The sequence below is a fragment of the Lepidochelys kempii genome, chromosome 2 (genome assembly GCF_965140265.1).
Source record: "Lepidochelys kempii isolate rLepKem1 chromosome 2, rLepKem1.hap2, whole genome shotgun sequence".
NCBI classification, from domain to species: domain Eukaryota; kingdom Metazoa; phylum Chordata; order Testudines; family Cheloniidae; genus Lepidochelys; species Lepidochelys kempii.
In genome coordinates, this window is record NC_133257.1 from 52,229,730 (window position 1) to 52,301,818 (window position 72,089).

At 43.7% G+C, this 72,089-nt stretch overlaps 2 protein-coding genes and 1 long non-coding RNA gene across 3 annotated transcripts; 1 reads left to right on the forward strand and 2 right to left on the reverse strand.

Annotated features, from left to right (window-relative positions):
• Positions 1-13,516: 13,516 nt before the first annotated feature.
• On the reverse strand, positions 13,517-20,851 carry LOC140906569 (fatty acid-binding protein 5-like). The gene is made up of 4 exons (XM_073330725.1): positions 20,512-20,851; positions 15,363-15,535; positions 14,275-14,376; positions 13,517-13,777 (listed from the first exon to the last, which is right to left on the reverse strand). Exons 1-4 carry the CDS (start codon positions 20,756-20,758, stop codon positions 13,727-13,729), a joined length of 573 nt encoding a protein of 190 aa, XP_073186826.1. The 5' UTR covers positions 20,759-20,851; the 3' UTR covers positions 13,517-13,726.
• A 19,760-nt stretch (positions 20,852-40,611) lies between these two features.
• LOC140906571 (uncharacterized) lies at positions 40,612-53,575 on the forward strand. Its single transcript, XR_012157150.1, has 3 exons — positions 40,612-40,773; positions 48,768-48,989; positions 53,377-53,575. It is a non-coding gene; the product is annotated as an uncharacterized lncRNA (long non-coding RNA).
• MRPL53 (mitochondrial ribosomal protein L53) lies at positions 42,705-49,503 on the reverse strand. The gene is made up of 3 exons (XM_073330726.1): positions 49,388-49,503; positions 45,606-45,718; positions 42,705-43,190 (listed from the first exon to the last, which is right to left on the reverse strand). The coding sequence occupies exons 1-3, from the start codon at positions 49,477-49,479 to the stop codon at positions 43,063-43,065; spliced, it is 333 nt and encodes a 110-aa protein (XP_073186827.1). The 5' UTR covers positions 49,480-49,503; the 3' UTR covers positions 42,705-43,062.
• Positions 53,576-72,089: the final 18,514 nt, after the last annotated feature.

A 72,089-nucleotide genomic window follows, 5' to 3' on the forward strand; every position in this document is an offset into this window, starting at 1 on the left:
AGGGATGCACCCTTAAATTGGGCAATCTTAGCTCCTGATCAACAGCAATCCACTTCACAAAATAGATTAGCATATACATCACCATTGCCAGGAGAGGCCCAGGTCAGACCTGATGTGGAGACTGAACAACTCCGAACCCCCGACAAAAAAGGAGTCATCAGTTCTGCAGTAAACTCTGTGGTATAAGGGCTTGTCTACATGCAGACACTCAGGAAACTAATCCAAATGAACTAAAAGTGTGAATTTAAAGTGGACTAGTTAAACTGCATAAAACCTTTGTGTGGAGACTCTCATTCAGAATTAAAGTGGCCTTAATTTGGTTTAATCTTAATTTATTTCTAAAGTAAGGGATTAGCTCTCCTGAGGGTATGTCTACACTACGAAATTAGGTCAAATTTGTAGAAGTCAGTTTTTTAGAAATCATTTTTATGTATTCGAGTGTGTGTGTGTCCCCACACAAAATGCTCTAAGTGCATTAAGTGCATTAACTCGGCGGAGTGCTTCCACAGTACCGAGGCTAGCGTCAACTTCTGGAGTGTTGCACTGTGGGTAGCTATCCCACAGTTCCCGCAGTCTCTGCCGCCCATTGGAATTCTGGGTTGAGATCCCAATGCCTGATGGGGCAAAAAACATTGTCGCTGGTGGTTCTGGGTACATGTCGTCAGGCCCTCCCTCCCTCCCTCCATGAAAGCAATGGCAGAAAATCGTTTCGCGCCTTTTTTCCTGTGTTACCTGTGCAGACATCATACCATGGCAAGCATGGAGCCTGCTCAGCTCACTGTCACCGTATGTCTCCTGGGTGCTGGCAGACGCGGTACTGCATTGCTACACAGCAGCAGCAACCCATTGCCTTGTGGCAGCAAACGGTGAAATAGGCCTGAAAACCATCGTCATCGTGTCCGAAGTGCTCCTGGCCACCTCGGTAAGGTCGGTCAGGAGCACCTGGGCAGACATGGGTTCAGGAACTAAATTAGGAGTGACTTGACCAGGTCATTCTCTTTAGTCCTGCCGGCAGTCCTATTGCACCATCTGCTGCCAGCCAAAGATGTAAAAGATAGATGGAGTGGATCAAAACAAGAAATAGACCAGATTTGTTTTGTATTCATTTGTTCCCCCCTCCCTCCCTCCGTGAAATCAACAGCCGACAATCATTTTGGTGAGGTCTGTCAGGGGCACCTTGAAAAGTTTAATGGAGATTCAGTCCTACCTGAAACACCAGGGAGAGGGATAGCTCAGTGGGTTGAGCATTGGGTTCAGCATTGACCTGCTAAACCCAGGATTTTGAGTTCAATCCTTGAGGGGGCCGTTCTGTGTGACAGTTGTATTTGTTTCTCCTTGATGTAAAGCCACCCCCTTTGTTGATTTTAATTCCCTGTAAGCCAACCCCCTGTAAACCATGTCATCTGTCGCTCCTCCCTCCGTCAGAGGAATGGCAGACAATCGTTCCGCACCTTTTTTCTGTGCAGACACCATACCACGGCAAGCATGGAGCCCGCTCAGATCACTTTGGCAATTAGGAGCACATTAAACACCACACGCATTATCCAGCTGTATATGCAGCACCAGAACCTGGCAAAGCGAAACTGGGTGAGAAGGCGATGTCAGCACAGTGACGAGAGTGATGAGGACATGGACACAGACGTCTCTCAAAGCACAGGCCCTGGCAATGCAGGCATCATGGTGCTAATGAGGCAGGTTCATGCAGTGGAACGCTGATTCTGGGCCCGGGAAACAAGCACAGACTGGTGGGACTGGATAGTGTTGCAGGTCTGGGACGATTCCCAGTGGTTGCAAAACTTTCGCATGCGTAAGGGCACTTTCATGGAACTTTGTGACTTGCTTTCCCCTGCCCTGAGGCGCAAGTATACCAAGATGAGAGCAGCCCTCACAGTTGAGAAGCGAGTGGCAATAGCCCTGTGGAAGCTTGCAACACCAGACAGCTACCGGTCAGTTGGGAATCAATTTGGAGTGGGCAAATCTACTGTGGGGGTTGCTGTGATGCAAGTAGCCAATGCAATCAAAGATCTGCTATCAAGGATAGTGACCCTGGGAAATGTGCAGGTCATAGTGGATGGCTTTGCTGCAATGGGATTCCCTAACTGTGGTGGGGCCATAGACGGAACCCATATCCCTATCTTGGCACCGGAGCACCAAGCTGGTGAGTACATAAACCGCAAGGGGTACTTTTCAATAGTGCTGCAAGCACTGGTGGATCACAAGGGACATTTCACCAACATCAACGTGGGATGGCCGGGAAAGGTACATAGCACTCGCATCTTCAGGAACTCTGGTCTGTTTCAAAAGCTGCAGGAAGGGACTTTATTCCCAGACCAGAAAATAACCATTGGCGATGTTGAAATGCCTATAGTTATCCTTGGGGACCCAGCCTACCTTAATGCCATGGCTCATGAAGCCGTACACAGGCAGCCTGAACAGAAGTCAGGAGCTGTTCAACTACAGGCTGAGCAAGTGCAGAATGGTGGTAGAATGTGCATTTGGACGTTTAAAAGTGCGCTGGCGCAGTTTACTGACTCGGTTAGACCTCAGCGAAACCAATATTCCCATCGTTATTACTGCTTGCTGTGCACTCCACAATATCTGTGAGAGTAAAGGGGAGACGTTTATGGCAGGGTGGGAGGTTGAGGCAAACCGCCTGACCGCTGGTTACGTGCAGCCAGACACCACGGTGGTTAGAAGAGCACAAGAGGGCACGGTGCGCATCAGAGAAGCTTTGAAAACCAGTTTCATGACTGGCCAGGCTACAGTGTGAAAGTTCTGTTTGTTTCTCCTTGATGAAACCCCCAGCCCCTTGGTTCACTCTACTTCCCTGTAAGCTAACCACCCTCCCCACCTCCCTTCGATCACCGCTTGCAGAGGAAATAAAGTCATTGTTGCTTCACATTCATGCATTCTTTATTAATTCATCACACAAATAGGGGGATAACTGCCAAGGTAGCCAGGGATGGGTGGTGGAGGAGGGAAGGTCAAGGCCACACAGCACTTTAACAGTTTAAAACTTTAAAACATATTGAATGCCAGCCTTCTCTTGCTTGGGCAATCCTCTGGGGTGGAGTGGCTGGGTGGCTGGAGCCCCCCCCCCACTGCATTCTTGGATGTCTGGGTGAGGAGGCTATGGAAATTGGGGAGGAGGGCGGTTGGTTACACAGGAGCTGTAGCGGCAGTCTGTGCTCCAGCTGCCTTTCAAGCAGCTCAACCATATGCTGGAGCATATTAGTTTCATCCTCCAGCAGCCTCAGCATTGAATCCTGCCTCCTCTCATCACACTGCCGCCACCTTTCAGCTTCAGCCCTCTCTTTAGCCCACCACTTACTCTCTTCAGCCCGCCACCTCTCCTCCCGGTCATTTTGTGCTTTCCTGCACTCTGACATTGTCTGCCTCCACGCATTCGACTGTGCTTTGTCAGTGTGGGAGGACAGCATGAGTTCAGAGAACATTTCATCGTGAGTGCGTTTTTTTCGCCTTCTAATCTTCACTAGCCTCTGGAAAGGAGAAAATCCTGTGATCCTTGAAACACATGCAGCTGGTGGAGAAAAAAAAGGGACAGTGGTACTGGTAAAAAGACACATTTTATAGAACAATGGGTACACTCTTTCATGGTAAACCTTGCTGTTAACATTACATACATAGCACATGTGCTTTCGTTACAAGGTCACATTTTGCCTCCCCCCTCCCCATGGCTAACAGCAGGGAACATTTCTGTTCAGCCACAGGCAAACAGCCCAGCAGAAACAGGCACCTTTGAATGTCCCCTTAAGAAAAGCACCCTATATCAACCAGGTGACCATAAATGATATCACTCTCCTGAGGATAACACAGAGAGATAAAGAATGGATGTTGTTTGAACACCAGCAAACATACACTGCAATGCTTTGTTCTACAATGATTCCTGACTACGTACTACTGGCCTGGAGCGGTAAAGTGTCCTACCATGGTGGATGGAATAAGGCTGCCCTCCCCAGAAACCTTTTGCAAAGGCTTTGGGAGTACATCCAGGAGAGCCGCGAATGCCAGGGCAAATTAATCATTAAACAGGCTTGCTTTTAAACAATTTATACTATTTTAAAAGGTATACTCACCAGAGGTCCCTTCTCCACCTGGCGGGTCCGGGAGGCAGCCTTGGGTGGGTTCGGGGGGTACTGGCTCCAGGTCCAGGGTAAGAAACAGTTCCTGGCTGTCAGGAAAACCGGTTTCTCCACTTGCTTGCTGTGAGCTATCTACAATTTCATCATCATCATCTTCCTCGTCCCCAAAACCTGCTTCCGTGTTGCCTCCATCTCCATTGAAGGAGTCAAACAACACAGCTGGGGTAGTGGTGGCTGAACCTCCTAAAATGGCATGCTGCTCATCATAGAAGCGGCATGTTTGGGGCTCTGACCCAGAGCGGCCATTTGCCTCTCTGGTTTTCTGGTAGGCTTGCCTCAGCTCCTTAAGTTTCACACGGCACTGCTTCGGGTCCCTGTTATGGCCTCTGTCCTTCATGCCCTGGGAGATTTTGACAAATGTTTTGGCATTTCAAAAATTGGAACGGAGTTCTGATAGCACAGATTCCTCTCCCCATATAGCGATCAGATCCCGTACCTCCCATTCGGTCCATGCTGGAGCTCTTTTGTGATTCTGGGACTCCATCATGGAGTCTGCTGATGAGCTCTGCATGGTCACCTCTGCTGATGAGCTCTGCACGCACCTGCAGCTTGCCTCTCTGGCCAAACAGGAAATGAAATTCAAAAGTTCACGGGCCTTTTCCTGTCTACCTGGCCAGTGCATCTGAGTTGAGAGTGCTGTCCAGAGCAGTCACAATGGAGCACTCTGGGATAGTTTCCGGAGGTCAATACCATCTAATTGCATCCACAGTACCCCAAATTCGACCCAGCAAGGCCGATTTCAGCACTAATCCCCTTGTCGGGGGTGGAGTAAAGAAATTGATTTTAAGAGCTCTTTAAGTCTAAAAAAAGGGCTTCATCGTATGGACGAGTGCAGGGTTAAATCGATTTAACACTGCTAAATTCAACCTCAACTCCTAGTCTAGACCATGGCTGAGTGTCCCCCTGGAGACAAGCCCTAAATTATTGAAAAGCTTCAGACTGCTGCTATATTTTGACACAGTAAATGTGGAAGGCCCAGAAAAAAGAGAACTCAGTCTGGCTGATTGGAGCAGGAAAATGGACTTTCTCTTGAAGTGGACACTTGACACTGGAGATACAGCTGAAGATACCACTGAAGAAGAAATGGGATGTTTGGGGTGGGGGGAAAGGGATGCTCAGATGCCAGTGTAAGGAAGGGATCTATTGGATATCTCCTCAACAGAAGACATGTTACAAATGGGAAGAGAGATGCTAAGCAACCCCCCTCAGAAGTGGTGCTTGCATGAATGGGGTAATTAATGGGATGGAGTTGTGGATCTTTAAGTAAGGCTTTTGGGGAAAGGAGAGTGGTCTAGACAGATGAACAAGGCCTTGGGAGTCAGGAATGTTCTAATCACACCAGCTCCTAGTGATTTCTTGTGTGCTCTTGGATAAATCATTTGAGATCCTTCCCTATCTAGGAAATGGAAATAATACTTACTTATGTACCTCTCAGGGTTGTTGAAATAATTGATTAGTTAAGGCCAGATTGTGTCCAGCCCGGCACTTTTTTGCATGGGGTGAGCAGGAAGTTCAAGTTGCTTCCAGCCCTCAACTTTCCAGGCCTGCTGGAAGACCAGGTATAATCACAGTGCTTGCATTTCCAGGGCTTCTGGGAACTAACACCTTCAACAGGTGGGGAGGACAGGGTGAGGGAATGCTGGTCAGTGGATCTTGATTCTGGGCCATCAAGCAGGTTGGGGAGTTCATGCTGCTCTGTTCTACAGGGTTTGGGGACTGATGGCCCGTCAGGTACTTCCTCAGAACTGCAGGATGAATCCTGGAAGATGGCCAGATTTCTTTCCTGGGTTCACACTGCAGCATGGCTCCTCCATACCTAATGTGTAAGCCATGGCTGAAAATCACAACCTGGCCCTTAATTTCTGTTTGGCACTTTGAATGTGCGGAAAACTATGAGCCAGGTTCAGTCACCCCTACTGGTGTTACATAGCATCTTATTGCGCCCATAGCGCCATTGATTTCAACTGATGATTGCAGTGGGACTACTTGTGGACTAAGACACTGTACAATGTGCATAAAGGTGATAGAGGCTGGCCCTTCATTAAGTATTAACCATTAGCATAATAACAGCATGTCTGCCTTCTGGCAGGTTAGTTTTACAGTTTTATTATTGTGCTTTATGGAACTTTTTATGAATTTTTTTAATTGGAACTATAAGTAAAAGAATTAGGATTCAGTGGATTTTGCAGACACTATTTGAAACTGATTCTGAATTAGATTTAATTCCATTTATTGCTAAAACTTTATACCTCTCCTCTGACTGACTTTGACTTCATCTGTAAATATCTCCAGAGAGTAGTTAAAAGCATCTGCTAGTGAGAATTGATTCAGAAAAAAAGGTAAGCCACAACATGTTTGCGTTTTGACACGCTCATATAATCTTATCTTTATCTCTGTAATAAAGAAAAGTAAATAAATTCTAAGCTCTGTGGGCCAAATTCTGGTTTGACATACAAGGGCTGAAAAGCCAAAACCAGGAGAGGAATCATGGGATAAAATGTGTCGGTTTAAATTCTGACTTCTCTCCAAAACCTCAGGAGATACAGGGATGGATCACTTAAAGATTACCTGTTCTGTTTACTCCCTCTGAAGTACCTGGCATTGGCCACTGTCGGAAGACAGCCTACTGGGCTAGTTGGACCTTTGGTCTGACCCAGTATGGTCATTCTTATGTTCTCCACCAATCTTCCATGGGTGAACACTGGAGGACATTCTGGGACTGAGCTGAGGGGCCAAAGGACATTTAATGCATGTTAACATGGTCCCATGCACCTTCATCTGAGGCGGATTATGCCTTTTACTGGAAAGAGTAATCTATTTAATAAGCTGTGCAAAGGGCTGAAGGCTGCCAATACATAGACTTACATTAGCAGTGTAATGTAACATGTACCCAAGTGGAGAAGGGCGCAATTACAAAATTTCGTGTCTGGAGCTAGCCTACTATATAGTTTCTTGTCTTTCCAAATCATGCTCAGGTAGAAGAGAAACACTTTCAAATTTAAGGACGGCTTCTTCACAGAAAATGGTGCACTATGTGAATTTTGGTGCAGCATTTGAATAATTGGGATACTAATTTATATGTATGCATGCAGACTTGGAGATGGAAATACTCATTTTGATGTGTCAAGACAGTTATTCCTAGATTCTAACTTAAAGAAGAAATGAGTCACTTGGAGTGAATTGCTTCATGAAGAAGTGGGTGTACTGAACATAGCTTTATATATAAATATTCACAGTTTTTTAGTCCTAGTGTAAGGAATAATCACATATTTTATGATCAATTGAATGAATTAGAATTGGTATTCAATGACTCATTTTTCTCTAGGATACTGAATTTTTCCTCCTACAGTTACCATGAATTATGTTACCCGAGTCCTGGCATCCTTCTTGTGTCTTGAGTGGCCAGGTAGCCTGAGCTGACATGCATAACATTTCACAAAATCTAATACTCTTAAGAGCTCTGACTCCCCTCCCCAATCTCTGACCTGATCACAATTAATTGCTGTTGCTAATTTATCGGAGGCTGCTCCTCCAGCCATCTCAGAACTGATGCCAGTTTATTTCCATCCTTTAATGAGACCATGAAACCGTAAGTAGAGCAGCATTGTCTGTTCCCTCCACATTTGTCTTTCTCCCACAGCCACAAAAAATTAAAAAATAAAAGACTTTTTCTCTGTCCCTAAAATTATCATCAAGGATGGAACCACAGTGATATGCCAGAACTTGCTTCTATGCTTTATAGTTCTTCAGTCATGCTATGAAGGAATACTGGATATTGCCTTATTTCTTCTTTTTGATCTGTTAGTGCAGCTTCTTCTAGGTTTTTAGCCATCCTATGTGATGTGATGAACTAGGAATAATTAGTCAACATTCAAGGACAAAATCAGTCATTTTAGCACTAAGGACAATATGTCATATTTTCACATGAGCTATAAAAGAAAGAGAAAACCTTATCTTATCAAATGGAGAATAGAAACAGACTGGAAAGAAATTTGATTTTCAAATTTTGAGTATTACAAACCATACAGTTCAAAACTCAAACATAAGTGCTATTTTAACACTATTATCTAGTCTTCAAGGGCCCCAACCTTGCAAACATTTACACATCTGCTTAACTTTAAGTCTCCCTTTGACGTTAATGGGACTACTCACATGCTTAAAGTTAGGCATGTGTATAAGTGTTAGCAGGCTCAAGGCCCTAAATCTACAGCTGTATTCATTTATCATCATCTTCTTTCAAAATGAGGTGGTTTGCTACAACCATGTAATTATGGTAAAATAAGTCACTTGACTGGTAACCAGGAAGAAAGCACATTTTCAGATCACAACCTGCTTGCTATTATGAAGGCACCTGGAGTTTGCTGTAGAACAAGACACACAAAACCAGATAGCCCTCTGTGTCCTGCTCCATCAAAAGTAACCTCATCACAAAAGAAACAGATGTCCCATGAAAGACATGGAAACCTTTTTTCTCTTCAAATGAAAGGCAAACAATTAAATATTGTGTGGTGTTAGCAATGCAAACAACAAAGTAATAGAGCAGTGATCGCAAATAACAATCATGTTGTGCTGTTTTTCATAGATTCCAAGGGCAGAAGGAACTATTGTGATCATCTGATCTGACCTCCTGTATATATGCAATAGAACTTCCCCAAAGTAATTCCTAGAGCAGATCTTTTACAAAAACATCCAATTTTGATTTAAAAATTGTCCAGGATGGAGAATCCACTAAGACCCTTGGTAAATTGTCCCAGTGGTTAATTACTCTCATTGTTAAACTTGTATGCTTTATTTCCAGTCTGAATTTGTTTAGCTTCAGCTTCTAGGCATTGGATCATGTTATACCTTTCTCTGCTAGACTGAAGAACCCATCATTAAATATTTGTTGCCTATGTAGGTATTTGCAGACTGTAATCAAATCGTACCTTAACCCTCTCTTTGTTAAGCTAAACAGATTGAGCTCCTTGAATCTACTGCATATTTTCTAGTCCTTTAATCATTCTTGGGACCCTTCTCTGAACCCTGTCCAATTTATCAACATCCTTCTTGTACTGTGGAAATAGGGTGACCAGATGTCCCCATTTTATAGGGACAGTCCTGATATTTGGGGCTTTTTCTTATAAAGGTTCCTATTACCCCCCCCCCTTGTCCCGATTTTTCACACTTGCTATCTGGTCACCCTATGTTGAAAGCAGAACTGGACACAATATTCCAGAGGTGGTTGCTACTCCTGTGGGAATTCTGCACCAAAAAGTTAAAAATTCAGTGCACATTTTAAAATTCTTCAAATTTTATTTGTCAAAATAACACTATGTAATCACACCAGTTTCAATTATTTTGGTAATTTATTTCAAAATACCAGTCAGCAAGTATGTCTGAAACAATACAGACACACAAAAATTCCCCCAGGAGTAGAGTTATAGAAACCCATATGACAATCCAGTTCCTGCTTCTCTGCTCCCTCCCCCACAGAGCCCAGCTGCACACCCCCACCCCTCCCACAGAGCCCAGGTGTGGGCCCCCCCCAGCCCAGGCACTCACATTCCCTACCCTCCTAGAGCCCAGGGATCCAGAGGGAGCAACAGCCTGATGCTGGGTCCTGAGCTTGCACAGAATTTCCTGCAGACTGTTGCCTCCTTACTTCAGGGCAGGCTGGGAACTGCAGCTGCTGGAACCCTCCAGTTCCCTCCCCCTCGTCTTGTCTTCTATTTGTGAGCTGGGGTCTGCCACATCCAGCAGTCCCCAGTGGCAGCCAATTTCTGTCAGGAAAAAAAGGAAATTCTGCGCACCTAACATTAATTTCTGCAAAATTCTGTATTGTGCAGTGGCACAGAATTCCCCCAGGAGTAGGTTGCACCAGTGCCAAGTACAGAAGTAGAATAGCCTCTCTACTTCTTGTGATTCTCCTGTTTAATCATCCAAGGATTACATTAGCCTTTTTTACCACACCATTGCTCATGTTCAGCTGACTATCCACCACAACCTACAAGTTTTTTTCAGAGTCACTCTTTCCTGAGATAGAGGCCCCATTTTGTAATTATCACCTATAGTCTTGTATACATCTAAAAACAAAGAAATTAAAGTGTGTGTTGTTTGCTTGTACCCATCTTACTAAGTGATCCAAAGCGCTCTGTATTAGCCACCTCCCCTCTTCATTATTTGTCACTCCCCCAATTTTTGTGATCTGAAAGCTTTATCAGTGGGTTTAGTGTTTTCTTCCAGGTGACTGATAAAAATGTTAAATAGGGTAGGGCCAAGAACTGATCTCTGCAGGACCCCATCAGAAACACACCCCTTCAGTGATGATTCCCCCTTTGCAATTACATTTTGAGACCTATCAGTTAGTCAGCTTTTAATCCATGTGATGTTCATTTTATATTGTTCTCATTTTTTAATCAAAATGAGATTCCAAGTCAAATGCCTCACAGAAATTTAAGTACATTATATCAACACTGTTATCTTTATCAACCAAACTAATAATCTCAAAGATAGATATCAAGTTAGTTTGACAGCATCTATTTTCTATAGACCCATTTTGATTGGCATTAATTACATTATCCTCCTTTAAATCTTTATCAAGTCCTGTATCAGCCACTCCATTATCTTGCCTAGGATCGATGTCAGACAGAAGATCTTAATATTACGCTGGTCATCCCCTTTACCCTTTTTAAATATTGGCACATTAGTTTTCTGTTTAATAGCCTGTCATTCTAGTTCTTGTAGAAAATGTGGCAAAGGCAGAATTTGCATGTTAATTATAAAAACATCTTTCCAGTATTAGAATATGTCATAAATAGAGGCCTGTGCACTAGTGGTATTTAAAAATATTATGCTGTGGGCCTAAAATCTTAGGCAGGCAAATGTAGATGAGGTGAAATTCACTGCCCTCATATTGGGGAGTTGTATTTGGGCTATGTGGGTGGAGTGCAGGGAGGTGAAGTTAACTTCACAAATCCAGGGTCATAGCTTCTACCTGTGGCACTATAAATAATCTGGAAAAAGACGTAAATAGTGAGGTGGCAACATTTGCCGCTGATACAAAACTACACAAGATAGTTAAGACCCAGTAGACTGAAGAGCTACAAAAGAATCTCTCAAACCTGGGTGACTGGGCAAAAAAATGGCAGGTGAAATTTAATGTTGATAAATGCAAAGTAATGCATATTGGAAATCATAATCCCAACTATACATATAAAATGATGGCATCTAAATTAGCTGTTACCACTCAAGAAAGTTTTTGACATCATTGTCAATAGTTCTCTGAAAACATCCACTCAGTGTGCAGCAGCAGTCAAAAAGCAAACAGAATTCTGGGAATAATTAAGAAAGGGATAGATAATAGGACAGAAAAATATCATGTTGCCTCTGTATAAATCCATGGTATGCCCACATCTTGAATACAGTGTGCAGATGTGGTCACCCCAATCTCAAAAAAAAATATATGGGAATTGGAAAAGGTTCAGAAAAGGGCAAGAAATTATCAGGGGTATGGAACAGCTTCCATATGAGGCAAGATTAATAAGACTGGGACTTTTCAGCTTGGAAGAGAGATTGCTAAGGAGAGATATGACTGAGGTCTATAAAATCATGACTGGTATACAGAAAGTAGATAAGGAAGTGCTGTTTACTATTTCTCATAACAGAAGAACTAGGAGTCACCAAATGAAGTTAATAGGCAGCAGGTTTAAATCAAATAAAAGGAAGTATTTCTTCACACAATGCAAAAATCCACCTGTGGAATTCCTTGCCAAAGGCTGTTGTGAAGGCCAAGACTATAACAGGGTTCAAAAAAGAACTAGATAAATTCATGGAGGATAGGTCCATTAATGGATATTAGCCAGGATGGGCAGGAATGGTGTCCCTTGCCTCTGTTTGCCAGAGGCTGGGAATGAGTGACAGGGGATGGATCACTTGATGATTACCTGTTCTGTTCATTCCCTCTGGGGCACCTGGCACTGGTCACTGTCAGAAGACAGGATAGTGGGCTAGATGAATCCTTGGTCTGACCCAGTAGAGCCATTCTTATGTTCTAATGCTACTGAATAAAAACTTGAAACTAATACTGCTCTGTAGTCCTGGTACACCACATGGAATACATCATACAGAAATCTCCTCTTCAAAGGTTAGGGAAGCTTACAAAAAATAAAAGTGAGGAAAAATACAAAAGAGGACCAAAAATGATACAAGGATGGGCCAGTTCAAGAAGACACATCAAGAAATATGAAACATAAGAAAGCATCTAGAAAAAAATTGAGAGAACTATAATCAAACTATCTGCAGGTATTTATAAAGGGGATCATTCACAAACCCATAAGAAGTTAAGAAATGGCCTAAAGTTATCTTATGGAAAGAAAATTTTAGGTTCCATATTAGGTAGCATTAACACATAGAACAATTGGTTAGTACGCCAGACAGTATTTGCAGTGGCTAGCTAAGACATCAGTAGGAATGAGGCAGTGATTAGTTCTTCAAAATGCAAGCAGTGAATTTACATGACTATAGGTTTTTCTGAACCTACTATTCAGAATCCTGTTAAAAATTGCCAGCCAGCCAGCCTTAGCTTTCAGAAGAAGTCAGTCTAGTCTGATAACACTAAACAATCTACAGGTGTAGAATAGCAATTTCATAGGATCTGTTTTGACCACTTCCCAATTATAAAAATAACCAAGACAATATTTGTGATAATTTATTATTGCACTTGTAAGCATATAAACTGCATTACCAGATGTTTTGAGCAAGTAAAACTAAGGCTTTTAACTTCATGAACTACTGGAATATTTCCTGGTTTAGGATTTTCAGAATGTTACTAAAAAGGAAATAAGAAAATGTTGCTAGAAAATATTGCTATTAAGAAAAGGCTAATAGAATAGAAAGTGTATTTCCATATTAAGGCCTCCTTTCAGCAAAGCACTTCAGCACTTGCTTAAGTTTTATCATGTCTATTGGCCCCTAAATGTACAAGCTGACTATTTGGGTTAGAGGGTATAGATTCTCACCAGAAAGCAACCAACTAAAAATGTGCTCAGCTGTTTAAACACAATGGATAAAGTTTTCCTCTCAGTTTGTACCAGTTCAACTCTACTGATTTTGTAACAGGCACTATCTTAAAGTGGTTAGAAAGATTCTGCACCATAACAATTTTATTACCTTTATCATCAATGAAATATGAATCGCTGAACCAAAATGCAGTTTGCTGTTAAATCACAGATGATGGGGATATCATCTCATTGGAACACTTAAGGTATAGTTAATACTGATTTTAGGCTCCCCTGCATAACTAATGAGCTTTTATAAATCTTCACCTGAAAAAGAAACCCCACTATAAATTAAAATTCCACTACATTGACAACAGCTCCACTTCATATATCTGAAAATTTTATTTAACAGCCACAACCGTTCAGAATAGTTACATCATGGCTTTGAAATATGATTGCCCACAGCTATGCAGTCCACTGAAATACTACAAAACAGGGAATAGAAAAAAAACTGGAGAGTAGAGGAGCTTTGTTCGCTAAACTGAGCTGGTTTGTAGCAAGCTCCAACCCAGTATGGAGACAATGTCCTCATGCTTTCTCGTAGATTCTCTTACACTTGCAACCATTCATGTCGCATTCCTGGAAAACAAACAAAGAAATTAATTCAGTAGTGTATGAAAACTGCTGGCCTAGCCGGGGGTCCAGGCCCCTCTGGGGGGCCACAAGCAAGTTTCAGGGGGTCCACCAAAATAAACCAGAGAGCAGGTCTAGCATTAGTTCACTGGGGCCCAGGGCAGAAAGCAGAATCCCAAGTCCTGCTGCCCAGGGCTGAAGCCAAAGCCTGGGCAACTTAGCTTCACAGGGCTCCCTGTGGTGTAGGGCCCTGGGCTATTGTCCTGCTTGCAACTCCCTAAGGCCTTTTAATCTACTGAAAACCAGTTGTGGCACAGGTGAGCCATGGAATTTTTATAGTAGGTTGGGGGGGCCTCAGAAAGAAGACTGTTGAGAACCCCTGATATAGGCTAAATTACTGAACACAGGGATGCAGATGGCAGTTTAAAATAGATGAGTCTTTTAAAAGTTAGATTCCTGCTATAGTCTAAGTAGTCAATGATCAGAAGTAGGAATGCACTCACCACCACCAGTTTCCCATCCTCTATCTTCCGTGTTATTGTGGTCTCCTTGCCATCCCACTGCTGGAGCTGAGTCAATGTGTTACCATTTAAGTTGACAATAGTCTGCAAAGAAAAGCAGGACTTAAATATTGTCCTCAGTTTCTTGAAGGGGAGGTGATACTCCCACACTACTCCAAGGCTCTACTGAAGTCAATAGGAGTTTTGCCACTGACTTCAGTAGGGCCAGGATTTCACTCAAAATTTCTCATGGCTCCTGTTCTTCTTCCATTACTTTGCTCTTGTTCAGTCACTGCTTTGGCACATTTATACATGAAACATGACTTCAACAGCATGCACAATTTAAGTGAACAAGACCTGCTGAGTGTGCCAAGTTAGTCTCCTCAGACATGTGCTTTGGCTTTTTGGATCGTCTACATTTGAATGTAGCACTTGGCACATGTGTTGCCAGTGCATGGTGAGGGATGGGAGGGTCTTGGCAAGTGGTCAGCATTCACACAAGGAGATAATTGGAATGAGAGAATCCTATGAAGAGGGAATAATCTCTCTTCACCCTCCACCTCCTCCCAGTCAAGTTGGAAGCTACTTGAACTCTTGTAAAGACAGGGAATATGGAGTCTGAGTCACATTTAATTTACTCCCTATATAGGTTATTCCACTTGTTATGCAAATTGTGAGATTGGATCACCAGATTAGTTATTGGGCCATATCCTGCTCCAATTAAAAATCAAAAGGCTTTTTTGACATTGAAGTTAATGAAAGTGAAGTTCGGCCTTTGGTATTTTTAGCATGGGTCTGGAGGGCTGCCAGTTTTATCATCCCAAGGTGTGTCACTGCAAATGATTAACCAAACATATCAGGCTTTATTTGGTTTCAGTATTTTACCATTTGTAGACTGGTTAGTCCATAAAAATTGATGGATTTCAATGGGGCTTGATGACAACAGAGGTACCCACCCACCAACAGAGCAGGGTACTACTCAACATGAGAGAGAGTGGGAGGAAACTGGGTCCCTAAATAGAATTTATATCTGTAACCCAGCCACTCCAGTGGACTGGGTGTATTCAACGGAAAAAACCTCTTGTACTAACCTGAACTTTCCTGCCGTCTAATGTATTTTCCTCACATTTCTCACCCAGCTTGAAGCTGAGCTGGGACGATTTAAGGGTGCTTTCTGTTTTTATGGTGATTGTATCTCCATTCTTGATGATGTATACATTTGGTTTGGCTATGCCCCCCATTTTCCTCAGGGCTGAATTCACACCTACAGAGCAAGAGCAACAGTGTATCAGAGGGGACAGTTAAACACTAAGCCCACATAGAGGATCCCTTTTAATTATCTAGGGCAAGGAAGGAGAAGTTCATTTTGCAGACTCATTCATCCTGAATACTCCTGAGATCTAAATTGAATCTCTTTCTCCCCCTATAGGACCTGCAGGTCTCCTGAAAAGCAGTATCTCTGTTCATACAAATGGATGTGGAAGGTGGAAAAGGGGAAATAAGCTGTAAAGTAGTGTTACAAGAAGATTGTGTTCAAATTTAAGTGAACTGTTTAAAAAGTTCTCCAGCTGACTTTTCAAACTATAAAATTAATCCACTTTCATATTTACATTTAAATGTATATTATATAGATGTATTTCTTCTAACTTACTTATGGAACACCCAGCTGTCACTCTAGACATGTGTGTAAAATAATAAAATGCACATTTTCAGACCAATGTCAAAAGTATTAAATCCCCCCAAACTAGAAGACTCCCCTCTGCAGAAAAAAGCTTAAGGGAAAAATATGAGCTTTGGAGCATGACTTGAAATTCAACAAAGTAGGACTTTAGGACACTATTAAAGGAAGCACTTGAGGTCGCTTCATCAAAGCACCTCGCCTCCAGCCCCCTCTTGATTAATCCAGTGAGTGCTTTACCCAACTCAACAGGTTTCAGGCTTTGGGGTTACTCAGGACTTTCACCATGCAGGGCTTGATACAGCAGCTATTAATCAGCCATTTACATTGCAGCCAACAATAAACTGGAAGCCAATGCATAGCTCCAGGGTGAAATTCTTTCTGCAATAAGTGTCACTAAGTCAGTCAGAAGCTGCAGTCTGTAGTAGCTGTAGTTTGAATAGTCTTCAAGTACCCTCACATACAGCACAGTGCAGCATTCCAAAATGGGGGGAGGGATAGCTCAGTGGTTTGAGCATTGGCCTGTTAAACCCAGGGTTGTGAGTTCAATCCTTGAGGGGGCCATTTAGGGATCTGGGGCAAAAATTGAGGATAGCTCCTGCTTTGAGCAGGGGGTTGTACAAGAGGATCTCCTGAGGTCCCTTCCAACTCTGATATTCTATGATTCTATGAAGCTGATAAGGGCATACATTACTGTGGTGAGATCTGCATCCAGAACAGAAGGGCCTGGATCCACAAAGGCATTACAATGCTCAGTATTACAACAACTAGAAAAAAAAATTACAGGAACATGCTACAATCCACAAAGCCCGAGTTAGGCACCTAGGCTCCCAATACAATGGATGGGGAGAGACAGGTGCCTTCAAATGCAATCCACAAAAGCCAGCATGCTAGGCAGGCAGCTACCTAAGCTAGCCATTGGGAGATGCCCAAGAGAGGGTTGTGTACTAAGCCCCTCCTGGCTCATCAAGATAGGTGCCTAAGTCCAGGCTGTAGGGAAGTAGCTATCTTTGCTTAGCAATAGTGATCCATGAACAGGAAGCCGATGCCTAGAGTCAGGTGGCTCCAGTACCTAAACTGTTTCTTGCAGGAATGGGTTAGGTGCCTGCCTTGCTGTGCACAAAAAGAGCTGGAGGAGGAGCCCACTTAATAGCTTTAGCTCAGTAGTTAGAGTACTTGCCTGGGAAGTGGGATATACAGGTTAAATTCCCCACTCTGCCAGAAGCGGGGGAAGAAAGGACTGGAACAGGGGCTGCCCACTCTCCTGTTGAAGCTGCTCCACGGTGGCAAAATAATGAAAGAGTGATTGGAGCAAGGGAACTGGCCTGGGCTATCCCACATGGGTACTCTAACCACTGGACTAGAGAATTATTCTGTCTCTGGCCCAATGACTATATAAGTATTTATACTCAGTGAAACCTCATTTGGGGGGTGGAGGGGAGGAAGCAGCACAGAGAGAGAGACACAGACACTCTGCAGCATAGGCGCCAACTTCTACTGGCACCAGTGGGTGCTTGACCCCCCCTCTGCCCTTGACCCTACCCCAACTCCACCCCCTCCCTGCCCCTATTCCAACTCCTTCCCCAAATCCCCACCCCCACACCTCCCCCCTGGAGCTTGCTACAGCTGTTTGGCGGCAGCAAGCGCTGGGAGCTAGGCAGAGGAGCGGTGATGCAGTGTGCTGAGAGGAGGAGGCGGCGGCGATGTGGGACAGGGAGCTTGGCTGCCAGTGGGTGCAAAGCACCCACTAATTTTTCTCTGTGGGTGCTCCAGCTCCGAAGCTACCATAGAGTCGGCGCCTATGCTCTGTAGTCTAGTGGTTAGGGCTCCCATCAGGAAGGCAGAAGAGCCAGGCAATCTTGAGACCCAATCATGACACAGGTGGAAGTGGAAATATCATTGAAGAACCAACTCTTTGTAATGTTAAAATTGTAGGTGGGGTCTGAAAATGTGAAACTGTGGCTTGTTGACAGACATGAACTGCTCTGAAGGTAATATTTAGAGCTGATCATCTGGACAGGAACAGTAGAAGGAGCTCTGTTAAGTGCTAACAATTCCTTGCAGACTATATTTAGAGCCATTCACTCTTTCAAAACTATATTCCTAGCAAAATCTGCATTCAATCTTGCAAGTTATTCAGATTTAAAACCTAAATTCACACGGAGCCTAAATATGCCCTATGCTAACTTAAATATGCTTTTAAAAAAAGTGTTGATAAACATGTTAAGGGTGGTGATAAAAAAAATAAGTCAGAATTCAGGCTGATACCTCTTTTCACACTTGTTTTCTGGGGGCGAATGGGTGGGGAAGAGAGACTGACATGAGCTAAGGACCTAGTGTGTTCACTTTAACTTTAAAATTTTCCAAGTGTGTGGTTGACTTGTACCACAAACAAGAGTTATATTTTGTACTTCACAGAGACTGTCTTTGCAAGGTCTGATTTTAAGATCTTGATTTAGATTTTTTTTTTTTGGAAACAAACATTGCCTGTCCCCACTCTTGTTTAATGTCATAAGCTGCATAGCAGGAAGTTGTATTGCTTTGCTATGAATGTTTACAATATCATAAGCTGCACTATCTTGTTATGAGGCAATTTTTTAAAAAGTTTTTTGAATTCTTTATGATTTAGGGTAGGATTTTCAAGAGTGCCTATAGGAGTTTTTTTGAAAAAACTTACCTTAACTCTTAATTTTGCTGTCTCTGGCTTGCAGTACAATCTGTCACAGTACAGCAAGTGGCTTGGCAAGGAACAATCACACCACATTGTGCTGCAGTAAGGCCATTAAACTGTTGTAGCCAAATGTACATTTTCCCCCCAGGCGAATTACTCTTTCGTTATTTATCCACAGGGGAAGAGCTTCAATGAGGGCACCTCATATCGGAATATCCCATAACTCATCTTGAAAACATGACCCCAAAAGATTCAAAACCCATTAGGGAAATTAGAAGGACCCCAACAGTTTTTTAATTCAATCTCAGAATTGGGAGGAGGGGGGCTCCCTTGAGATTTTTGAACAGTTGAGATTGGTAATTAACTTAAACTGGGAGGAAATTTTCAAGGAAGAAAATACTTGGGCTAGAAAGCGAACTAACTGGTGGTGCTACCACTGGAACGGTTAAGGAATACAGATACATTTTACATCTAGCAATAGAAAGTCTCTTCGATGGCATTTTGTATCCCAGTAGCAGCTGCATTGATATAACCCCTTCTGATAATCTACTATCAGACAAATTCAGGTGAGAGCATTACAGTGCAAATTTAATAGAAATTAGGAAGAAGCTGATATTTCCTACTCCATTCTCTTTTCATGCTATCATTTACCCACCTGCACTTAACACTAAAGACTGTCATTTAGCTGAAAGCCTGCCTGCACATACACAGGTTTCCAATCTATTATTGGAATGTTAACATAAGGAACTGTGATTCTAGTCAGTTTCAATACAGTGTGCTCTGATTTTGCAGATTTAATGCACAACACAAAACCTCCTCTCAAACCAGATAATATGCAAGCTACTTTGAATTTCTTATTGTTATAAACAAGGTGTATATACCACTGAGTCCCAATCGGCTCTCACTTCCACTGATGTAAGTCTGGAGAAATTCCAGTGAGTTATTTCAGTGGAACCGAGAGCAAATTATGGTCCAGGGGCTTAGACATTCAGCAAACCACGAGGTTACAAGTGCCTCACAGCAGATGCTTTGTTTAGGCAATGAATGCCTAGATGTATTGGTGCTCCCCATCTCAGGTACAGTATAATAAAGACTAACATGCACACATGTTCATTTTCTTCGTTGGATAGATTTTGTTTTCTGTTCTTCTCCTCTTTCCCTAACCCCAGGGCAGGACCAAAACCAGTCCACGAGGTCCCCTCCCCAGGAGGGTGTGCTCTGCCCAGCATCAGCTTAGCCAGCAAGGGAGAGAGGCTCTTGCTATTCAAGCCATTGCTCCAGGTCGCAGGGCTGCTTTTATGTTGTCGCCCTGGGAATTGTCTCCTTTCGCTTTAGTTAGCGATCTAGTCCTAGGCGGCTCCTAGCATCAGGCACTGAGACGCCCCCGCAGACCTTGGACAGAGCATCTGAAGACGCCAGGCACAGAGCTTTAGAGCCCAGACGAACTAGCAGAGTGGAGCGAGCGCCGGGGGCCCAAAGAAGGGGCACCTTAAATCTTAGGTCCTTACCCTCCCCCCACCCACCCATCTCCAGGATCATACAGACAATACTAATAAGTTACACATAGGTACACAAGAGAGCGCGTTTTCTTCTTCCAGCGGGCAGCAACAATGGGATTTAGGGAGACAGTCATCGACATCAGAGGCCACCAAACCTCATTTCCTTCCCCCAAACTTAACAGCCAGGGAGGTCCTGAATGAAAAGTCCTCGCTGCCCAGAGTGGCTGGCGGGCGGGGAGAAGGGACGGGACATTCCTTTGTTTTCTATCCAGGAGCAGAAGTAGCGAGCCCCAGCACCGAGCCCGCCGGCCCCCTCCCCCTTCCCCTCCCTCCGGCGGGGATCGAGGCTATTAATCCCGCACGGTCTCTCTGCCCCGCCAAGGCTTCCTTACCTAATTCCTTCATGTACTCATCAAAGCCTTCGGTGGAGACGAGGGTCCACTTGCCTACAAAATCCTCGATGCTCATGGTGCCGGCTCGCCAGGAGGTGTCCGCAGGCGCTGGAGGATGCTGTAGGCTGCGGAGGGGGGACGGAGGGGCCTTTATCCAGACGCCGCGGAACACGCGCTGCCGGGGAGAACCAATGGGGACCGGCAACGTCAGGGATTCCGACTCCCGGCCCTCGCCCGCTTTGCTCATCAGCCCCCGGGACAGCAGAGTGGGGTGAGGTTCGCGCCGCCGCCCGCCAGGAGAGCGCCTGCCCCGTCAGCGCCTGCAAGCAGAGACCTGCTGCCGGGCGGGCGCGGGGAGACGAGCTGGCACTGCTGCCGCCTTGCCAAAGGACAGTGCGCCGGCTACTGGAGCCCGAAGGAAGAGTGCACCTGCTCCCAGGTTTCCAGCGCAGCTCCCCCCCCCCCCACGCGCATCTGCAGCCCGAAAAGGGTCACACCGGGGAAAAGTTTCAGAGTAACAGCCCTGTTAGTTTGTATTCGCAAAAAGAAAAGGAGGACTTGTGGCACCTTAGAGACTAACCAATTTATTAGAGCATGAGCTTTCGTGAGCTACAGCTCACTTCATCAGATGCATATCGTGGAAACTGCAGCAGACTTTATGTATACACAGAGACCATGAAACAATACCTCCTCCCACCCCACTCTCCTGCTGGTAATAGCTTATCTAAAGTGATCATCAGGTTGGGCCATTTCCAGCACAAATCCAGGTTTTCTCACCCTCCACCCCCCGACACAAATTCACTCTCCTGCTGGTGATAGCCCATCCAAAGTGACAACTCTACACAATGTGCATGATAATAAAGTTGGGCCATTTCCTGCACAAATCCAGGTTCTCTCACCCCCTCACCCCCCTCCCAAAAACCACACACACAAACTCACTCTCCTGCTGGTAATAGCTCATCCAAAGTGACCACTCTCCCTACAATGTGCATAATTAAGGTGGGCCATTTCCAGCACAAATCCAGGTTTTCTCACATCCCCCCACCCCCATACACACACAAACTCACTCTCCTGCTGGTAATAGCTCATCCAAACTGACCACTCTCCAAGTTTAAATCCAAGTTAAACCAGAACATCTGGGGGGGGGGGGGTAGGAAAAAACAAGAGGAATTTTTATGCAAGAGGCTACCTTGCATAATGACACAGCCATCTGCATCCTGCCAGTTTGGGTTACCAAGCCCCCAAAGTGTCCCACAATCATTATAGTGAATAAGTGCCGCGCACACACACACACAAACGCACACAGGCGTCCAGGCCCTGGGGCCTACTGCAGCACCAGTGCCGCAAAAACCCCTGATCCAGCACCTGCGTCCTGCTGGATCCAGCCAGATCTTGGCCCTAAGACTCCAGATCGTAGTGACTAACTAAACATGTCTAGCTGCACCTGGACCGTCCTGCATTCTGGCAAACGAATGCCACAAAAATGCAGAATCTAGCGCATGGATCCTACTAGAGCCACCCAATTTTGGCTCACATTCCAAGGCCTGAAAAAAGAACAAGTGTAGCTGCTCTTACTGCACCAGAAAATCCAGCACAAACTGATGCAAAACCTGGATCTTGCACCTGGATCCATGGAGCTTTGCAATTTCTGGTTCTGACCACCAAACTGTATGATTTGTTATTAATCATTTTTTATGGTAGTGCCTGAAGATCAGCCAAGAATGGGTTGTGCTAGGCACTGTACAGATACAGAATAGTAGACAGTCCCTGCCCAAAAGAGCTTACAATCTACATCTAAATAGAAAACAAGGATAGCCATTCCTACTACACTGGAAAAATTGAACTCCTCATTCATCCCAGCCTAATAACACTGGAAAAATGCACTTCTGATACCTGGGCCTTGCCAATTTTTAATGACAATGCTCCCAAATTCTACTAAATAGACAAAACAGAGCAGCTATTAGCTACCCACCACAAAAACATGTATCTGGCACCTCGACACTACTGAATCAAGCTAGTTTTTTGTTCCCAAAATTCTACCAGCTAAGTAGAGGAGTGCAACTGTTTCAGTTCCACTAAAAACTACAGATCCCAAATGCATCCCTACTCAAAAGCACCCCAAAGATATATGCAAGTTCTGGAGTGGCTGGATCATACCACCTTTTTGGCCCCATGCTATCAAAACAGACAACACATGGTGTCACTCCTACTTGACCGGAAAAATCCATGCTCCAGCAAATCTCAAGATGCACCAGGGTCGGAGTGTTTGGGTGCAGTAGAAGCAGCTACGCTTGTTTTCTATTAATGCCATGGAATTTAAAGTTGAGGATCAAAAATTGAATGAATATAGCAAGATCCCTGTGCTGGTTCTGGGTTTTTGCACCAGGATACCTCAGGGTTCTGAAGTGTTCTGGTGCAGTTGGAGCAACTGGTCTTGTTCTCTCTTTAGGCATTAGAATTTGCTGCAAAGCTAATCCATGAAGCTAGCTGGAAAATTTTGAAATTCCAAATTATTCATTGAAAAAAGGGACATATTTTTCACCAAAAAATCATCCCATTTTTTTGACCAGTTCTTGTAATCAACCAGGTTTTTTTGTTTGTTTGTTTTTTTTAAAAAGAACCTGTACAAATCCAGTTGTTCAATCCCATTCGGGGGGAGGGATAGCTCGGTGGTTTGAGCATTGGCCTGCTAAACCCAGGGTTGTGAGTTCAATCCTTGAGGGGGCCATTTAGGGATTTGGGGCAAAAATTGGGGATTGGTCCTGCTTTGAGCAGGGGGTTGGACTAGATGACCTCCTGAAGTCCCTTGCAGTCCTGATATTCTATGATAAACCAAACAAGCAGTACAATATTCCCTTCCTGGGGGCACTGGGTTGTCAGTTACTGCTCTATATGTCCTTAATCTTCAGTAACTCTATTTTTAAGAATATGTGAATAATGTCTACTCATAAGAAAGCAAGTCACATTATTTTTTGTCATTAAATAGCTAACTTTAAACATAAACACTTCAGTTTCCTTCCTCTTTGATTTTTCTTGCTTGCGCAAGTGGATCTGAGTGGGTTTTAAATTAGCCTGATGTTTGCTATCTATTTCATGTCACAGCAGCTACTGTGCTGTCAGTTTGGTAGTCTTGATTTCAAAAAGGATAAATTAAAAACCATCTGATTACAGATCAAACAGACCATCTGTTAGTCACAATCTTTAATGTATTGGGAAGCACTGAGTCTTCTTTCTTGTGACTGAGCACAAGACGGCAGGATACGCCTCCCTAGAAGCAGAAATCCTGCCTTTACTATACCATTGCAAAATATTAATTCCTGATCCAGGACTTCTGAAGTCCTGTCTGCAAAGGGTTTACGTGCTCATAGACTTCTGCTTCACCCCCTTGGCAATACAACAGGGGAATGGAAAACACTCTATTTCCATCTAGTGGTGAGACAATACTCCTTTACCTGAAATGTAGGTATACAGCTAGAGATCTAGTTACCCGTGTATCTATAGTGATGACAATTCTTGTAATTTTAGCATAAGTCTTATGATATTTGGTGTTTTTCTTAAAGTCCCAGCTCCAGCAGTCATGGGAATATGGGAGAATCTTAGCTTTCATTTTTAAAAAGTGTCTAGCCCCACTAGTTTGCAAAGAAAGCTTGAAAATCTAACCCAACTGTACCCTAAGGCACTAAGGACAAATACAAATTATCCCAATTTTTAAAGTAAATCAAATGCATTTTAAGATAGTCCTGTGATTTTTCAGGGGAAATGCTGTCTAATGATTTTTAAATATTTGGGATAGGCATTGTTAAATTGTATCTATATCTCCAATAGTCAAACTTAAAAAAAATTTCCTTGACCTGGGAAATACTGCTGGAACTGGTGATAGCTCAGACAAGAGAAGATACTTTGTAATGTGACCAATGTAGATGTATCTTTCTGCACACACGTGCATTGCGCTGCAACATATTATTTATGTTTGATTACTTTACATAATGTTGATATTGGCCAAACATATCAAATATGGGTGAATGACTTTAGGCACCTAAATAAAAGTGGCTGCATTTTCAGAAATGCAGAGCTCTCATTGGCTCCCACTCAAATTTCTCTTCAGATTTCTCTCTATAAATCCTTATTCAAGTCCGAGTTCGGGTTGGCATCAAGTTCGGACTACCTTAGAAAGAACCCCTCTCTACTGGCCAGCTTCCTCTCCACTTCAGCCACAACCAAGGGGAAGGAAAATCTCTACGTTTACAGTGGAGCACAATGAGGCCAATCCATGTGCCAAGTGTTACAGTTCTAGTCTGGGTAGGATGAGCACTTTGAGAGTGTAACGGACCTGAAATTCTGGATGTGTCTCTTGTCGATCAATATTGTCCAAGAGGAATAGAATAGAATCAAATTCAGTGCAAAGAAACTACATAGCCAAAATTAGAGACAACATTTTGACAGCTTGGGCACAGCCACAGAGGGATAGTACAGAAGCATGTTGACCCCAAATAGGCAGGTTCTGCTTGACTTGCGTACGGGTGGGGAGTAATTTTGTTGTTTATCACAGCAAGGGCAGAAGGTGGGGAAAGGATGCAAAGAGCTCTTCCCTCTACACAAGACACCTGTGTATGATTCAGAGAGATCATGGACTTTGACTGCAATAAGAGCTGGGAATTGGGGCCAGCTAGCATTACTGGCAGATGAGGTTTCTTCTAATGTGACCATAGTCTCACTTCCTGCATGCCAGCCAAGGGAGGAATTAACATCTTTCAAAATTACAATAGATGCTGCTTGGGCAGGGCACCTCCTCTCCATCTGCAACATATTGCTGGCTTGTTATGTGAGGCATAATTCTGTCCCAGATGTTGCCTCATTAAAATGCCCATCTACTTAATGTGGGAGGAACCTGTATAAAGTGGCAATCTGATAGTGTTATGCGTGGGCTTTATTGGGCAAGAGAGAAGGACTTTCTTTTCCCTGATGTCTAAAGAAATGGCCAAACTCTTTCTATACCAGACTCCTTATAGATGTGCGGTGGGTCAGCACCTATTGAAGCCTTGAAAAATTGTCCAAAAATATTAACAGCACAAACAAAATCTACTCACCTGCCCTTTAGCAGTAAAAAAGCTAATAGCATTCTACTAGGCCATCGAAAAAAGTTACTCACTTCTCCTGCTCCGTGAGTAAGAAGAATTTTGCAAGGCTGACTGTTTCTATTTCATATTGTGTCTGGGTGGTACTCTCTTGCCAGCTATGTAGTCACTGAGCTAACAAGATGAAACATGCTGATGTTACACAGCTGATGTGGGGTAAGCCTTACTCAGTTCAAAAGTTATTGCGATACTACATTGGGAACTGTGAAGCTATGTGTGACCCTTGACATTTGCATGTCAATACTCTCACTATCCTTTAGTTTACAGATATTTCAGTAGTGTCTGAGCTCTGGGAAGAAGCTGAAAGATTTGGGTGTGATTCTGACTGCAGTGGGTTTTATGTGTAAGTAGGGCCCTACCAAATTCATGGCTATGAAAAATGCATCACGGACCATGAAATCTGGTCTCCACTGTGAAATCTCCTTGTGTACTTTTACCCTATACTCTACAGATTTCACGGGGGAGACCAGCATTTTTCTCACATTAGGGGTCCCAACACAAAAAGGGGTCACAGGGTTACTGAAGGGGGGTCACGGTATTGCCACCCTTACTTCTGCACTGCCTTCAGAGCAGGCGCCCAGCTCTGAAGGCAGCTCCCCACCAGCAGCAGCACAGAAGTAAGCAATGCTGCAACCTCTCCCACAACCGTCTTTTGGGTCAGGACCCCTACAGTTAAAACGCCCTTAAATTTCAGATTTAAATGTCTGAAATCATGAAATGTATTAGATTTAAAATCCTATGACCGTGAAATTGACCAAAATGGAACGTGAATTGATAGGGTCCTATCTATAGGCAATCTGCTAATATTTAAGTCAAAACAAAGTTGCTCTAACCCCATGCCCAGCAAAGTCTCCCTGGTATCTGCAAACCACACTACATGCTTTCTATCTCATCAACAATATCTGGGAATCAAAGCTTGGTGTCCCATTCTGCCCTTGGATGTGTGCACTATATCTAGGCAGAGTTTTGCCCTTTGGTGGCAGGTTTCCCAAAGATTCATGTGGCAGAAGAATATACAAAATGATCCCCGGGACCTATATTTGCTGTATATACAGTTATAACATATATTTGTATGCAACCTAAACAAATGACTTCTTAAGTGTTAACTTGGGGCTCATTTGAGTGATCAAAAATCACACCTCAAGGTTTGCATCTTTGGTCCACTGCTAGAGAAAATTTGGCTTTTTTTGTCCTGTTTTGGCTTTTTTGTCCTGTCAAGAATCTAGTCAGAAATTTCAAACTTTAAATTGTAAGGTATAGAGTTAGGGATTGTAATCAATGCAATTTAAATTCCACCTTAGCACTAGTCATCAAAAGGTATGCATTCTCCTCCCCCAGCTGCCTCTCTCTTATGATGGGGCCAGATTCTGCCCGCATACAATGGCTCTGAATGCAATATGGCTGCACAAATGTAGGTGGGAGTATCGCTTGGCAAAACTGCCCAAATCAATGGTTGAGATTTTCAAAGCCAAATAGGGGATTTAACCTTGCAACATCCATTGAAACTAATGAAAGTTGTGTGAATAAATCCCCTAAGCAGTCAGTTTGGCAATCTCAACAGACACCTTTTCAAAAAAATTTAATGCATTTTAATATGATCATTTGATTAAACTTTTTTTTCAGTAAGAAAGGCCTCTCTCCTGCAGTAGCTACACTCAGGCAAATTCCTGTACCCATGCAGAGTCCCTGTGATGTCTCTGAGACTCTGCATGGCCACCAGTGCAGATCTGATTGACTGATAGCAGCCCTTAGCCCAGAGGTATAGTAGAGAACTGTAATTAGCCAACAGATTAATTTAAAAAGCACTCTATGTCACATTTTATGATATGGTCAAGGCTTGGTCAAAAGGCAGGTCCATTAATTATTCCAAGATCTTTCGTAAAAAATAAAAGTTATGTCTTCAAAATTATTCCCTATTTATTTGGGAGGGGGATGTTATACAGTACTGGTAAATGGTGAGACCTTGCTGAGATAATCTCTAGTCAGTTTCCTTGTTAGAAACAGAATCAGACTCTAAAGTATTCGAAAGATGAAAAACTCAGTGGGCCTGATGCTGGGTGACCTCACCCAATATTAATGTCAATGGGAATTCACAGTCCGCAGCATCTCAAAGGCAGAGCTCAGCATCTTGCAGGACCGAACCCTAAGTGTTAAGTATTATTATCCCCTATTAGAAGTGCCACATTTTTCATTTTTTACTGAGCCCACAATTGTCAGTTTTTTCAGCACTCTGAAAAAGTCAGACTGTCATTTCCCACAGACATTGATGTGCTCCTAATTTAATGCATACCCCATTGTTAAGATAACATGTCCTACTTCCTAGGTGACCATATACTTTAGCCCCATCTTATGGTCATCTTCATATTAACTCAACCTTGAAACAAATAATGGATTGATTTATTTGCGTGTAAAATAAGGGGTTTTAAATAAAGGATCAGTGCACAGGTTCATCAAACGTAGGGTGACCAGATGTCCTGTTTTTAAAGGGACAGTCCTGTATTTAAGCCCTCCTGCAAGTGTCCCAACTTTTTCTTAAAAATGGACAAATTGTCCCTTATTTTTTGCTTCCCCCCCCAATCAGTGCCAGTGGGTCCTGCTGCTGGCCGGATCCCTGCTCACCAGCTGCCAGCCTACCAGCACTGAGTGGGGAGGTCCAGTGGCTGATGATGGGGGTGGGTGTGCAAGGCTGGTGGCGTGGTGAAGCTGCAGCATGCGGGGCCGTCATTCCCCGTGCTGGTCCATCAGCACAGCCCCCGCTGCATGCCGGCTCTCGGGCACCAGGGCCTTGCCCCCGTCCTGTTTCCAGCGGGCGCTGGCTGCACACTGTGGCAGCTGACAGGTACAGGCAGGCACCAGGCGACGGCCGGTTGTGTGTTGCCTCTGCTGCCCACCCATCGGCCCTTTACATGCTCCCCCTGTTACTGTCCTCTCCCTGCTTTGCCCCACTGCTCCTCCATATCCCCTCCAGTGAGATACATCCCACTCCCAAAATTGTGCGGAGAACCAGCCCCTGGTGTGGGCACTCAGCTCACCAGCAGCCTGGCCGGCAGGCTCCTTCCTTCCCCCACTGCCTCTGGCTGGGCTGGCACCTCGGGAAAGCCCAAGACCCTCCAGTCCGGGGCACTTAGCAGGAGGAGCCACACAGCCGCACCGCGCTGGCACAGGGAAACCTCTCCACCCCTCAGCTAAGCTCTGGAGGTGGGGAGGGGTGGAGGGATTTCCAGACTCTTCCCGCCCCAAACCTGCTGGCTTCACAGCAGCCCCCCGGGCAGCTGCTTAGCACCAGGATGGATTTGACTTAAACCAGATTGATTTAAATCATGTTTGAAATCATTAGTCAGGAAGACTCGATTTAATCATGGATTTCTACATAAAAGTGCATTCTTGTTGGTTGTTATAACCTTAATACATATTCTTCACAGCTCAGAGATAGATGTAGGTTTCATTTTTAGAAGGTACACACTATACATTTTTAAGTGATATATTTTGAAAACTTTTCAGATTAGTATTACAGCTATATCAGAAAATGAATGATTGTTTGGTTATTTCATTTACCAAAGGTAATTGAAGCAGATATTTCTGAAGTCATTGGGAGGTGAACTATCTCCAATTCAACAGGTTAATCATTAATATTTGGAGGTTTTTCTTGACATGCTGTATTAGGAGGGAACATCACCATACAGACATTTAAATTGTTTTATTTAACTAAAACAACAACATAATGTATTCTGGATTTTTTTCTTCAACAGCAAACATATAATATTTTAACAAAACAAGCATATGAATTTTTGAATTTAGTTAAACATTGAACTTTTTTAAAATCAGGTTTGTTTTTGTTAAAATTGTTTTTAACTAAAATAGTTAAATGAAATATTTTTTTAGAAAAACAAAAGTTAAATCGACTGTGTCAGCCAGGTCAACATGAGAAACTTAAAATATTGGCTTCTGCAGCTAACTCAGTCATCTTCACCTTTATTTTCCTGTTTGTTCATAATCTGGAAAAGAAAAACAAGCTTTCCTGCTTTTTCAGGTCCCAAACGATTTCTCAGTTAGGAATGAATTAGTTCAAAGAAAGAAAATATTCTTTCTACACTGGCAGAAGAAGCTACTGCTGTTAAAAGTGAAATTATTATCTTTTAAACTGTCTCCTCTCCTCTCCTGCTAATGGGCCATTCATTTATACTAATCAAAAGGCCCTTTTAACTGTCAGATCAGATATGGAAAATGTGTAACCAGTCTAATTACTCCTTTTACATTTTTACACTTATAACAACCATCAAAAAGAAATGTTCATTATAAATATCAAAATCTTAGCATCTAGTACAGATACTTTTACTAAATGAAAAGGAGGTTTATAAGCATCCATAGTTTGTCACAAACTTGAATAACTTATTTTATATTCTAAGGGATTGTCTACATATGGATGTGAGCTGTTTTGCCTGGGGCAGCCCTCAATGACAATGCAAAGGTCAGGGCAGGCTGCAAAAAGGAGAACAGATACTCCCAAAACTGGTGGTTAACACTAAGCCCTGGTCTACACTACGGGGTTAGGTTGAATTTAACTGCGTTAGGTCGATTTAAAAATGACTGCGTCCACACAACCAACCCCGTTCTGTTGACCTAAAGGGCTCTTAAAATCGACTTCTGTACTCCTCCCCTATGAGGGGAGTAGCGCTAAAATCAACCTTGCTGGGTCGAATTTGGGGTAGTGCGGATGCAAATCGATGGTATTGGCCTCCGGGAGCTATCTCAGAGTGCTCCATTGTGACTGCTCTTGACAGCACTTTGAACTCTGATGCACTAGCCAGGTACACAGGAAAAGCCCCGGGAACTTTTGAATTTAATTTCCTGTTTGGTCAGTGTGGCGAACTCAGCAGCCTAGGTGACCAGGCATTCCCCCCAGAATCACAAACGAGCTCCAGCATGGACTGAAAGGGAGACACTGGATCTGATAGCTGTATGGGGAGAAGCATCTGTGCAGGCCAAACTCCAATCAAAAAGAAGAAATGGTAATATATATGCCAAAATCTCACAGAGCATGTTGGAGAGAGGCTACAAAAGGGACACACAGCAGTGCCACGTGAAAGTTAAGGAGATCAGGCAAGCCTACCAAAAGACAAAGGAGGCAAATGGTCACTCCAGGTCAGAGCTCCATACATGCCGCTTCTATGATCAGCTGCATGGCATTCTGGGGTGGGGACCCTACCACTATCCCACCACTGTCCATGGACACCTGCAAGGGGGGAGTCTCACGCAACAGGGAGGAGGATTTTGTGGATGAGGAAGAGGAGGAGGAGAATGCACAGCAGGCAAGCGTTGAATCTGTTCTCCCCGGCAGCCAGGACCTTTTCGTCACCTTGGAGCCAATACCCCCCCAAGGTGGGATCCCTGACCCTGAAGCCAGAGAAGGCACCTCTAGTGAGTGCACATTTGTAACTGTGGTACAGGGTTTAAAAGCAATAGTGTTTAATGTTTGATTTGCCCTGAAGAGTTGGAATGCATTCATGGCCAGTACAGCTACTGGAAAAGTCTGTTCACATGTCTGGGGATGGAGCGGGAATCCTCCAGGGACATCTTCATGAAGCTCTCCTGGAGGTACTCTGAAAGCCTTTGCAGAAGGCTTCTGGGGAGGGCTGCCTTATTTTGTCCTCCACAGTAGGACACTTTACCACGCCAAGCCAGTAGCAAGTATTCCTGGATCATTGCAGCACAAAGCATGGCAGTGAATGGTCCTGGGTTTTGGTCACATTCAAGCAACATTTGGTCTATATCTTTCTGTGTTTGCCTCAGTAAAGTGATATCATTCATCGTCACTTGGTTGAAATAGGGGAATTTTTGCAAGGGAACAGTAAGAACCCCATTCATGCTGGGCTGTTTGCACTTGGCTAAAAGGGATCATCCCAGAGAATAGCCACAGGGCATGGGGAGGGGAGAAGGGATCATCCCAGAGAATAGCCATGCGGATGGCTGGGGGGAGGTGTGTGCTGCACATCCACCCAAAAACCGCAGCCCCTTCTTTTAAATGTGAAACCCAACCCATTGCTTGCTCTGGGAAAGGAGGGCGTTGCAGTTTGAAAACATTCCCACATGTTATGAAGGCATAAGGAGCCAACCACGCATACCAAAAGGCTTACCATGGCTGCCTGGAAACTGAATTCTGTTGCCCAGCTGTGTGTGATGTGTCACCATACCGGCAGGCACTCAAGATAAAAGGCAAAATGCGACCTTGTACCTAAAGCACATGTGCTGTCTGCTGTGAATTGCTTGATTCACTGTGAAAGAGTCTCCCTTTTGTTCTCAGAAATGTATCATCTTAAATTTTACTCCCCCTTTTTATCTCCCCAGGTGCAAATGTTTCTATGCTCCCCCTATCCATCTCCGTCCCTGAGGTTATCACAGATTAGAAGGCGAAAAAAATGCACTCACGATGACATGTTTTCTGAGCTCATGCAGTCCTCCTGCACTGATAGGGCACAGTTTAATGCATGGAGGCATTCAGTGGCAGAGGCCAGGAAAAAATTAAGTGAGCGCGAAGAGCGGAGGCAGGACGTGATGCTGAGGCGAATGGGGGAGCAAACGGACATGAGGAAGCGTCTGTTGGGGGAGCAAATGGACATGATGAAGCATCTGGTGGAGCTGCAGGAAAGCCAACAAGAGCACAGACACCCGCTGCATCCACTGTATAACTGCATGCCCTTCTCCCCAAGTTCCATATCCTCACCCAGACGCCCAAGAACACGGGGAGGGTGGTGTGGAGGTTCTGGGCACCCAGCCACTCCACTCCAGAGGATGGCCCAAGCAACAGAAGGCTGTCATTCAAACAGTTTGATTGTTAGTGTGACTACAATAAACAATGTGGCCTTGTCCTTCCCTCCTCCCCCACCCCACCCGGGCTACCTTGTCCGTTATCTCATTTTTTTTTAATTAATAAAGAAACAATGCATGTTTTCAAAACAATAGTTACTTTATATCGAAGAGGGGAGCGTGGTTGGCATACAGGGAATTAAAATCAACAAAGGGGGTGGGTTTGCATCAAGGAAAAAAACACACAACTGTCACACTGTAGCCTGGCCAGTCATGAAACTGGTTTTCAAAGCCTCTCTGATGTGCAGCACACCTAGCTGTGGTCTTCTAATTGCCCTGGTGTCTGGCTGCTCAAAATCAGACGCCAGGCAATTCGCCTCAACTTCCCACCCTGCCATAAACGTCTCCCTCTTACTCTCACAGATATTATGGATCACACAGCAAGCAGCAATAACAATGAGAGTGTTGGTTGCGCTGAGGTCTGACCCAGTCAGCAAACAGTGCCAGCGAGCTTTTAAATGTCCAAAGGCACATTCTACCACCATTCTGTATTTGCTCAGCCTATAGTTGAACTGCTCCTTACTACTGCCCAAGGCTGCCTGTGTATGGCTTCATGAGCCATGGGAGCAAGGGGTAGGCTGGGTCCCCAAGGATAACTATTGGCATTTCAACATCCCCAACAGTAATTTTCTGGTCTGAGAAGTAAGTCCCTTCTTGCAGCTGCTTGAACAGCCCTGAGTTCCTAAATATGTGAGCGTCATGCACCTTTCCCAGCCATCCCACGTTGATGTCGGTGAAATGTCCCTTGTGATCCACCAGTGCTTGCAGCACCATTGAGAAGTACCCCTTGCGGTTTATGTACCGGTTGGCAAGGTGGTCCGGTGCCAGGATGGGGATATGCGTTCCATCTATTGCCCCACCAAAGTTAGGGAACCCTATTGCAGCAAAGTCATCCAGTCACTTTCCCAGAGTCACTACCCTTGATAACAGAATGTCAATGATTGCACTGGCTACTTGGATCACAGCAACCCCCACAGTTGGCTTGCCCACTCCAAATTGATTCCCGACTGACCGGTAGCAGTCAGGCGTTGCAAGCTTCCACAGGGCTATCACCACTCACTTATCAACTGTCAGGGCAGCTCTCATCTTGGTATTCCTGTGCTTCAAGGTGGGGGAAAGCAACTCACAGAGTTCCAGGAAAGCGGTCTTACGCATGCAAAAGTTTCGCAGCCACTGTGAATCATCCCATACCTGCAACCCTATGCGGTCCCACCAGTCTGTGCTTGTTTGCCTGGCCCAGAATCGGCATTCTACTGTATCAATCAGCCCCACTGCTGCCATGATGTCCCAATTGCCACAGCCCATGCTTTCAGGAACGTCTGTGTCCATGTCCTCATCAAAATCCTCCTTGATGCTAGCCACAGTAGTGAGGATGCACTCCACCGATTTAATGCGCTTAGTGGGACATACGCAATCGACTGTATAAAATTGATTTCTAAAAATCGACTTCTATAAAATCGACCTAATTTCTTAGTGTAGACATACCCTTTGTTAAACTCACCAACCCGTCACAAACTGTGCTTTGGATCCCTCACACTGGCTCTCAAGAAGCTGAAAAAAGAAATCACACAGCCTCCTTTATTGCATTCCAGTTCTCTGGCTCCCAATCAGCATAAAGTGAGAAGTTATTTAAAAACTCTGCTCACTATACAAAATGTTCTTCTGACCCCAAAGGGTCAGCCACATTACCTGGTCAATATTAATTTGGATCTTACCCAAAATACCACGCTGCCAGTCAATCCTTTAGTATCTAAAACTAAAGGTTTATTATAAAGAAAAAAGAAAGAAGAAGAGAGATGTTAAATGGTAAAGCACTCAGGTACACACAGAGACTTCAAAGTCCATATATCAGGTTCTTCGCAGTATTGATGAGTTTGCTGGCTTGAAAGTCCCTCTGGAACAAATTCAAAGTTTGGATGGGTGATTCAGTCATTTGTTCAGAGCTTCATTTGTAAAAAAGTTACTCCAGAGGTAAGAAGCAGGAATGATGACAAAATGGAGATGATGCAGCTGCCTTTTATATCCTTTGCTATGCATATTGTCCCAAACACAAGCTGCACAGCACATGGCATGGAAAAGCTTTACAGTTCTGTCCATAGGCATGGCCCTACATATCTTACTGACACATCAGGTGTATTCCCTGGTTCCTTTCAATGGGTTCATTGTACAGATGATGACCCTTGATGGGCCATCAAACAGGCTAGGCAGTGCTGATACCAATCTGTCTGGGGGTATCACCCAGAAATACAGCACAAGTTCGGAAATACAGATATACCATACATTTCTATAACTCACAATACAAAGGTGATACAAACATATAAACAAGATTATCATACTTGGCAGAGCATAACATTTTCACAGATACTTTACATGGCATATCTAGCATGATTCATTGCAAGTTTATAATACTGATATTAATAATGATAATAGAAAGTGTCTCACAATTCCATACAGAGTCATAATGGAGTTATTCAGGAATAACTATTCCAGAATAGCTATTCCTGAGTAACTCCATGTGTGGACACCCTTATTGTGGAATCTGCTTTGGAAGTGGAGGTAAACCAGAAAAAGTTACTCTTACTCTGGAATAAATGTCTTTCCTCTGAGGACATATCTACACTACAAAGTTAAGTTGACACAAGGTACTTACGTCTACCTAACTATGGAGGTGTATACACTGCTATGCCCCTCCTGCCGCTTTAACTCACCTGTTATGCTGACCGAATAAAACCACCTTGATGAGAGGCATAGAGCTTAGGGCAATGTAATTAGAGCAACACAGTGTCAGTGTAGACACTCCATTGCTTACATCGCTCCCTGGCCCTAAGTGGACTTCAGGAGGTATCCCACAATGCCCACTGTTACCACTCTGGTCACCGTTTTGAACTCTACTGCCTTGCAACCAGGTACCCAGGTGAACGCCCCTCCCTGTTAAAGCCCCAGGAAGTTTTGAACTTGCTCTTCCTGTTTGCTCACATAGCAACTGCCCAGCTGAGCATGCTGGCTCCCTGCAGCAAATGCGCTCCTGCCTGGAGTACATGGGAGGTGGTGGATCTCATGGGTCTGTGGGGAGAGGACACTGTACAGTCACAGCTCTGCTCTTGCTGCAGGAACTTGGTTGGGGAATGGAGGAGAAGGGCTATGATTGGGACATGCAGCAGTGCCATGTAAAAATCAAAGAGCTGCGGCAGGCATACCAGAAGGCAAGGGAGGCAAATAGTCACTCTGGTGCAGAGCCACAGACATGCCACTTCTACAAGGAAGGGGCTGAGGTCAGGGTAATGGTGAAGGGTGGGAGGCTGGTTGGGGGAGCACTCACGGTGGAGGTCAAGGTGCTTAGCCTTAGGCTGTAGGAAAAGAGGGCATGGTTTTAAGGAAGAATGAAAAGAAACAGAATTAACACTTTCCCTGTACAAGTAAAAGCAGATACCACTGGCATTCACTTTTTCATATAGAGGTAAACTGCACAGGGTTAAAATACTGATGGAGGGTGAGAAATCGATACAATTTTTGTGTGCCTACTGTAGATTATTCATTAAAGAAAAGAGATTTACTTCTCCTGAGGAAGGTTTTTGTGTTAAAACAATACCCAGCTTTCAAAACATCTTTACTTTAGTAATCATGTTACGTTAAAATAAATGGCAGTGTTACATGGCTTTGTACAGTGTTATTAAAAGTGAGTCAGTGTCACGTGGACAGGTAGTGTATTTCCATTACATTGCACATATTCAGTATTGGAATGAACTTTTGTTATCTGGACAATATGACTTGGGTTTGTACCTCCACAGTGATCACAGATGCACAGGGGTATCCTCTGGACTCTCCCCTCTGTCAAAGGAAGGAAGGAAGGAGGTTGTCTCAAAAGCAGTCAGGTTTCAGAAAAAAACTGGACCAGTGCCTCCAATTTCAAGAATCTCTGTCTTTCCACTGCACCTATAGTTACTTTTGCTCTGATGTGCAATTTTGAATCTATTCTCTCAATTTTGAATTGGAGTGGTAGTACTGAAATGTATTTACAACAGATTTCATGAGAGCTAGTAGCTTCAGAGAAATCGTAAACAAAGGGTATAAAATCCTTTCCTCTTTGCGTCAGTGCAGAAGTCCTGATATAAAGAGAAATCATTGTAGGGAAGCAGGGGGAGAAAATCACAAGGGAATCTCGTACACCTCATACTACAGCGAGCTGCATGGGAGTTACAGCGCTCTACAACAACTCATTAGATAGCAATGTAAATAATCTCTATCTGAAACAAACTCATATGTTTGAGATTTGTTTTAATTCTGGCTGAAACCTTCTCCAATCTTACAAAAGCTTAATTAGAAAAGAAAAAGCATTCCAGGACCCACCCACCCACTCTCTCTCTCTCTCTCTCTCCATGTATCTTCTGGGGCTGCAGCAGTACCCAAGACATTCTATTCCATGGGATATTAAACACGACAGCCACACATACACCCAGCTGTGAGAAACTCAGTGGTGTATGTGCTTGTGAATTCCCTGTTCCCTCCCCTTTAAACATACTTTCCCCTGCATGTATGAGGTTTACCTCAGCATTGTCTGTTGCGGTAATGCACACCGGCGATATCTGCTGGGAGAGCAATACAGCGGTGCACAGACAATCCAGGAAGTTTTTGGAAAGTGTTGGGGACAATTTCCTGGTGCAAGTGCTGGAGGAACCAACTAGGGGCAGAGCGCTTCTTGACCTGCTGCTATCAAACAGGAAAGAATTAGTAGGGGAAGCAAAAGTGGATGGGAACCTGGAAGGCAGTGACCATGAGATGGTCAAGTTCAGGATCCTGGTAAAAGGAAGAAAGGAGAGAAACAGAATATGGAGCCTGGAGTTCAGAAAAGTAGACTTTGACTCCCTCAGGGAACTGATGGGAGTAGAAAAATATTGCTCAGGCATACAGGAGTGAAATCAGGAAGGCCAAATCACAATTGGAGTTGCAGCTAGCTAGGGATGTTAAGAGTAACAAGAAGGGTTTCTACAGATATGTTAGCAACAAGAAGAAGGTCAGGGAAAGTGTGGGCCCCTTACTGAATGGGGGAGGCAACCTAGGGACAGAGGATGTGGAAAAAGCTAATGTACTCAATGCTTTTTTTGCCTCTGTCTTCACGAACAAGGTCAGCTCCCAGACTACTGCACTGGGCAGCACAGCATGGGGAGGAGGAGACCAGCTTCTGTGGAGAAAGAAGTGGTTGGGGACTATTTAGAAAAGCTGGATGAGCACAAGTCCATGGGGCCGGATGCACTGCATCCAAGGGTGCTAAAGGAGTTGGCTGATGTGATTGCAGAGCCTATTGGCCATTATCTTTTGAAAACTCATGGCAATCCCGGATGACTGGAAAAAGGCTAATGTAGTGCCCATCTTTAAAAAAAGGGAAAGAGGAGGATCTGGGGAACTACAGGCCAGTTAGCCTCACCTCAGTCCCTGGAAAAATCATGGAGCAGGTCCTCAAGGAATCAATTTTGAAGCATTTTGAGGAGAGGAAAGTGATCAGGAACAGTCAGCATGGATTCACCAAGGGCAAGTCATGCCTGAGTAACCTAACTGCCTTCTATGATGAGATAACTGGCTCTGTGGATGTGGGGAAAGCAGTGGACATGTTATTCCTTGACTTTAGCAAAGCTTTTGATATGGTCTCCCACAGTATTCTTGCCATCAAATTAAAGAAGTATGGGCTGGATGAATGGACTATAAGGTGGATAGAAAGCTGGCTAGATCATCAGGCTCAGCGGGTAGTGATCAATGGCTCCATGTCTAGTTGGCAGCCGGTATCAAGCGGAGTACCCCAAGGGTCAGTCCTGGGGCCGGTTCTGTTCAATATATTTATGATCTGGAGGATGGCATGGATTGCACCCTCAGCGAGTTTGCAGATGCAGGGGTGGCGAATTGTATGGGCCAGTGGTGCCTAGGCTTCAGCAATATTCAGGGCCCTGGGGCCTGGCTCCACCAATGTTTGGGGCTGGGTCTCTCCCCCCGGCCCCACCTGCCACCCCCATGCACCTACCCCACATGTCCCCCGGCTCCCACTTGCTGCCCCTGTGCACCTCCCCAGGGCTCTGGAGCGTCCCTCTTTCCTCTTTGCATCAGTGCAGAAGTCCTGATATAAAGAGAAATCATTGCAGGGAAGCAGGGGGAGAGAATGCTCCTTGAAGGCTTCCTTCAGCTGAATAACCCTCACCCCTGTTGAGCTCCTCTTATAGCCTTGTGTTCATAATGCACAGGTCAATACTGAAGAGCAGTGCAAGGTCCATGCTTTCTGACAGAGATGGCTGTCGCGCAGGTCAGTTGAAAAGAGACAGGAAACAGAGTAGGATGCCCATGGAATGATGGGATTGAGAAAACCACATCATGTGATGCTGAACCTGTCCCCATCAGGCATTGCAAACCCTTCCCAAAACACCCTGCCGCCAGCTGCACAGTGGGATAGCTACCCACAGTACACTGCTCTGTCAGTGCAAGAACTGCTACTGTGGATGGCTCTGCTGACACAAGGATCATAGTGTGGACATGCAACAGTGGTTTAATTACAGTGGTGGCTGTACATCAACGTAACTTAAGTTGACTTAACGTTGTAGGGTAGAGATGGCCTGAGTTATTCAGAAATAGCAATTTCACATTCAGTTCACACTCTGCCTTAATCCAGAATAATTTTAATGTGTAGATAAATCCTTAACTACTCCAAGGTTTCCCATTATTTGTATAAGGAGTGGAAGGAAGGTCAGGTTTTAGTCCTTTAAAATATTGATCTAGATTTGCCCACTACTACCACATGTGTTTTCTCCCACATCCTGCTGTGTCTAGTCAGGTTTTATTAATGTATTTTCAATGTGTTACAGTAGTAATCTCAGATCACAGTTTAAGCATTTCCTTTTAAATTTGCTATGAACATGCTGAGTTCATGTTAGCCAACGTATTGCACATATTCAGAGGCTGATCATTACTTGTATTACAGTAATACTTAGAGGCCTCAACAGGGATTATGGCCACACTGGGCGGAGCATTATGCAAATAGAGAGTAAGAGACACATCCCTGCCCAGAATGTCTTGCAATCCAAGGCTCCAATCCTGCAAGTACTTATGCCTATGGTTAACTTTATTCACATGCTTAGGACTTTAAAAAACATATTGCACAGTTCAACCACCAAGACAGTGTCATACAATTTCTTTTAAATAACTATTTATATATAAAAAGAAAAGGAGGACTTGTGGCACCTTAGAGACTAACCAATTTATTTGAGCATAAGCTTTCATGAGCTACAGCTCACTTCATCTGATGCATAAAATTTTTTCCACTTTTATGCATCCGATGAAGTGAGCTGTAGCTCACAAAAGCTTATGCTCAAATAAATTGGTTAGTCTCTAAGGTGCCACAAGTATTCCTTTTCTTTTTGCAAATACAGACTAACACGGCTGCTACTCTGAAACCTGTATTTATATATAAGCATATATCTGCAACCAGCATTTGGAATACTTGGGCAAATTTTACTTCGTAACTCTGTTGGTGTTTTCCCACAGAGACTTCCTCACGTTATTACTGTTGCAAAAGTTTCAGCACAATGTACTTGGGCAAATTTTACTTCGTAACTCTGTTGGTGTTTTCCCACAGAGACTTCCTCACTTTGTTACTGTTGCAAAAGTTTCAGCACAATGTGTACCCGGATTTGAAATGTTTGCTCCTGGAGTAAGACCCAGGAAGTAATCAGCCAGATATGCTATGTAAGATATCTGCAAAAATGTCATAAATTACCAGATAGGATAATTTTATTTATGTTTGTATCACCTTTGCATTGTGAGTTATAGATATGTATGTATGTCTGTATTTCAAACTTGTGCTATGCTTCTGGGTGACACACCCAGACAATTTGGCATCAGCACTGCCTAGCCTGCTTGATGGCCCATTAAAGACCATCAGCAATACAACTGACCCATTGAGAGAAGGCAGATACACCTTATGACTCAGCAAGGCATGTCCCAATGGAGAGATCTCTAAGGCTTCTAAGCCATGTGCTGGGTAGCTTGTGTTTGAAAGAAAGGAAGCACAGGCCACAAAACAAGAGACTATAAAAGGCAGCAGCAACTTCTCCATTTTGTCTTCAATCCTGCTTCTTACCTCTGGAGGAACTTTGCTACAAACTGAAGCTCTGAACAATGGACTGAATGACCCATCCAAGCTATGGATGAACTGCGGAGAATTGACTTAACCCAGCAGTTTATTCCATCACTGCTACAAACCTGAGTCAAGAAGTTTGCCATTACTGTATGTAATTGATTCCTTTAACCAATTTTAACTCTCACCTTTCTTTTTATAAATAAACCTTTAGATTTTAGTTAATAAGAATTGGCTGTAGCATGTATTTGGGTAAGATCTAAAACATTCATTAACCTGGGAGGTACTGTGTCCAATCCTTTGGGATTGGTAGAACCTTTTATTTTATATGAAGAAATAAGATTTACAAAAATTTGACGTGGGTACATGGATGGAGGCCTGAGGCTGGATCACTTCAAGGGAACTGTGTTGTTTGGACTTCTGAGTAACCAACTTCCTTTCATTCTTTTCACAGTCATGACTTCTCAGTCTCTGCAGCATAGCATCAAAAGTGTATGTGTGTCAGCTGGACTCCTCAGAGCCAGAGGTGAATGGCAGCCCCATAGCTCCCCTCTTTACTCTTCCTGCACCCCAAACCTCTCATCCCTGGCCCCAGCCCAGAGCCCTGACTCCCTCCTGCACCCCAAACCCCTGTCCCAATCCCAAACCCCTCATCCCCAGCTCTGTTGGGTCGAGGAGAACAAATTTCTTCAACTGGGTCACCAGAAAAACGGTTTGAAAACCACTGCTCTACATGCCTCTTGACCTTTCCAAGTGCCGACTTAAGAGGATTCCACAAAACTCCATGTCTCCTCCCCACTGCTTCTCTCCCCACTGTTGACTAAAAAACAAAACAAAACACAACTACGTTACAAGCACGTGGGTTACATACACATCATGGGAAGGAATGCTGCAGCCATGTCTGTATTTCATAATTAAATGTGTTTCACAAGGAAAGCATGACAATTGCATTGGTTCGTGATTTCCAGTTGGAATTTCCAGTTGATGGGTTTGAGCCATAAAGCACTAAATGGCTTGGGGACCCAACTACCTGAAAGACCTGAGTCCTTTCGCACTGAGGAGTTCAGTGGAGCCACTGGAGCTGGCAATCTGCTGCTTTGAAGGAAGAGGAGCTGCCAGTAGAGCATTTTCTGAGAGAACCTTGCCTCTGAAACTCATTTCCCCTTCAGCCTGACACAGCTTAGATTTGTTAACCTTCTGGGTATGTTCATCTATTTGAATGCGCTTGTTTGCACAAAGTGGGATGAGGTTTTATTGTTCATGGAAAGGAACGGACTATTATGGGATTACTATGTTACGTACTGAGTTTGTTCCTTTACCAGTATAAAGGCTATATTTTAAAATGACTTGGGCAGTCGAGTCCTTTTATCATATTAAGGATATCTGTCCTTTTGCCATGGTTTTTAATAACTCTACAATGCCTAAAGGATTGATAAGTGATTTAATAAATGTAAATTTTTAAAATCCTTTACTACTACACATATTGTGGTTGCACCTAGGAGCCCCAGTCACAGACCAGGACCTCACTGGGCTAGGCACTGTATAAACACAGAACAAAAAAAGGGCTTTAACTACCTTCTCTTCCCATCTTTCTTAAATAAGAGGGAGCCTAATGGACCTTACCATTCTCCTTTCTATGGGACCAAACTACAAACCTGTACTTGTAAAACTGTCCTTCCTTCTGCAGATTTTATGCATATGAGGGGGGAAAAAAAAAACCACACACACACACAGAATAAGGCCTACTCTGTTCTTAAAAAAGACTAACAAAAAACTGTATTACAGCAAATGACCTCTCTCTCCAAAATACTGAAAACACCAAATTCATCTTTCACTTTGGGCTATATTCTGTCACCCTGATTCACAAGTAGCACTTTTTCTCTGTGGATAGTCCCTTATAAGATGGGTCTTACACATTCTTTTTTATTTTGTGGCTTTGATTTCATTGCTGAGCTAACTAAACAGTTATTAATCTTCAGAGACTCTTGAATCAAAATCAGTTACTTAGTGACAGACAAGTTTAACAATCTAATGAAGTTTTGGATACCAGCATGTATGTTGAAAACACTGTCTAAACTTAATTTTTCCACTTGTAACAAATTTATTAGGCTCATCTTCATTATTCGTATTAATATACAAATAGGCATGGCATTGATCCAGTGTGTGCATGGTCAAGAGATTGATGGTTTGTGCATCCAAGACTTGCCGACCCTGCCAGAGTTAATGATTTTAGCTTCTCCATTATATTTTCCTCAGGAAAAATATATATTTATACGAATCATTCAGCTGTATGTTGAACTGGCGAGCATTTTGTCCATATCTCTTTTTAAGATTTCATGTCAGTTATCAGTGAAGTTTCCTATGTAGTTCTGATGACAAAAGCTGCTCACTGCTTTTCAAATGCCTAAACAATTTTAAACATAATTGTTTCTTTGATCTTCAAGCACTCTTTTTCTTAGTTTTCTCTTCTGCCTTAAGGTCTTTTGCTATGCATCTGGAGTTGAAAGCTGATAACATTTCTGCTGCTGTCAAGTTGGCTCCTTTCATTATCAATCTGTCTCCATCAGCTGTAAAGGAAAGATTGTACGTTTTAGAGGTGATAAATAAAGTTATAAGAAACAATTTAGCATACATTCAAACTAAAATAGGTGTAAACACTCAGTTCATTCAGTTTACTTAAAAATATTCAGTGATTTCATATACCCATTACCACTGAATCTGTGCGCATACCATACATTAAGAGCAAGCAAACATGAAAGTTAACTGCCCACAACAAAAACAGCCTCCATCCCTGAACTGCCTCATCCAAACATAAGGAAAAACTCCCCAGATATGATCTAGTTTCAGAACAGATGCGTTACTAAAGTAGTTCACGTTATTCTCTGAAGGTAGGCAAACTTGGACTGTAAGGCTACGTCTACGCTAGAAAGGTAAGTTGACCTATATTAGGTCAACTTACAGCCACTGCAGTAATTACTGTAGTGGTGCATGTCTACACTAACCTCCTTGGGTCAGTGGTGTGTGTCCTCACAAGGAGCACTTCCACTAACCTAAAAGGGGTAGTGTGCAGAGCTGAGAATCCCGGGGGAGGCGGGGAGAGAAGAGGCTGCCCAGGGCTTCTTGCCCCAGCTCCCAGCTGGAAGCAGAGTCCCGTCGTTCAGGCTTCTCACCATGGCTCCCAACCCGGAGTGGGGTCCATTCTCACCCCATCTTCCAGGAAGGGGCAGAGTCCAGCTGCCTGGCTTTCTTGTTAATTTCACAGTTCCTGCCAACAGCTGATGTAAGTAATGCAGTGTCTACACAAACACTGCATCGCCCTATCTACACTGACATAAACCTTACGCCTCTTGTGCAGGTGGAGTTATAATGGTATAGTAGGGCACTTAGGCCAAGTCTACACTTACCAGAGATTGACGCTGACGTGATCAATGCAGCGGGGGTTGGTTTAGTGGGTCTGTTGAAGACCTACTAAATCAATTGCAGAACACTCTCCGGCCCGACTCCACTACTCCACCGGAACAAGAAAAGTAAGGTAAGTCGACAGGTGAGGGTCTCCTGTCGACGCAGCATGGGGTAGACACCACGGTAAGTCAACCTAAGCTACGTCGATTCAAGTTATGTTATTCATGTAACTAGGGTGGCATAACTTAGGTCGACTTACTGCGGTATCGTAGAAAAGGCCTTACATCGGCAGGAGGAAGGCTGTAGTGTAGACACTGACATAATTAGGTCAATGTAAGCTGCCTTACGTCGACCTAACTGTGTAGTGTAGACCAGCCCTAAGGGAGTAGATTCCACATCTGAAATATTGCATATAAAGAGACAAGGTGGGTGAGGTAATAAGGGAGAACTCGGAACAAAATGCAGTGCCTAAAACTAATCATAATTAAATTTTGAAGTGACTAGATTTTTCAAGTTGACAGTATCTCTCAAAAAAACTATAGCAAGCCATCTAGCAGCAGCATAATACACTGTCTTGTGCAGTTTCCAAGTTCAGGTCCTGTATTCCCAGAGTCCAAGGGCTGGAAATGCTCCCTTGGCAACATGCTCAGCAACTTGGGAAAGTGAAAAATTGAAAGCAGTAGTTTCTGGCATCAGTAAAATAATCTCTTTTGGCAGAGGCTGTGCACAGCATTGAGCTTCATCATCTAGTATATCATGGCAAGAGACAAGGATGGCAAATAAATGAGGAAGGAAATACTCTATAGAGACACTGAATGAAAAATATATATGTTTGACATATCAAACCTAAAACTTTGCAACGTTCGCTAGAAATGGCAGCTGACCTGATTAAAATATGAAAATTTAAAGGAAAACAAATAGATAATCATTAGTGAAGGAAAAACTTAATGGGCTGGGTTCTCTGCTGGACCTCTTAGAAGACAGCAGAACAGAAGGTAAAGCTTAGGAAAGAGGAGAACAAAGGTGGATTAAAGCGATTTGTGAAGTGCCTCGAATCTGGGCTGCTCTGGGGGTTGACAGAAACCTCCAGTACAAGTTAGAGGAGCCCACAGAGCTGGCTGCACAGCTCGTAGACCCATTTCTGCAAACATTTATACATGTGAGTAGTCCCACTGAGGTGGGACAGCTCATATGACAAAGTTACTGTGGCAGCATGGAGCCACACTGCCTGCAATAGGGCTCTGCACAGGTGCAAGGGTCCACTTGCAGACCTCTCAATTAAGTATTGGAGCTGAATGTTTGTAATGAAGTCAATTCCCTTTCTTCCCAGTTCTAAATCCAGTAGACAGAATTTTTTTTTTTTAATTTCCTTCCCAATACATTAACCTGACTGATTCCATCGTACTCTTGCTCAAAAACATGTTTGTACAACACCTAGCACAATGCGATTCTGATCCATAACTGGGATGTCAAGGTATGACCCCAACACAAATACAAATTACAGGAAACAACCACAAATATCTTCCCGTGTGAGTCTAGAAAGGCTACATTCCCTTTAAGATGAATGATAAACTCCTTACCAAACATGATGTCTACAACTGGTTCAGATCCATCGTGCCTTACATCTGTTGTCACTACACAGTTGATATTGGAGGCACGAGCTTTTTTACTGTTTACACGTTCAAGAAATATTCTGAAAAGATTTAAGAAATATAAATTAAGTAAGAATATACTGAACATATTTCTGCAATTCATTTACATAGTTTGATGTTGCTAACAAAAATACAAACCAATTAGGATTTATATTTACTGCCCCAGTTCTACAAGAAGTTCCATAAGTGCAGACTCGATTGTATGATTATTTTAACAGATTATTACAAAGAAATTTTAAAATCTAATTTGCTTTTCACTATTTTGTTTCCTTTCTGCATTTCTTTTTGATTGATTGCGTTATCCCAGCTATCAGTCAGATCAATTTTTCTTTATAACCAATTTTACTTTCCGATTGTCAATGTTTCAGTGTTTGGAGTTCAGAGAAATGTTTAAATATCTGTTTCCATTGCATTTTTTTCCCAACTCCATGGTAACATTTCTAATGATTTGCTGAAGTTTGTGTAATTTGTTTTTCATTTAATTTTTGGTCAAAGTTCAATGAATAGGGTCACTTTGAAGCCATATCAGTTACCTGCAAGAGTCAGGAAGGAATGCCCTGCACACACACCAATGTATTCTGCTGTGGGTTATTTTTATTGCCTTACTCTGAAGCATCAGTGATAGCCACAGCTGGAGAGATGAGATTGGTTGGGGTGGGCCAGAGCTCTTAGGTGGCACCAAGCATTCTCTCTCTCTCTCTCAAGGTGGCTGGCTGGTTCTTGCTCATATGCTCAGGGTCTACCTGATCACCATATATAGGGTGAGGAAGGAATTTTCTCTCAGGTCAGATTGGCAGTGACCTTGGTTGTGCTTCATCTTCCTCTGTAGTGTGTGGGTATCTCTAATCACTTAATCATTTCCCTACCATTGTGAGGGTCTTGGGCACTGGTTCACCTTGGTCTCTCCTATTCTCGGTCCGTGGCTCATAGTATCTAGTCTCATGAGAGCTGCAATGCTTTGGTCTAATTTCAGTTGTTGGTTTTAACGTGCAGGTACTGGGTGGTGGTAGTGGTGACCTGTAATACACAGGTCAGACTAGATTATCTGGTTGTCCCTTTTAGCCTTAACCTCTATTACTGTGTGTGTATGCACATGCACGCCTGCGGGTACGTGTAAAATAACTCCTCACATCTGTTCCAAGTTTGTGTTTTATGTTCCTTTAGTAAAGTATTTATGTCATGGAAAAAGCACAATTATTTGGACTTCTCAGGCAATTGATTACCAAAGAACATCAGCCATTGTATTTTTCCTCACTATTTCTAAGTATTGTAACACTAATAACTAGGGCCTTACCAATTTCACAGCAGTGAAAAATGTGTCATGGACCATGAAATAAGTCCTTCCCCACAAAGGGGGCAGGCTGGGGGGGGCAGGTCTAGAGCCACCTCCAGGAGTCTCCCCCTTCTGCAGGATGCTCTGGGACTAGGCAGTAGCCCCAGAGGGTTCTTGCAGCTGGAGAAGGCTTGTGGAGCTGGATCCTATCTTTCCTGTGCTGCTGGGAGCATCCCAGCAAAGGGGGCACCTAGCTGATAGTCTGAGCAGGGCTGGGGCAGGATAGGACGTGGTCTTTCCTTGCAGGGGTGCTCTTGGATCTCTCTCCCAGCTGCAGATAGCTCCGCACCCCATGCTCCCCATTCTGTCCAGCTCTGTAGGCAGCACAGAAGTGAGGGTGGCAACCCCATGACCCTCCCTACAATAGGTTTGCAACTCCCCCACACATCCCCTTTTTGGGTCAGGACCCCCACGGTTAACACACCATGAAATTTCAGATTTAAAAATCTAAAAACGTGAAATTTACCAATTTTCAATTCCTATAGTCATGAAATTGACCAAAACAGACCGAGAATTTGGTAGGGCCCTACTAATAACTAATCTTACAGCTGACTCCACATGTGCTGACCCTTGCACTCACATGGATCCTCAATGACTTTAGGGTTGGGGCCTCTGTGCTTAGCATAGTAAAGTTAAGCACATGTGTGCTTGCAGGCCTTAGTCAGTACCTCTATACTTTGAGCTGGAGGTGCAATTTCTAGCTTGAGGAGACTGAACCCGTGCTAGCTCTGACTGAGCTATTGTGCTAAAAATAGAGTGTAGCTGTGGCAGCAGGAAGGGCTATCCACCCCACCACATGGTTAGCATCTCAGACTACTTAGGGTGGCTAGCTCCTCCCTCTATGCTGCTACACTCTATTTTTAGCACGCTAGCTCAGTCACAGCTCCAGCAGATATGTCCCCGCAAGTTCCAATTTACAGTTTCCAGCTCATAGTGTCTACTTTATATGCTGCAGTTTCCACGGTATGCATCCGATGAAGTGAGCTGTAGCTCACGAAAGCTCATGCTCAAATAAATTGGTTAGTCTCTAAGGTGCCACAAGTACTCCTTTTCTTTTTGCGAATACAGACTAACACGGCTGTTACTCTGAAACCTGACATCTGTACAGGTGTCACTAAACCAGTAGTCTGAAAACAATGGGGTTGCACAGGTCTTGCTGGGGTCTTAACTTGGCCAACTCTCACAATATTTGATGTTTTAACTTAAATATAAAGAATGGCCATACTGAGTTAGGCCAATGACCCACCTAACCCAATATCTTGTTATCCAACAGTGGTCAACGCCAGATGCTTCAAAGGAAATGAATAGAACAGGGCAATTATCAAGTGATCTATCCCACCCTCCAGTCCCAGTATCTGGCAATCAGAGGCTTAGGGACACCAAGAGCATGGGGCTGTACTGCTAACCATCTTGGCTAGTAACCATGGATAGACCTATCCTCCATGAACTTAGCTAATTCTTTTTTGAACCCAGTTATACTTTTGGGCTTTACAACATCCCAAGACAAGGAGGTCCACAGGTTGATTGTGCATTGAGTGAAGAAGTATTTCCTTATATTAGTTTTAAACTTGATGCCTATTAAAGCCCTGGTTAGTGGAGGCAACTGATTATACAAAAATATCAGCATTCAAGTAAAAAAATGCCTGTAAGCCTAGTGGTTGCAGAGAAAAGCATAAAAATGTGACCTGAGTGCACCTGACAGGCTCAAAAAAGGAGGGCAATTTTTTAAATCTTTTGTTTTTAATCTCAATTTTTAGGTACCTGACTTGTGGTTTTTTCAACATTTAAAGGCGGACAATGCTGCTTATTACGGACAATAATGGGAAGACGGGATGGACCCATACTGACTCTCCCGGCCCAGGTAAAGTTGTCTTTGTACTTGGTAACCAGTCTAGAACCAACCACTTGCTCCAGAGCCCACCAACAGCGAACCCACCCAATGCCCTGTAACACGGTCGTGTTTGGAGACAAACAGCCCTGTAAGTAGAACCAGATCCAAACCTCAAAGCTGCGTCGGGTGCCTGTGGCCGGGGTGGGGAAGCCCATCCCTTGGCTGGAGGGCCAGGGGGAAAGAGGGGTCTCTCCGCACGCAACGCGCCGCGGAAGCCATTCCAGCCGCGGGGGCGAACGGGCCGGGCAGAGCGAACCACTCGCTGCCCCGCCGCACAGGCGGAGCCAACGCCCAGGGGGCGAGGGGGAGGGTAGACGGGAAAGGCCTCGCTTGGTAGGCTGAATGGGGCGCAGGAACCCATAGGGGAGCGGGTAGGGCGGGCCGGCCGACTGGCCGCTCCCCGTCCAGGGGGGAATGTGGGGGAGGGGCCGCTCCCCGTGAGGCGGGTATAGGGGGTGTCTGGCCGCCCTCCCGAGCTCTCCTCACCGGGTGGTTTCCACGTTGGTCTGGAAAGGGCAGAACCGGACCGCGACGCTCTTCACGTGCCTCAGGGCCACCGCGGCCTTGGGCACCGCCATCTTCCCCTCGCTCGGCCTGGGACTACAATTCCCACAAGCCCCTTCGCCAAGGCGGGGCGCGGAGGGCTGGCGGCGCGCGCAGCTCTGTGGGAAATGTAGTGCTCGGCGGTCGGGGGCTGCGCTGCGCTGCGGCGGGCCCCGAGCTGCCGGAGCCCCTCGCGGTGCAGCTCTGCTCGTGCCTGGCGTTCTGCCCTGGGCGTACTTCGAGCCTGGCCCCTCCCCCTCGGCCTGGGAGCTGAGCGCCGGGGTCGCAGCCTCTCCCACGGGGGGATGATAGAGTTCGCGCCGGGGTCCGCTCAAATGCGGAGTTTTCACTCATTTAAAGAAATTAGCCCCGTGTTCAGAAACGGACTCAGATTTTGCCCCGGGAGCAGCGGGGTGGGGTGCGGGGGAGCGTACGCCCCACCAGGTATCATTCATTACAGTGCAATGCAGAGAATAGAAATGAGTGACGAGCAGGACAAGGACGTGGCCTCGTTAAAGTTTTCGAAAGACAAAGAGCAAAGATTCGAGTTCAGGGCAATTGTTAGGAAATTTGATTCTTTTCATGTTAACATTTTTATTTGATTCTTTTTGCTCGTCAAACTTATCAAACACCCGGAGCAAAAATATAGAACTGTAAACATAGTATAGAGCACTGACATGGTGCCCTGTAGTTTATTTCTACACAGACCCACTGCAGCCGGCTTTGTGCAGATGGACAGTCATAGGTTTCAGTGTGGGTTGTCAATAGAGTTGCCAACTGTCATAAATATAAAGGGAAGGGTAACCACCTTTCTGTATACAGTGCTATAAAATCCCTCCTGGCCAGAGGCAAAATCCTTTCACCTGTAAAGGGTTAAGAAGCTAAAGGTAACCTCGCTGGCACCTGACCAAAATGACCAATGAGGAGACAAGATACTTTCAAATCTGGAGGGGGGGATATTTTCGGGGAAGACGGCTCCAAGAGGTCTCTTTCCCTGTTCTTTGTTTAAATCGCTCGGTGGTGGCAGCATAACAGGTTTTTAACCTAAGCTGGTTCCCAAGGCAAGCAAAATCTGTGCCTTGGGGAAGTTTTAATCTAAGCTGGTAAGAATAAGATTAGGGGGGGTCTTTCATGCAGGTCCCCACATCTGTACCCTAGAGTTCAGAGTGGGAAAGGGACCTTGACACCAACCCTCCATGGTTGTCCCAGAGTCTCCAGGAATTAAAGATTAATTTTTAATTAAAGATTATATCATGTGATGAAATCTCCAGGAATATGTCCCACCAAAATTGGTAACCCTAGTTGGCACATGAGGTATCACTTGCAGAATCAGGGCCTACCATAGTTTCTTGTATGAGGGCAAAGAAACCTACAATTATGAATTGCAGGAGTTAAGGATATAAAGACCTATATCCCTGGCAATACATGGCCCTGATCCTATAATGGGTCACTGTGTGGGTATGGATACATCCATGCAGAGCTCATTGCAGGATCTGAGTCTATTTCTGTAAGATGTCCCAATTGGTTTCCACCACAACTCCTAGGAATTGTGGATCTTGCATTGGTTTGCCTGGCTTCCTCTTCTCTGATCATATCTATCAATGTTTGAAATAAATCTTTTTTATAAGAATGGTCATATACTAAACAAAGGGCAATCTGAATCTTCACTGTTGTAAAATATAGAAGAGGGACCTGCTGAAAAGTCTGGTAGAAATGGAAATAAAGACTTTTTAAAATAGATGCATTAGAAAATATATAAAAGGGGGTAAGATAAACCAGCTACATAATAAGTTGTTAAACAAACACTGTTGAAGTTGATTGGAATGCAGCATAGCCAGTGTAATTCATCAATTTTACACTAGATGGCAGAAACAACTTTTGTAAAGTTTTTGGGAGTTGTGTACTATCTGAAATTGTTAGTAGAGTACTGGGATCCTAGTAAACCTTTGGTGTGGGAGCTTGGAATAAATCAGCTTTGGTAATGTTTTTAAATACAGTGCGAAATTCTAGGGAATCTTTCAATACTGTATTTCATTTTTACCTGGTGTTGAAGTACTACTGATGCTTTTTCCCCCGAGTAACAAACTGATGTACAAAATAGAACAGTTGGCAACATTTGGAAATGTTACGCTATTGTTGTAATGTAGCTTTAGCTCTTTTTTTTAAAATGTAGCCATTAAATTAACTCCAGCTTTCCAGTGAGATGAAGCCTAAAAATAAAATAGTTAAACTAATTTCAGAAGTAAGTATTTTAAAACTTTGTTTCCAAATTCATTTATATTATAGCTCTTTGTCTTTGCAAAAATAAGTCTGTGAGAGAAAGCATTGTAACAAACCTACTCCTTAAGCAAAAATTCACTGATTTAAAAGAGGATTTGCCTGAGTAAGGAGTGCCAGATCAGGCACATAGAGGGGCAAATAGAATATTTTATTTTTAAAAGGTGAACTCAAACTATAGAACTTCAACAATCCTTCTCTTTCTTCATTATAATACAAATCAGTAACAACATTTCCATCAGCCTCTCTTAGAGCAGTATGGGATCAACCTTGATTAAGGAATGAGGAAGGAAGGATGTATTTTATTGATCGTTAAGAGTTCAGTTCTGCCAGGTGCTGGGCACCCTGTACTCCTGTTGATTTCAAAATAGGTAAGGCAGAAATAATCTTTATATCATCCCCTATTGTGTTTTAATAGCAGTTTCCTGTGGAATTTGTACAGTTTACTGTGCAGAATCTAGGGCAAAGAGAACCTTCTCCAATCATCTCATTCATACTGCAAATCAACCAGCCTGTTGGCCTTTGTCATAAATCTATAAAAGTTTTATCTTTCCTCCTAGATCTGAACCATCACTTTGGAAAGATATATAAAAAAATCCCCTTTTCAGTAATTTATTTTTTAGCTGCCTGAACCTGATTCATCCAACTTAAAGTTACATAAGGGAAAATATAAATTTTTAGTAACCTTAAGACAACACATCCTTTCTTCCTCCCTGAAAAAGATGGAATCTTTCTATGAAACAAAGCCAAGGGAAATGAGTGCAGGCATCTTGTTTGCTGAAAGAAGGATCTTCTCTATACTTGGTTACAACCAAGTCCTAGAATGAATGTGGAACAGAAGCAGGAATCTTAGTTTTGATCTTTTACACCCGTTTAACTCCATCAGTGTCTCCACTTACCATGGATTTACACAGGTGTAACTGAGATTGAACTCTGACCCATAGTGTCTTAATTTGATTCCAGAATAGCTCATAACAGATTATCCACAAAGGACCTGAATCATTCCTTTCTATTCCAGCAGGTAATCTGAGAACTCTGAAATGTGTATGCTAGAGACTATTCTCCAAGGATTCACATTTGAAACCAAGTGATTAATTTTATTCTTAAGTATAGTGATAACTAGAGCATAGTTACTTTTAACAGACAATGATGTTTTAACATCTGTAACATTGATATCCCAACCTGATTAAAATAAAAATCAGTTACTATTTTAGAGAGGCAGAGTTTCTCAGAAGGAAAAATACAGTAGTCCCATTGACTAATTCAGCAGTCCATAGTTTTATATCTAACAAATGTATGCATCAGGCAGCTATTCAGCCCCTTCACACACCCTCATTATGGAGAAGGTGTTAGCCCGAGACAGTTGGAACTAGGTTTTACTTTACAGAAGATGAGCCATCTATAGTGTTCTACCCCCTCCGCATCTATCATCTGCAACTGTGTAGTTAAGGGAAAGGCAGATTGAGATTGCAAATAGTCAGATGGTATTTATTAAGAGTAACAATAACAGGCTAGGACTCCCTGAAAACTAAGATAACATAACAACAGCTTGGTTATTAACACAAATGTAAATGGGGGTGAACCCCAGAGCCCCAAACCCTATGCACAATGGGGTACACAGGACTTAACAAGAATGACTATACCATATCTTGCAGACACTGGACAGGAGAACAGGAACACAGACGGGAACCAGGGGCAGGTGCCAGGAATAACAACACAACAGGAACTGGACCTTAGAAACTTCGGTGACAATTAAGTAGATATTCAGTATGGTTTCTTCTGTCTACTGTTCTTGATTTCATCATCCTGCGTGCCTAATGTGAACGCTGTCTCACATGATGATGGAACAGGTGAGTGGAGGTAAGTTAAGGGAACCTTGGTAGATGTTACTGGTTCACCTCAAGTCCTAATCCCTCAGGGCTCTAGCTAATAGCAAGGCTGGTACTCTGTGGGAAGGCTTCTATGCCTCAATGGGATGACCTGCTTTCACAGCATCCAGAGACACAGAGCGCCCCTCAGAGGGTGAGACTCCCATATATGAATTCTCTGTTGCTAGGCAGCTTCTACCACCATGAGACACTACCTTTCTCTTGTTTTGGTGCCAAACTCAAAAAAAGCACCAAAAGTTGAAGGAGAAGGGAAGCTAAGATGGAGGACTGGTTGTCCTTTTACCAGTCCAAAATGGCAACTATGTACACTTAATGAATTGAACCTTTTCTACCCAACAAGGGTAGTTCTGATAGTTTTTGTTTTTGGTCTGTTCCTTGTCTGTTACTTCTCCTCACTTTCATTTTCCTTTCTGTAATATACTTAGATAGAGAAATGTATGAGTTGCAGAGTTGAGATCTGGCACCAGTTCCTTCAAGGGTCATGTTTGATTCTGGAGTCTTGGTTCAGGCTTCCTTCTGCTCATAAGTTGATTCCTTCTCTTGAATCCTTTAATCTTTTTTTCCTGACTATTTTCCCAAGACCCTTTGTCACAGATGGCTACAGGTCCAGGATTTAGCATTTGGTAATTAATTTCCAAACACCTATTCATGACACTAGGTACTCTCTGTATGAATAAAACATAATGCTGCCTGGGGGTGGGGAGAGGTGAGCCAAAACAAGCCCTGCCTGCCTGCCTGTTATGTGCAGAGGCAGTGTCTCCAGCTGGCTGCACAGAATGCTGAGCTTGGCTGTATAAAACAGTTCTTTTCTGGAAGCAGAGAAACACACAGACCATGTCTCCACTACAGGGACTATACTGTCAGAACCCAGTGCCGTAGCTATGCTGGCATAACCCTGTAGTGTAGATGCAGCCTTCATTGACAAAAGGGGTTTTTCCATCCGTGTAGAAATGCCACCTCCCCGAGTGATGGTAGCTATATTGACAGAAGCATTCTTCCATCAACTGAGCTGCATCTACACTGGGGGTTAGGTCAGCACAGCTACGTTGCTCAGAGGTGTCCACCGCACCCTGAGTGACATCGCTATGGGTGGACCAGGCCACAGATTTCAAGGAGAACAACAGGAAGAGGCAGATCCTAGTACCTACTATGACCAGAGACTGCTAAGAGCAGTAAGGATGCGTGGGACGCTCTTGTTAAAATTCTGCCCCAAACTGAAGGGTTGACTTCCCTATCTCCTATGGAGGATCACTGACTTACCACTGAGGTAAGAGATGACTTCCACTGAGGTTCATAAAAATACTTCAGAAGATCAGTCACAAACAGAGGAAGCTAACTGGAATTTCAGAGGGAGTAGCTCCAGCTGCAGCCTCATGCATGGAGGTGGCAGGGCTTGATGAGTGGTGCATTTGGTCTGTCTGTGGGTTGTTTGTTGTTCTCTGTGTACCAGCTGTGGGCCCCTGAGAAAGCCCTTGAGGCTTTGATCAGTGTCTTGCTAAAGGCTGCAAGGGTCTAGTCCTTGGAACAGAGATGACTGAGGGGGGATATGATAGATGTCTATAAAATCATGACTGGTGTGGAGTGTTATTTACCCCTTCACATAACACAAGAACCAGGGGTCACCCAATAAAATTAGTAGGCAGCAGGTTTAAAAACAAACAAAAGGAAATACTTCTTCACACAACACACAGTCAAGCTGTGGAACTCATTGCCAGGGGATGTTGTAAAGGCCAAAACTTAACAAGGTTCAAAAAAATAACTCGCTAAGTTCATGGAGGATAGGGCCATCAGTGGTTACTAGCCAGGATGGTCAGGGATGCAAGACCATGCTCTGAGTGTCCCTAGCCTCTGACTGCCAGAAACTGGGAGTTAACAATAGGGCATGGATCACTCAGTGATTGCCTGTTCTGTTCATTCCCTCTGAAGGGCCTGACATTGGCCACTGTCAGCAGACAGGATACTGGGCTAAAGGGACCATTGGTCTCACCCAGGATGGCAGGTCTTATGTTCTTGGAGCTTTGATCAGCCCAGCTGTTTGAACTCTGAGTGGTTACTCACTCCCTGGTGGTGAGGGGCAAAGCTGACGGAAGCAGAGAAGACTTGTTACCAAAAAAAAAAAAAAACTTGCTAGGCGAACTCAAGAACCACTAACAGAGACAAGTAACAGGAGAGTTTTGGAGGGAGTTGAGAGAGGATGTGTCTGAGGCTTCCATTCCAGGTTCAGTAGTACTTGTGATATCAAGACGGTCACTGATGGACCAGTGACCTGCAACCGATGTGCCATGTACTTTCTCCTACCTGAAGCCAGAAGGGATTTCCTGTGTGATAAGTGCAAGTTGGTGGCTGTGCTAGAAGAAAAGATTTTTAGTTTGGAGAGGCAAGTTGAGATGCTATTAAGAATCAGAGAAGCTGAGGAGTTCCTAGACAGCCAGGTTCAGGAAACACCAGTACCCCAGGTTCAAGGAAGAATGGAGCTGCCCACAAAAGAATCAGTGAGAGAGGAAGTCAGAGAGGAGGCCTGGCAGTTCACAACCACCAGAGACAAGAGCTCACAGCAGCATTCTACATGGTTTGAGACAAACAAGGATAGGCAAGCTGTGGCCACCAGACAGAAGAGAAGGAGGAGGAATTTGTTGCTGACTGGAACATGGACAGTCAGGCCTCATGGTGAAAGTGAGAGTTCAGCCTACCAGTTAGAGCTGGGTCCAGGATGGGCAAAGTCCAAGAAATTGGCTGAGGGTCAGGAGCAGAAGCCAAATGCCAGAATCAGAGGTTCAACAATTTGTAAGCCAGAGGCAGAGCTGGGGGTTGAAGCCAGAAGTCTGGCACCAGAGGGGATCAAAGACTGGAAGCAGGCTGGAGCAGGGACTGGGACAAGGGCAAGCACAGCAACAGGTGTGATATGTGGTGAGCAGCTGTTGATCTTCTGTGGAGCCAGGCGTATTGGCAGGGCACTAAACCAGCAGCCAATCAGGGGCTGTGGCCACTTGAGTTCTAAGGCAGTGCAGATGGGCTCATTGGTTGCCTGGCAGCACAGTTAGTCAGGGAGCAGGCCAACAGCTATTCCTAGCTGGCCTGGTCCCTCACGGAATTCCATACAGCTAGACATTTCAAATAGATGCCACATCCTCAATATGGAAGCTATGGAAGATACCACTCAAGATCCAGCAGGTCCAGAGAAATGTACAGAACATGTGTGGATGGCAGCTCAGCCCATCCTGTAAGAAAATTAATTTTACCTGAAGAGTTCTTCAATCATCCAAGGAAGACAGACGGTTCTTGTTGGAGACTCAGTACTCAGAAATATCAAAAGAACATTTTGCAAGAGATAGGCAGACAACAGGAGAGTGTGCTGCCTTCCTGGAGCCAAGACACAAGACATCACTCTAAGACTGGAGTCTTCTGAGGTCAATGGACAAGGATCCATTGGTGATGGCTCATATCAGCACAAATGACACTGTGTCATAGGATATCACAGATAATAGATGACTTCATGAAACTTGGAAGTGTGCTAAAGAATAAGAATGTCTTAGTCATCTTGTAAAACAGTCCCCTTAGGTTTTTCTCCCAGATAGTGGAAGACTCAAGAAATGCCCAGTTATCTACACTGGGTGGCTTATGTTCAGGGCCCAGTCCCTTAGTCCTTGCAAGGGAGATCCCACCCTTTGCAGGCCTTTTTATGTCTCTTCTGTTGAGGGATCAAAAAGAAAATAAATGGGGTGGGAGGAGGTATTGTTTCATATTCTCTGTGTATATATAAAGTCTGCTGCAGTTTCCACGGTATGCATCCGATGAAGTGAGCTGTAGCTCACGAAAGCTCATGCTCAAATAAATTGGTTAGTCTCTAAGGTGCCACAAGTACTCCTTTTCTTTTTGCGAATACAGACTAACACGGCTGTTACTCTGAAACCAACAATAATGTCTTCCTCGAGTCAACTCAAAGGGAAAAGGCCAGCAGTAGCTTCTACTCTAAGGATACCTGCATAGTGGTTTTATAGGAGTCCTTCTGGCTGGGTAGCTGAATGGGGTTCACCCTGGAAGTTTGCTGCACTCCCTGAGGGATGGGAACTCTCCCTGCAGCTTCAGGAGTCGCTCCAGCCATTTCTTGCTCAAAGTGATTTCTCTCCCTAGCAGGGGTGCCATTTGACGGTGGGCAGAGGGGATAGGAGCCTCTCCCTGAGTTTCATACAGAAGGTGTGGGAGCTCCCACGTGGGACTCTTAACTACAGCACAGAATTAGTGTGAAATGTAAGTTCTGCAGAGGAGTTGTGTTCCTGGGGCAGGGAGTCAGTATTTTGTTTACAAACAGAGGCAGGGTGATTAAGATAAGAAAGGCCTGGTGATTAAATTAAAGATCTGGAAGTTTAGCCTGTAAAAGGAATCCCTGGGGAAGTGGGTTGGAGGGAGGGAGGAGGGGTTGTTTTAGAGATAACACAGGGTACTCAGAAAAAAATACAGCTAAGCCCTCTAAGCCAAGGTTACATTCAGAAAAGGGGCAGATTTGGGGGCATAGGTGAAAAGAATGGCCCAAATCCCAGGGAAGGGATAGCGATGGTATAGTGAAGTTCCCACTCTACCTGTGGTACAATAACTCCTCATTTAACGTTGTAGTTATGTTCCTGAAAAATGAAACTTTAAGTGAAATGACGTTAAACAAATCCAATTTTCCCATAAGATTTAATGTAAATGCGGGGGGTTAGGTTCCAAGGAAATTTTTTGGGGGCAGACAAAAGGCATTATATACTGTACAGTACTGTACTGTGGTTGGGAAGTGCCCCTAGTGTACCCCACACAGGCACAGCCTGCTGCAGGCAAGGAAACTAGGAAGCACCTTCGCAGCAGCAGTGGCAGCTTACCTGGAGAAGAACAGGCGCCGACTTTGCTGGGGGATGCTCCAGACCTGCCTCTTCCCATCCCCACTCCACCTCCTCTCCAGAGCACACCGCATCCCCGCTCCGTCCCCACCCCCAGAAAGTCCTAAGCGCTGCCAAACAGCTGTTTGGCAGGCTTAGGACTTTCTGGGAGGGAGTGGGAGGAGTGGAGATGTGGTGCTTCCTCGCTCCTCCCCCTCCCTCCCAGAAAGTCCTAAATGCTGCCAAACAGCTGTTTGGCAGTGGGGGAAGCGCTGGGAGGGATGGGGAGGAGGTAGAGAAGAGGAACTTGTGCAATGCTGCCTTGTAAAGTTGCTGTTCTTCCACAAAATCTTACATGCAGTGTGCAGAGCAGGCAGCCAAACGACATTATAAGGGAGCATTGCACAATTTTAAATTAACATGTTCCCTAATTGAGCAGCAATGTAACTTTGAAACAACGTTAAGTGAGGAGTTACTGTACTTACGTGGCCCCATCACTATAGTAACTGAGCGCCTCACAAGGTCTAACCTATTTCTCCTCACAGTCCCTCGGTGAGGTAGAGCAGTGCTGTTATCCCCATTGTACAGATGGGGCACTGAGGCACATACAGACTAAAAGCCAGATTTTCAAAGGTATTTAGGCACCTAGTGGGATTTTCAAGTGCCTAGAAGGTTAGGTACTTTGTAACCCCACTAGATGCCTAGCTGCACCTTTGGGTGCCTAAAAGATTTTGAAACTCTGTCCTTACGGCACTGACCTAAAGTCCATGGGGGAAGTAGAGCCAAGGTCTTTCAGGGCTAACTCCCTATCCATCAGACCAGCCTATCTCTCTGCTGCATGCTGCAAAAAAAGAGAACTCTTATAGATGGGAGCAAAACCAGTTCTCTGAGATTCCTGCAAATAATCCCAGGACGTTGGGATGGATATCATGGTTGACAGCATGAAAAGCAGCACAGAGGTCAGGAAGGATGGAGAATGAGAGTCAGATGAGAGGAAATCACTTAACTCCGAAGGGGTGACAGGTTCTGCCCCATGCTGGCTTGTAGAGCAATGGCGGCTGGGCAATTCTACATTTAAACAGAAAACCATTTTGTTTTGTCATTTTTTGTTCTGAGTTCGAGAAAAGGAAGGAATCATAACGTGTCATGTAAGTATCAGATGTGTTTATGCCTCAAATTCTTAGGGTTTCAGCTGTATCCAGGCCAATTCCAGAACAAAGAACAAAAATTGCATCCAGAGTCCATAAAGTCAACAATTATGATTTGTATTATTCGCTGGGCATCATCTGTGTGCTCAGCACTGTTCAGAATATGCCAGAAAATGTAGTCCCTGAGCCCATGTGTATAAAATGTGTAGCCCTGGATAAGATGGCGTGGATATTTAAATATGAATTGTATCATTATTAAGCACATGTAAATATCCTTCTGTGAGAACTGCAACTCAATCACTGTAGTGTTGTGTCTAAGAACTTTCTGGAAAATAACTAGCCTTTCAATAGAAGTAAAAGCAGTTTTGTCAATTCTCATGATTTTGTCATGAGTCTCATGATAATTATTGTTTTCCTTAAATCCCCAGCTCCTGGAGTCAGGTGGATATGTGATGATTTCAGCCTTCATTCTTAAAGAAAAATGAAGTTTCTAGCCCTTGTAGCTTCTGGAGAAAGTTTCAAAATGTGACCCCAGTGCACCCTAAAGGCTCAAAAAGCAGAAGGCAAATAAAAAGAATCTCAAATCTATTATTGTTACATAATCTCATGATTTTAAAGCCAATCTCATGCTTTTTGGTGAGCCTGATTCATGATTTTTGAACATTTGGAATTGGCAATACTGTGAAGTGACTTGAAAGTATCAGTTTCACTCCTGTTTAAGGCCAGTTTCTAGGCTATCTGTAGTGAGATAATACCCCAAGAGCCCCAGCTAGGTGCAGTATAAACTCACAGGGCCTTGGCCTAGTAGGATATTCCCAAAGTTAAGTGATCTATTCCAAGCTTGGTGAACTGCAAAAAAGTGATAGAAAGTAATCTAGATTTTTCTACAATTGTTTCAATAGTTGTATTCAAGAGTTAGTAACAAAGTAAGAATATATATTAAATTTTTAAACTTAACAAGTGTCCCTTAAGTGACTAGACACAAGATGTGAGAACATGATAATATTAGAACTGAGTGGGTCTAATATTCATTTTATTCTCTTTTTTTATGTAGGAATTAGAAACAGTGCTCCTATCATCTAATTTCTAAATTATCTGAAAAAAAACAAACAAAAACCACCTAGGGTTTTCAGATGCCTAAGTAGCCCCAGAAGTCATGGTTAAAGTTGCCTCCCCACCCCCATCAAAATTGGAAATGGCTCCCCTGCTCCCTAGCTGACTGCAGTTTCCTTCTTTTGTAAAGGCCTCCTCCCTACCATACATAATTGACAGGGCTGGAGAGCTGGGGCTAGCCCCATACACAGAGCCTCTCTGGCTCCTTCCTCATCAGTGTGGAGTCTATACACCCCATCACATCCCCTCCCCCTCAAAAATCACATAAGGGTTATGCCTGCTGCGGTGGGCATGCTTTGCTCATCAGTTGTCGTGTCCACACTCCAAGAAAAGAAATCAGCATCAGTTTGAGCCTTGCCTGCCTGATGAAGCACTTGGAACTGGTACAATTATAGAGCTAGGTATTAATACATGCTCCTCACATTTGTGTCCTCCATCATGTCTAGCCATCAGAGGGGTGCATGATCCATAACCAGCAAAAAAGGGTTCCCTAATAGGTAATATCATAAGGCATCTGTGGCCCACTTTGTGGCCAGGGTTTCCTTTTTTATTACAGAGAAGGCCCTTTCAAGAGGAAATAACTTTCAACTTAAGTACCTCCATTAGAGGCCTTGGAGAGCACCATCCCAAGTCCCGCATCTGATGCATCTGTCTGAAGTATAAATTCCTTCCAGAAGTCTGGGTTGAAGAGCACCTAATCATGACACAAAGCCTCTTTCAACATTATAAAGGCCATATCACAATTGTCTGACCACTGCACTTTCCCTGGTTTCTCATCTCTCCACAGGTCTGTAAAGGGGCTGTGATGGTGGCAAAGATCCGTTGACACCGGACAGACTATTGTGGGATGTTAAGGGGACAAATTACTTTGTTGTTCTGCTCTTCCCCCCCATGAAGAGGAGTTGTCCAAATGGATTCCTGCCACCAGCTGAGTTTGCAGCTCAGAGCGCATAGCAGGAGGGGGATAAAAACCTTAAACAAAAGGAACTTGGTATCTTTATGTTGCTTGGAGTGTGGGGGGCAAGGGTTTCTAGGAATAAGAAGAGATCCCCAGCTGCTTAGCCTGGGTTAGCCCTAAAGGACATATCGAGCTTATTTATTGTAGAAGCTTCTATCATCTTTTGAAATTTAAGATTGTAACTCATTGGTGTACACATGTATGATGGGGCATTCACCACAGACCAGCATGGATGGGGTTAAAGTGGCTTGAGAGGCCAATTAGCCTTGGGCTGCACTTGCTGGGCAGCTAAGGGGCAATGAGACTGATTGAGAAGGAAGCTCACCTGGGCAGGAACAGGCAGGGCTTCTATAAAGTCTAGAAGCTGAGGCTAGAACATGGAGCTGTAGTGAGGAAGCCTGAAGTCACGTTATCTGATAAAGGGGGGAGAGTAGCAGCCTGAGAAAGGGTGGGAAGGAGCAGTAAGGTCTGAGAAGGAAAGATCTGAAGTGCTGGTTTGAGGGTCCCTGGATTGGAAGCTGGTGATGAGCAAGAGAAGGGCCATAGTGCAAATGAGAGAGGCCAGAGACTGAACAAATGCTGGGTGGGGAGCAGACAGCGATGAGTTAATTCTGTGATGCACCATGAGCAGGTGCCACTGAGTGGTGAGTAGCAGACCCCTTGAATATGTTTGTCTGCTTTAACCTTGTAAATTTTTCCTTTTTACTAAATTTTCATATACTTTTATTATAGGATAGGCTACAAGTGTTGTCTTGGTGTGAAATCTAAGGTGCAACTGACTGGTGAGTGACTGGTTCTTGGGGACTGGGAAGTAACCTGAATATTGCTGTGATCCATGGTGTAAGGGACCATCCATCACAAACGTATGCTCACCTGGGTGGCAAGATAGATCGGAGCACCCAAGGAGACTGTGGTTAGGCTGTTATAGTGCCCAAGAAGTCTATACAAATCTAAGTATAAAACTCACAACCAATTTGGGGTTTGCACTTTGGTTCTTATCAGTCTACCCTGAGATTGGTAGTCATACTCTTGAGTCATAGCAGATAGTGTTACAAGGTACCTGACCACTGTGAGAAACTCCAGTAGCTCACTACCCTATGCATGGGGTATGCATTGAACTTGGAAATTGCATTGACCTTGCAGAAGTCAATACAAAACCTCATTGTGCCATCGGGCTTCGGGACCAGGACTAGGGGCTTCACCATTGTCTGGGACTGCTCCACTATGCCCATATGAAATAATTGGGAGCCATTTAAGACCACCTCACTAGATGCCCCAATTGACGAAGAAGGCTGTGCTGGTTCAACAACTGACCTCATTTAGAGGGGAACTGAAAGTAGCTGTGTGTGTGTGTGTGTGTGTGTATATATATGTGTGTGTGTTTTTTTATATATATATATATATATAACACAGGAGACAGGCAGACAGCTGAAAAGGAACAGCTGAAAGCAGAGTGTCTGACCCTGGAAGAAACATGATGAGATGTTTTGGGTCAGGGTGCAGGCTGGAGAGAGTGTTTGTGGTGTGGAGAGCTAGAGAAGCTGTTTCCTACTATTTGATTTCTTTGGCATTCAGAGACACAACACTTTGTACATTCTTTGTAAATAAACCAAACCGCATCAAAGAAATATGACTCTCACCAATGTTCTCCTCCTAATTAGAATGTTCCCAGCGCTCCAAGCTTTGACTAGTTACTTGGGTCAAAGAAGTGAAACAATATTTTCCCCTTGTTCCTCAATTTTTGTGCTTTTCACAGAACTTTCACCCCTGGGTGAAAGTAAGTCTAGGGACTTACTGGGATGGGGCTGGGCTGGGGCCGGCTCTGGCCCCCAGAAGGGGCGGAGCCTCGGGCGGAAGGGGCAGGGCTGGGGGGGGTCAGAGCAAGCCCCAGCCCACCCTGTACCGGCAACTGCCTCCTTCCCCCTCCCCAGGGTAATAGCAGCAGCTGGGGGCTCTGGCAGCGGTTTAAAGGGCCCGGGGTGGTAGTGGCGGCCAAGCCCTGGGCCCTTTAAATCATCCCCGGAGCCCCGCCACCACTTTCCCAGGGCTCCGGCTGCCACTATCACCCCAGGCCCTTTAAATTGTCCCCAGAGCCTGCTGGAGCCCTGGGGAAGCAGCGGGGCTCCGGGGATGATTTAAAGGGCCCAGGGCTTGGCCGCCACTACCGCCCCGGGCCCTTTAAATCTCCATCCCAGCCCCATCGCCGCTACCCCAGGGCTCTGGCAGCGGGGCTCTGGCAGCAATTTAAAGGGCCAGGGGCTCCAGCCGCTGCTGGGAGCCGCAAGCCCTTTAAATTGTGCCTGGAGAAGCCGATCCACCCTGGTACGGCACACGGCTCTTGCCGGTACACCGTACCGGGGCGTACTGGCTTACTTTCACCTCTGCTTTCACCACATATTCCAGATGCTTATTTATGCAGATGTGTTGTAAAATACTGACTGGTAATCAGAAATCGCATTTTGTTTCATTTGGTGGATCTGTTTAACATAGGAACAAGATACTTCTTCTAATGAGACACTCTAAACTTACTTCCCACAGATTTAATTGCAGTAGCATATCTTTTTAAAAAGCTCAAGACAATTTTTTTCACTTTTCACCAAAAAGGTTAGTAGTGATTGGATATCTAACATAGTGAATATGAGGTAGGATCTAAGGCTAAAATAGGGGAAAGAACAAGTTAAAAATTACTTAGACCAGTTAAATGTATTTCATCAGGCCCTGGTGATTTGAATGCATCCTAGAATACTCAAGAAACTGACTGAGGCGATATCTAAGGCCTGGTCTACACTGGGGGGGATCAATCTAAGATACGTCGACGTCAGCTACGCTATTCTTGTAGCTGAAGTTGCATATCTTAGATCGACTTAGAATTGCTTACTTCTCGTCCTCACGGCATGGGATCGACGGCCACCGCTCCCCCATCGACTCCGCTTCCGCCTCTCACCGTGGTGGAGTTCTGGAGTCAACGACAGAGCGATCGGGGATCGATTTATCACGTCTATATTAGGTGAGATAAATCTATCCCCAATAGATCGATCACTACCCACCGATTCGGCGGGTAGTGTAGACGTGGGCTAAGCCATTAGCAATTATCTTCAAAAAGTCATGGAAGCTGGGAGAGATTCCAGAGGACTGGAAAAGGGGCAAATGTAGTGTTTCCCTTTTTATAAATTCACAAGGACAACCTGGGGAACTAAAAACCAGTCAGCTTAACTTAAGTATCTGGAAAGAAAATGGAGCAAATAATTAAGCAATCAATTTGTGAACACACAGAAAATAAGGTGATAGCAGTTAGCATGGATTTGTCCAGAACAAATCATGTCAAACGAACCTAATAGCTTTCTCTGACAGGGTAATAAGACTTGTGGATTGCGGCGGGAGGGAGTGGCAGATGTGGTATATCTTGACTTTAGTAAGGCTTTTAATACTGTCTGACATGACCTTCTCATAAACAAAGTAGGGAAATTCAGCCTACATGGAGCTACTATAAAGTGGGTGCATAACTGGTTGGAAAACAATTCCCAGAGTAGTTATCCGTGCTTCACAGTCAAGCTGGAAAGGCATATTAAGTGGAGTCCTGCAGGGCTCGGTCCTGCGTCCGGTTCTATTCAGTATCTTCATCAATGATTTAGATAATGGCAGAATACACTTAAAGTTTGCGTACCATACCAAGTTGGGAGAGGTTGCAAGTGCTTTGGATAATAGGATTAAAATTTAAATATCTGGACAAACTGGAAAAGTGATCTGAAGTCAATAGGATGAAATTCAGTGAGGACAAATGCAAAGTACTCCACTTAAGAAGGAATAATCAACTGCACACATACAAAATGGGAAATGACTGCCTAGGAAGGAGTACTGTGGGAGGGGATTTGGGGCGTCATAGTGGACCATAAGCTAAATATGAGTCAACAGCGTTACACTGTTGCAAAAAAAGCAAACACCATTATGGGATGCATTATGAGGAGTGTTGTATGTAAGACACAAAGTAATTCTTCTGCTTGACTCTACCCTTATAAGGCCTCTACCGAAGTATTATATCCAGTTCTGGGCACCACAATTCAGTAAAGATGTGGACAAATTGGAGAAAGTCCAGAGGAGAGCAACAAAAATTATTAAAGGTCTGGAAAATATTGGGGATAGGTTGGGGGGGGGAGGGGAGCTTAGCCTGGAGAAGAGAAGGGATGTGTGGAAAGATGCAATAACCATTCATGTACTTGAAATCTTGTTATAAAAAGGAGGGTGATGGTGACTGAATACACCCCTGAATTCACACCCTAAACACTATTTTGTAGCCTGGGACCTAATTCACTCTCACTCTAATACACACACACCACCATACTAAACTAGCCTTAACCAGCCTTGTGTAGCAAAGGGATTTAACCCATCCCCACACTAAACTAGCCTGGATTAGCCTTGCATGAAACTCAGGGACTTCACCACTAAAATTAAGAAAAATGCTCCACTGCTAAGACACCCCATCTCAGGAATGCACCTAACAAGGGTTATAACACCAAGGGTTGTAAAGTAGAGACACCCAGGCACTGGGAAGTTTAGGGAGAATACAGAAAGACCCCCAACAAATGATAAAATAGATAAAATAAGCTCTGACCAGCAATCTTATGCTGACCATCTGCACAAACAAAGGTGGTCATAAATAAGTTACAATTTGAGCATGAAAGGTAAAGATTTTTAGCAGGGAGGAGGAAACATAGGTGCAAGTGCATGACTGGTTAAATTATGTTACTTGGCAGTATAGAATAAGGTGATAGGAGGTAGCTAGTTTTACCTATATAATGTAACTAAAAATCCATGCTCTTTGGGAACCATCTCCATACTGCAGTTCAAAATCAAGCTGCTAGAACTCTGACCCCTCTGCATGATCCTGTTGTACAGAGGCATCACCAGCACCCCAAGATGAGTGATCCTGACTGGCCATCAGGTGAAGGTTGTCTGTATATTAGGGTTGGTGAGCATACGAGATTTGCTTGGCATATGTATTCTGTGTATGTTGCTAATAAATAGACGTTTTAGAGCACAGCTGTGCAAAGCTGTTTCACTGGGAAAAGGTTCTGCAGCCCTGTAGGGCCCTGAGCCCCATGGGTAAGATGGTACTTAAATTGACCAGGTTTTCCCTGAGCCCCACAGGTAAGGGTAAGTGCTTTACACCCAAACCCTCAGTAAGGGAAGGGTGGGGGTGCCTAAATTAACCAGGTCACACCTTGAGCCTCATTAGAGTATAGGTGGGGTGCCCTAGGGTCCTGACCTGAGAGTTTGGCCAGTAATCTGCTGGAGCATGTGGCGGTAAACTCTTTGCTTGAATCTAATATAGTCAGGCATTTGTAAACGTGTCCTTTTTTTTTTTTTTTTCTTGTAACCATTTGACTTCTATGCCCTGTTACTTGTATTCACTTAAAATCTATCTTTGTAGTTAATTTGTTTTATCTAATCAAGAGTGTTTAAACTGAAGTGTTGGAATAACTATCTGAGATAATAAACTGGCATATTATTCTCATTTAAGTATAATGGACTTAAAATATTTTATGTCCTGTTCTGTACTGTCCTGGAGAGGGCTAGACATTTCTGGGGTGAAATCTGAGACTGGGGGTGTGTTGGTGTCACCCTGCAATATAACCAGGCTAAGGAGATCCAGAGTTTAACCCAAGTGTGACTGACAGGCTGCAGTTACACAGAGACACTCATCAGGGTGTGGCCTGAACGCTATTTGGCTGTTTGAGTGGCCCAGATAGAAGGTACTTCAGCAAAGCATTGTAAAGCACGTCAAGTTGCGGGGCAGGGGTGACAGCCCCATTGCTCTGGACTGTACCCTGGTATATCCGTGATAAATTGTTTTTATCCACAGAGAACAAGACAGGAAGTAATGGTCTTAAATTGCAGCAAGGGAGCTTTAGATTAGACATTAGTAAAAACTTCCTAACTATAAAGGTAGTTAAGCTCTGAAACAAATTACCTAGAGTGGTGGTAGAATTTCTGTCACTAGAGGTTTTTAAGTACAGGTTAGCTAAACAATTGTCAGGGATGGTCTGGATAATATTTAATCTTACTTCAATGCAGGGGACTGGACTAGATGACCTATTGAGGTCCCTTCCAGTCCTACATTTCTATGATTCTATGTACCAACAGTAATTCTTTTTTAGCAAAAACAGTATGGCAATTCTGTGCATGCATAGTACGCTTGCAGGTTACATGCATAGTAGACTTGTGCCATTTGTACCAAACTATCAGTATGTTATGTCTAGATGCATATTGCCTAATATTGCCATATTTCTCACTAGAGCCTCATCTTTTGTTTGCAGTTTTATGCAGTTATGGAATCAGAAAATTGAGATACAAGTGTTGCCATAGTGTATTCTTGTAGTGTAATATGCATCTACGGACATAAGTGCCCCAAAGTCCATGAGCATATCTCTGTTGCTTCCACACAGGAATTCCAAATGCAGTGTAATCAAGGATGCACATAAATTTATTGCAGCATTATTAGCTATAGATCTTAGTCACTTTGAAGTATTTGTCAGGTGTCTCCTTAATCTATAATAGACTAGCAATTACATTAATTGGTACAATTAATGTCAAAATATAAGAAAATGAACATAATCCCAGGGAAATTACCCCACACAAATGAAAGTAGGAACACAGGATGCTATGCAAATGATTCCATAATAGTGTATTTAAAAAAAAATCTTCAATGAATTTTAATTAACTATGATCCTACAGTGTCAGCTACAGGAATGAGACTTTGGAATATTATTCATTGTCACTGGAACTTTGCAATACGATAAGCAGGCAGAGAATTTTGTATCTAGTTCTAGAACCTTAACTACTTCAGAGCAAGATTATAGATGCCTTCAAAATACCTACACCTTTATTCTGTCTCACAGAACTGAAGAAACCTCTTCATTTTATATCAATTTTCATTGTCTTGAATTATTGGTAGCACATTCAAATTGAATTCCCCTTTAACTTTGAGACACATTAGCTAAGTTAAACATAGAATCATAGAATATCAGGGTTGGAAGGGACCTCAGGAGATCATCTAGTCCAACCCCCTGTCAAAGCAGAACCAATCCCCAATTTTTGCCCCAGATTTCTAAATGGGCCCCCTCAAGGATTGAACTCACAACCCAGGGTTTAGCAGGCCAATGCTCAAACCACTGACTCCGAGCCTCTAGCATAGCAAATTCAGTGCTCTCTATTCACTTGTTAAATATATACATTTACACACATGCATATAAATTTATAGCACTCACTTATGCTTAGTTTTGCAGCAGTTTATATAATACAACATGCACTGGGAGAAGGTTTTACTGATTCAATCACACTTGTCTCAGCATAATTTGGGGAAAAAAAGCAAATCCCATTTTTAATGTATGCTAAGAACTGACATTTGTTGCCCAAGTTATGAATAATGTAGTGGCTCATGTTCCCCAATAAGATATATTAAAAATAATTAGGTGCACTTTTTAAAAAGTTGAGTGAACCTGCCTGAAGCTGGCTTCAGTGAGAACTCTTTTCAATAGCTATAAAGCTCGTTTCATGAGCTATTAAGATCACGAATAAGAAATAAACATCCCTTATGTGTTGAACAGGCTTCTGTTTTAAATTCATTTATCCATCAATCTTCTACCATTGTGCAAAATGTACTGATCCAGAGATCCATGTGGGGTTTGGGTGGCTTGAGTTCTGAGAGGTATAGGAAAAAACTGGCAATCTCCAGGTTTGGACCTCAAGAATTTGACACAGCAAGAACAGGATAAGTGGTAGACACAAACAAGCTGAAATAAAGGTACCTGGATGATCAATTTGAAGTATGTGCACCTCAGGTTTGGTACTTAAACATATTTAGGCCCCTACATTCATAACCAAGTCTGAAAATTTTGGCCATACAACCGTAAGTTAAAAACCAGTTATATCCAGAGAGAGACACATTTTTGGCAAAAATAAATGCCTACATAGTGGTCCTTTTAATTTCAGTTCCAGGTTTGTTTGTGGGTGTGTGGTGGTTTTGTTTTTGTGTTGTTTTTTCTGTAGTACTTAATTGTTTTCTGGCATTCACATACCACTGTGGTAGATATAAAAATATTTGTACCGAAATAAATATGGTACCAACCCATTCAGTCACTATCAATACACTACAGTGAATGTTCTGCGCTTATACTGACATGGTCATGCAACATTAGTGTGCCATTCTCTAGAAGATTAGTTGAAAAGTCTTCCAGTTGTTTTGCGTCCACAGGGATGAACATTCCATAGAAATATCAGATGCAGTGAGCTGAAAAAGATATTTTACTGCAGATGACATACAGGGATAGAGAAATCCCAGACAATTATTTAAATTTTAAATCCTTCAGTACATAATCAGTAACTGCACCAAAACGGAAAAATCAGCTTCTGAAAACCGCTGAATAATGTATAAAGTTGGCACAGAAAAAAGGAACAAAGGGTAAATCACCAACTTAATTACTGAATCGTAAAGAAGAAGTTAACCTAGGAACTTCTTCTTAGGCTAAATTATAATACTGTAGTGGGAAACAAACAACCAGAAATAAGTAACAGGTTATATAACTGACTCATATTATGTGTATTATCAAAGCTGATAATCAAAGTGAAGTAATGACAGCATATTTGGTAAATATAATCTGCTGATTTTCTTGATACCATGTATTTCTAGCTACATGTTTTACCAATATTTATGCACAATAAATATTTTTCTAGAGGTATCCATATTCCTCATTGTTAATGATTCATAACTTCTTAACTGCAGTTTCATGATGGTATAACTTTATTAAAATTGTAGTTATGCCAGTATTAAACTGGAGGAATGCAGTGGAGACTCAGATTCTGAGTGAAATATTGGGCCCCATTGAAGTCAATGGAAGTTTTGTCATTGATTTCAATGGAGTTAGTATTTTGCCCTGGAGACTCTACTCTCAGGGAGTGGATTTTCCTACAGAAAGAGTAGGAAAAATCAATTCAAAACCTTCACAGCCTGCCACACAGATCTTGCCATATTAATGTATGTATAAGATTTTTTTTAGAAGTGACAGTCTTTTTCCCTATGTTCACCCTTTCTACAAGACTATGGTAAACTTGGTACAAAGTATGCCTTGTGAGGTATCGTTTGAAAGCTCATATGATAAATATCATTGTCCTGGTACAATGTGTGGCAATATCGTATGTAAAGTTATGAAATTCCACTGTATAAGACCTGTTCCAAGTCTAGGGAAACCGCTTCAACCAGGTCTCCAGAGACACAAGGCTAGCCAACACCTCAGCCAGGTGTCAGGATAATCAAATGGACTATCACCTGGTTAAGCGCCCATCCTTTGGCAGGAAGAAGTGTTTGAGTGAGAAATTTACATCTTGGCAATGCAACAGCTGGAGGTTCTCATGTAAACAGACTGGCTGTCATCTGAACCCCAGCTGGAGATGATTCTCAAAAAGGAAGAAAAGATATAAAAACGAGGAATGGAGACCCCAAATCACCCCTCTCCCCCCTCATCTCTACTCACGGCACCAACAACATTTGAAAGACAAAAGAAGCATCACTGAACTGGGGGAGAAGTCCTGGCTGAAAAATCCAGTCAGACAGCTACAAGCATGTGGTTAGAAACCCTTTTGCTTTAAGTTCACTTAGCTTATTAAACTAGGTATTAACTTCCATTTTACCTTTTTATTTCTTTGTAAGCAATTCTGACTTTTATGCTTTGTTACTTGTAATCACTTAAAATATATCTTTCTGTAGTTAATAAACTTGTTTTATTTAAGCCGGTATGTTTGGATTTAAGTGTTTGGGGAAACTTCATTAGAGATAACAACCCAACACTCTCACAAATCTTGGGAGACAGGCCAGTCCTTGCCTACAGACAGCCCCGCAACCTGAAGCAAATACTCACCAACAACCACATACCACACAACAGAACCACTAACCCAGGAACTTATCCTTGCAACAAAGCCCGTTGCCAACTGTGCCCACATATCTATTCAGGGGACACCATCACAGGGCCTAATAACATCAGCCACACTATCAGAGGCTCGTTCACCTGCACATCCACCAATGTGATATATGCCATCATGTGCCAGCAATGCCCCTCTGCCATGTACATTGGTCAAACTGGACAGTCTCTACGTAAAAGAATAAATGGACACAAATCAGATGTCAAGAATTGTAACATTCATAAACCAGTCGGAGAACACTTCAATCTCTCTGGTCACGCGATCACAGACATGAAGGTCGCTATCTTAAAACAAAAAAACTTCAAATCCAGACTCCAGCGAGAAACTGCTGAATTGGAATTCATTTGCAAATTGGATACTATTAATTTAGGCTCAAATAGAGACTTGGAGTGGCTAAGTCATTATGCAAGGTAGCCTGTTTCCTCTTGTTTTTTC

Excerpts from the sequence above, each read along its gene's own strand:
- LOC140906569 (XM_073330725.1), bottom strand. The coding sequence starts at position 20,758 with ATGAGCAAAGCGGGCGAGGGCCGGGAGTCGGAATCCCTGACGTTGCCG. Across the intron at positions 15,536-20,511 it reads TGAGTACATGAAGGAATTAG|GTGTGAATTCAGCCCTGAGG; the intron begins GTAAGGAAGCCT and ends CTTGCTCTGTAG. Across the intron at positions 14,377-15,362 it reads TAGACGGCAGGAAAGTTCAG|ACTATTGTCAACTTAAATGG; the intron begins GTTAGTACAAGA and ends TTTTCTTTGCAG.
- MRPL53 (XM_073330726.1), bottom strand. The coding sequence starts at position 49,479 with ATGGCGGTGCCCAAGGCCGCGGTGGCCCTGAGGCACGTGAAGAGCGTC. Across the intron at positions 45,719-49,387 it reads ACCAACGTGGAAACCACCCG|AATATTTCTTGAACGTGTAA; the intron begins GTGAGGAGAGCT and ends AAATCTTTTCAG. Across the intron at positions 43,191-45,605 it reads AGTTGTAGACATCATGTTTG|CTGATGGAGACAGATTGATA; the intron begins GTAAGGAGTTTA and ends TTTCCTTTACAG.